This window comes from Salarias fasciatus, chromosome 4 (assembly GCF_902148845.1).
Source record: "Salarias fasciatus chromosome 4, fSalaFa1.1, whole genome shotgun sequence".
NCBI lineage: Eukaryota > Metazoa > Chordata > Actinopteri > Blenniiformes > Blenniidae > Salarias > Salarias fasciatus.
In genome coordinates, this window is record NC_043748.1 from 20,623,189 (window position 1) to 20,694,929 (window position 71,741).

The window sequence follows — 71,741 nt, forward strand, 5'->3', positions numbered from 1 at the left end:
ACTGGGCAGGTTTACATGCGGCCCATATAATGGCTTATAGGGCAGAGCGGATGTGCAATAAACACCCAAGTAGATCCACTTCACTTAAAGCGGATTGTATTTCGGAGCCGATTGTACGAGGTGGTCTACACCAATCGAGAATCCGCTCCGTGTCTCATATAAACGCCGCCTGACAGCGGAGCAGAACAAAACGGGGGATTATTTGTTCCGCATGCGCGCCCCCATACATAGTGACCATAGGTAGTGACGTGACAACGTGCGCATAAACGGGAAGTGGGACAGTCAGAACAAGCAGAAAATACGACGGTGGTTAAAAAACACTTTTTTAATAAAAACCCCGAGAGAAAAAACACTGCAGAGGAGGGATGGAAGCAATTCGCGCAACAACTGGTTCCCGTGTTAATGAGTGATGACGGAATTCTGTGTAAGCACATGCTGATAACAGCAGTTGTTAAAGCAAGACTCACAAAAGACTTTAAACTTATGGTAACACTTTATTTGAAGCCCCCCTGTATAACACATTATAAGTACATTTATAAAGCATTATAATGCCATTATAACATGTGTAGCTATAGTTCTAAACATTCATAGATGATCACAATGTCAGGACCTAACCCTAACCCTAACCCTAATCCCATGCTGTATAGTGCTGTATAGTGAATTATAAAGCATTGTGATCATGTAGGAGTGTTTATAACTACTTATAATGTGTTATACCGGGTGCTTAAAGTAAAGTGTTTCCAAACTTATACATTCACTGTAACTGTAGAAAACCGACGTTCGCTAGAACGACTACAAGTCTCAGTCATCTATTGGTCACAAGTTAACACGGGCACCAGTTAATTCCAAAGTGGGCATGCAGAGCACAGAGCACAAAGTTTATGAAAGCACTTTTTGGAGTTAATAGAAAAAATATCTTTAAAGATATGATTGTATGTGCTTTATCTAAATGGAATAAATTTCCAGGTATGTTGGAAATCTTTTTGTATTTTGTGTGAACTTGCGTTTTAGTTGATAATGGCATACGCATTGATGAGAAAATTTTAAACTGGCACTCCATGACAAAAATGTTGCTGACCCCTGCTCTATAAGATGATTTTGGAGCAGGGTGCCAGTTAGATGTGGAATCACAGATGATCTGCTGCATACACCTGCCAAACAGATGTGGATATGAGACGCCTGCAGTGGGTTATTGTGCATATCATACCACCCGTGTTATTAGCACTACGATTCCCATAATGCCTTGGGGACTGGTCACGTGAGCAAACAGCCGCTCCGTGCTTGTAGCTAAGCTAGTCGTTTCAAACAGAACGGCAAACATGAAGCTCCAGGCACATTATCAACCTCTAACCTGTCAGTCACCATGATCACACAGTTTGTCCTCCAGTCTCCCAACCAAGCAGCACCGCGCGCTGCACAGCCCAGCCGGCCGGCCGGCCGCCCACCATATGTGGAGTAGCGGCGCAGCCGGCACGAAAAAAACTGTGCAAATCGGGATGAAAAGAGGCTTTGGGCCGAGTTGGTAGCAGCTTACAGTCAAGTTGGTACCGACCTACTGGGCCCCTTGAGAGCGCACCCGCGAGGCTGACTTGGCTAGGTGCCGACTTCACCAGATGCTGACTTGACTGTATCCTGGGGGCGGTGCCGAGTTGGTCAGGACCGACTTGGATTGGTGCCGACTTGACTGTAGTCCTTGAGCAATACCCTGCTGAGGTCTTGATGCCCCCCCCCCCCCCCCCCCCCCCATACTATGCTGAGTCCTGTAACTCTCTCCTCCAGTTTTTTTAATGATAAGATCATGCATATCCACCAGCACCTCCGCTCCACTACCTCCCCTCTCCCTTCCTCTGAACCTCTCCCACCATCTCATCTACTTTCCACCTTAGAACTCTCTCCTCCCTCTGATATATCCGATCTCATCACCAAGTCTAAGCCCTCAACCTGTCAGCTGGATCCCCTCCCCACAGTTCTGGTCAAAGCCTGCCTCCCCTCTCTACTCCCCCTATATCAGCCATCATTCACTCCTTGTCCTCTGGAACTGTTCCCACTCTTTTTAAATCTGCAGCCGTCAGCCTCATCCTGAAGAAACCTGGTTCAGACCCCAATAACTTCAATAAGCTCCGCCCCATTTCTCACCTTCCGTTCATCTCCAAAATCCTGGAGAAAATTGTTGCCTCTCAACTCCACTCCCATCTCACTCACAACAGTCTTTATGAACGATTCCAGGTTTCTGTCCCCGCCACAGCACTGAAACAGCACTCCTACGGTGTGTTTCCACCTGATGCAACGCAAATTTTTCGTGTGATGAGATTACATACAAAGTCAATGTAATGATGCGATTGTCGCTCAATCTTGAGCGGCAGGCGACGGACGGCGAGCGATGACGTGGCGGGCGGGTGGCGGCGAGCGTTTCCAGCGTAAAATCCGTGTGCCCGTCGACTTGCACTGCCAGGGCACTTGCCCCACCCACCGCTGGCCGCTGGCCGCCCGAAGCCCGCTGCTTCATCGCTCCACGCTTGTTGCTTGAGTTGAAATAATTGAACTTTTCAAGCGAATTTGCGCCAGGACAGCCTATCAGCGTGGAGGTCTTCACTGACGTGCTGACGTTGGGCATACAGTGCTCCGACCACGCAGAACAGTTGGCATGATGCCAAGGCGAGCGGCGAGCGGCGAGCTGCGTGCGCGATCTCATTTGTTCACCGCTTCTGATGGAAACACAGCATCAGCCTGCCGTCGTCCAGGTGCAGCTCCTGCAGTAGTGCTGTGATGTTCAATGAAGGCTGTTCGTTTGAACGGCTCTTTTAAGTGAACGACGAGAGCCGGTTCACAGCTGTCTGAGAGCCGTTCATTTGTGCAAATTGTCCACGCTTCCTTCACATGTCTCCTGAGTCCAGCTGTCACTGCTGCCTTCATGTGAACGACCGAGTTTCAGTTTTCCGCAGCTTGCTCCAGTCACCTGAACGCAGCAGCTAACTAGCGGAGGAGAATGTGTAGAACCCGGAGTGGAGCCGGTGTTTTGGAAGAACTGGTTTCCCTATTAATTGGCGACTGGGGTTCTTTCACATCCCTCGTTGCTGATAGATGTTAACAACCAAACAAAAAGCCGTTCAGACCTTTTATGATTCTAATTTCAACATCTGCTGCCAGTAGCAGAAGCAGGAAATGCTAAAGGAAGTCAGTCACCAGTTAACAAGGACACCAGTTACTTTGAAACACCGTATTGACCGCTGTATCAGAGATTTTAGCAGTGGAACACACACACACACACACACACACACAGACACAGACGGACAGCCGGGTGCACAGAGGACTGTGGGACAAACATCAGAAGAATCCTGCCCACTGCTGCTGTGCAGGAGACGGTGATGAGGAGGGCTGTGATGTTTCTGCAGGATGTTTTGTGTTGCATATTTGTATCAGCGTGACGCGTCGCGTGAATGAATTCACACACTAGCGATAAAAGTCATGCGTCTCATGTGGCGCAGTGTCATTTGTTGCGCGAATGCAGTCGCGTCAAACGCGTCCGGTGGAAACACACCGTTAAAGATCACAGATGACCTTCTAATGGCAGCTGACTCCAGTCTCATCTCCATCCTCATCTTCCTCAATCTGAGCGCAGCCTTCGACACCGTTTCTCACCCCATCCTGCTCAATAGACTCTCCTCCATCGGCATCACACACAGCCCCCCCTCCACTGGTTTCACTCCTCCTTCACTGGAGCGCTCAGTTCATCCAGCTCAAGTCCTTCACCTCTCAGCCCTCCCCTGTTACTTCTGGCGTGCCCCAGGGCTCCGTCCTGGGGCCCTCATCTTCATCATAGACCTCCTTCCCCTTGGTAACATTTTCCGGAAATTTGGTATTGATTTTCATTGCTACGCGGATGACACCCAGCTCTATCTCTCCAGTAAACCAAACTCCACTCTCCCACCCTCCTCCCTCACCCTCTGCATCTCTGAAATCAAATCCTGGTTCACCTCAAATTTCCTGAAATCAAATAGTGATAAAGCAGAACTTCTTCTTGTAGGCACCAAGTCCACACTCTCCAAATCTGACAGGTTTTCCCTCACAGTGGACAGCTCCTCAGTGTCCCCCTCCCCTCAGGTTAAGAGTCTGGGTGTCGTCCTCCACAGCTCACTTTCTTTCCACTCCCGCATTAATAACATTACTTGGTCTGCATACTTCCACCTACATAACATAAACCACCAACGCCCCTCTCTCTCCCCTCACTCTCCCTTCTGTTTAGATTTAAAGCCATCCACAACACACACCCCCTCCCCATCTGTCTGATCTCATACACTTTGCCACCCCCTCACGTTCCCTCAGGTCTTATTCCTCTCTCCGCCCGCCTCAGCACCATGGAGAGCACAGCATTCAGCCTCTCTGCTCCTCAACTCTGGAACTCTCTTCCACCAGACATCCGCAACATTGATTCTCTTTCTCAGTTCAAATCCAAACTCAAAACTCAACTGTTTCAGTCAGCCTATCATTTTTAACCTCACTCTTTCTTTTAATTCACTGTGTTATGTCTGTTGTTTTTATTTGTAATGTGTTTTAATCTTTTGTAAAGCGTCCTTGGGTGCGTAGAAAGGCGCTGTGAAATAAAATGTATTATTATTTTTCTTGTTGATCAGCTGTCTCGTTGGCAGAGGTAGTGTTAAGTACAGAGGTGTCATTGTTTTCGGGCTGTGTATGTATTGTAGGGCATATGTGTGCAAAGCAATACTTTTTGGGGGGGGGTATTTTGTTGCTGCTGGCACCACCGCATGCTCCAGACAGTAACTGATTCCTGTTTCCAAGTTACTTCACCAACGCCGATTATAAGAGAAGCATTTTTTGATGATACCGTGATGTGGTGTACTAAAACCACTGATGATACCTCCACCATGCTCTTCTCCATCTAAACTTGTCACATCCATCCAGGGCAGTTTAGGGGCAGCAATGCGTGTTTTGAAGGGAAAACACACATACACATGGGTTGATCATGCAAACTCCACACAGAAAGGCCCCGGGCCCCGGTTGGTATTTGAACACAGGACCACCGTATGAGCTCAATGCAGCTGCTGAATAATTTCTGTTTAAACATTGAAGGTTTTCTCTGTCTTTCAGATCGGAACCACACCCTGCCCTCCATCATGGACGCCGCGGACGACCTCCTGGAGAACATATACTCGTTCATCAGTCAGAGAGAGAGAGGTGTGCTGATCAGCTGGTGAAGCTGGCCCGAAAACTGCAGTCCATCAAAAAGAATTGTAGTGGCTCGGAGTGTGTGGGGAACTCGGTGTCGGTGGTGGGGGCCGCCTGCCTGCTGGGAGCCGGAGTCGCCACCTTGTTAACTGGAGGAATAGCTGCCGAGGACATTGTGCCCAGCGGCCCGATGAAAAAGGCAAAGAAGATTGAGGAGAGGAGCAATGAAATAGAAAGAGAAATCCAGGAACTCAGTAAGACACTGAAAGACCAGATCAGGGAGGTGTCACGTGTGCAGGAGGGAGGACCCATGCGCAGGCAGTCAGAGAGAGTTGAGCTGGTTTATTGTCCAGAAAAGCAGGGTAACAGGAACGCAAACAAGCTGAGGTGCGGGCAGGGACACGGACAACACACACAACGGACCAGCAAGGACAAGTGAGGGCTACGGGCTTTAAATAAGGTGGACACAGGTGAGGCACATTAGGGCGCCAACGAGGAAGGAGACCAGGCAGGAGAACATGAGGAACAGACAAGCAGGAGAGACAGGGCATGTAAAAATGGGGAAAACAAAACCAAAACCAGTCCAGAGCGCCCCCACAAGGCTGGAGGGGCACGGGGCATGACAGTACCCCCCTCTCCATGTGCGCCTCCTGGCGCACAAGGCAGAGGAGGGCAGGCCCGAACGGGGACAAGACTCGGACTGGAACGGGGTGTGCTGCGCTCCAGCCAGCACGGAACGGGGTGTGCTGCGCTCCAGCCAGCACGGAACGGGGTGTGCTGCGCTCCAGCCAGCACGGAACGGGGTGTGCTGCGCTCCAGCCAGCACGGAACGGGGTGTGCTGCGCTCCAGCCAGCACGGAACGGGGTGTGCTGCGCTCCTCGGCAGCCAGCACAGTCAGGAACAGGATGGGTCGGGGCTGCACCTCTGCAGACAGGACGGACAGGAACAGGACGGGGCTGCACCTCGGCAGACAGGACGGACAGGAACAGGACGGGGCTGCACCTCGGCAGACAGGACGGACAGGAACAGGACGGGGCTGCACCTCGGCAGACAGGACGGACAGGAACAGGACGGGGCTGCACCTCGGCAGACAGGACGGGACGGGACAGGAACCAGGGCTGCACCTCTTCAGCCAGGACGGGTCGCCGGCAGCAAACAGGAACTGGAACGCCGGCAGCAAACAGGAACAGGACGGGTCGGGACTGCATGGCGGCACACGATGGGGGGGGCGAGCTTCTTTCGCCAGCGGGGGGCCATAGGCACACGGTCCGGGGGCGAGCAGCTTCGCCGGCACACGCCCAGTGGGCGCGGGCTTCTATCGCAGGGGCGAGCAGCCTTGCCGGCACACGCCCTGGAGGGGCGCGGGCTTCTATCGCCGGCGGGGGGCCATAGGCACATAGTCCGGGGGCAAGCAGCTTTGCTGGCAGCTGCCACAGGCAGACAATCCGGGGGCGCGAGCTGCGCCGGCGGCGGCCCGAGGCAGACGATCCGGGGGCGCGAGCTGCGCCGGCGGCGGCCAGAGGCAGAGGATCCGGGGGGTAGGACTTACTGCCTGCTGGGTCCAGACGTGGCCGGTCCGTTCTGTCACGTGTGCAGGAGGGAGGACCCACGCGCAGGCAGTCAGAGAGAGTTGAGCTGGTTTATTGTCCAGAAAAGCAGGGTAACAGGAACGCAAACAAGCTGAGGTGCGGGCAGGGACACGGACAACACACACAACGGACCGGCAAGGACAAGTGAGGGCTACGGGCTTTAAATAAGGTGGACACAGGTGAGGCACATTAGGACGCTAACGAGGAAGGAGACCAGGCAGGAGAACATGAGGAACAGACAAGCAGGAGAGACAGGGCATGTAAAAATGGGGAAAACAAAACCAAAACCAGTCCAGAGCGCCCCCACAAGGCTGGAGGGGCACGGGGCATGACAGGAGGAGAATCCCTCCTTCAACCAGGACCAGCTGGACCAGGCCTTCATGATCCAGATGGTGCAGGCCGTGGCCAGGAGGAACAGAATAGACATCCATTTCCACTTCAATGACTTCAATCCGCATATCCACTTGGGAGATCCATCTAATCCCAGACAGAATACCCTCACAAGGGACACTATACTCATCGTGGCAGTTGCTGGGTTTTTAGCATTCTTTGCTGTTGAACTCAGTGGGAAGAAATCCAGGAAGATGTTTGCTAAAGCAGCAAAAAAACTCGTCAGTACACTGTCCTCAGCTGGAGCCAAAACAGTCCTGAAAGGAAGCGCCATGGTGAGACTCAGTCCAGCTCTCCAGAATCCTTTCTGATGGACCCTCAGGCCTCATTTATCAAACTGTGCATAGAATGGGTTCTAAATTCTGTCTTAGGAATTAAATTTACAATGTGTTTAAGTACAAAAAACCGAACTGTCACCTGTCGTAGCACACTAGTCAGTAATCAGTGGGGATCCGATGGGGGAGGGCAGGGGGTCTGGTGGGGGGCTGATGGGGGATCTGGGGTCCTCCAGACTCCCTCTCATTGGTCCTCAGGTTTTGGGCGGAGCCATAGAAATGGCTTTTGCACTTCCCGAAGCAATCGACAGCTGGAAGAAAATGATCGAGAATAATCATGTGACCGAGGCCAGCCAATCACTGAGAGACACAGCTGGAGACATCCGAAAGATGACGAGGACTCTGAGGAGACAGATGGACAGAATCAGGTTTGTTTTCCATGAAATGTGTTCAGATGTGTCAGACGTCAGCAGCTCCTCTGTTTGTTAGAATGTAGACGACACCGGCTGCTTTCTGAAGCCTTCAGAGTGTCCAACATTCAACACGTCAACTGAGCAGCTGCAGTTTTCTTCCAAGCAGTCGGAAAGTTGAGTCGTGGGGGGAGTGGACAGTAGCTCTGCCCAGCGCCACGGAAAGGAGGAAGTGATCCTGAATGCTGTGTATTGGGGAAACTGATGCTCAGGAGTAGAGCAGAGAAGAGTACAGTAGAGTACAATATAGTAGCGTAGATTACAATAGAGTACAGTTGCACAGTGGATTGGTGTTGAGTACCACAGAGTACAGCAGAGTAAAGTAGAGCAGAGTACAATAGAATACAGTACAGATCAGGTCCTCCTCCTCTCTCCACCTCTCTCTCTCCTCCGCCCATCTCAGCACTGTGGAGAACTGAGCTCCAGGCTGGACAGGAAGCAGCCAGTGGTCTTCTGGCTGTGCTGATGAACCTCTGCAGCTCTCCTGGTTTGAAGTTGAGCACCCTGCTACCACACTGATGCAGAACACCCAGATGCTCCCTGTGGCGGCTCTATAGAAGGTCACCAGCAGCCTCTCTTCCAGGTGGTTCTTCCTCAGCACTCTCAGGGAGGGAGACACTGCCAAGCCTTTCTTACCACCACCGTGGTCTGCCATCAAAATGTTGAACTGAGGCAACATGCAATGAGATTATGATGGCACTGATATTCTACCATGGCCAGTAACCGATGAAAATAAACAATACAGAGACAACTGCTGGACAAAATTGGCGGAAGCGGACGATCGTTGTCACAACTCTCTCACGATAAGAGAGGCTACATGTGTGCAGACTAGAGGAAGGCCTGGAAAAGCAGTCCTGGAGCTTTGCTGGTCAAATAAACCAGAGAAAAGCTGAACTCTAATGACCCGAAAGAGAGAGAGAGAGAGAGAGAGAGAGAGAGAGAGAGAGAGAGAGAGAGAGAGAGATGTTACAGCAGATCAACAGAGGTCTTCTATATTCCAGTCAGCTAACATCTGACTGAACAAACCTTCTCCACTGTTATTGACAGGAACATGTTGGAAGAGATGGCCAGACATCAGCAAGAACAGCTCTGAGGCGGCGGCACTGAGGCTTCACCGCGTCGACTTACGAGCAGCGAGGCGGCGGCTGCCAGAACGTTACAAGCAGCAGCAACCATCCCAGGCTTCGACCTCCGCAGCTCGCCGGAGGCTGATTAAGTGTAGCGCCCCCTAGGTGATCTGACCTGATAGTGGAGTGCGCTCCCGAGTTCTTTAAAATAAATGTTCTTCTTGTATCCTATGGTTAATTAATGCTCTCTCAGGTGTACTTAAACTTCACAAATTCTGAATGTAACAGCCAAATAACACCTTTTCACACACAATCACCACACAATAGTTGAACTTTCAACTATTTACTAAAATAATTAAAAGCATTAGGAAAATAAAAGCAAAATAAAATACAATCAGCCACAAATAAAATGTTTCAAGCACTTAAATGTCTTGGCTCAGTTTTTACCATGAAGGAATCACAAAATAGAGTTCAATGACCACACACTTTCAGTTTCCAACCCCCCAAAAAATAAATCTACTGTCCTTTACATTCAAATCAAAATCAAACAATCTGAAATGTAGGTACCCAGTAAATTAACTCACGTTGCAGCCCTGAGAAGAAAAAAACTTGAGTGCGGTGCAGCCGAGAAAAAAAACAACAAAAAAAAACCCAAGGCTGGATTGTGCTTCAGCGCAATGAAAAAAAAAATCAATCAATCAATCAATCAATTTATTTCTGTATAGCCCAGTATCACAACAACAGTTGCCTCAGAGGGCTTCAAGATGTTACATTGATTGGTAAAAATAAAAACAGTGAATAAGCATAATGTTAATATGTCGAATTCACAGTGACGGAAAAGGACCGACTTACAGGCAAGATGGCGGCCTTCTGCGCTGCTCCAAACACAACGAGGGAGGAACGTCCTCGGTGTGATAGAAGCTAAAGGCAGTCCTCGTCGTCCATAGACTCACGGTTCACAGCTGGAGAGGCAAGACAACACGCTGAACGATCCGCCGAGCAGGCGAACCTCCATGAGTCCAACCAGCCACGCCGAGCCCCTCATTCTGACTGGCTCGTAGCTGCCAGCACGAAGAGTCTTCACACGGTCCTCCCGACTCAGTCTTATTCACCATAGACATCCGTGTGCGAGTAACTTGTTGTTTCTCTGCGGACATCCACAGCAATCCCGAAAGGTCGGTGTTTTACCAACTTTTCTTCCCCTTCCACGCACACGCATCACCTGGCCGTCCTCGCCTCGTGTCCTCCTCTCCCTTCTCTGCCTGTTTCACCTCCTGACTCCACCCATCTCACCTCTCAACTCGTTAAATTATTCAATAAAATGATAAAAACAAAACATAATCATGGACATTCAGTGGTCCTTTTTACAAACATTTTTAAATACATTTTTACACAAAAACATGAACTAAAATCCAAACCGGGTTACATAAGGAGGCAGTGTGGAGGCACTCCGGGAGCCACTACCACCCTGAAGAGAACTGGGACCAGCGCCCCAATGACGAGGCTGCCAGCGGTACCGACCCTGCCCTGCCTTGCCCCCTCTTCTGTTCCACGTCCCTTCTCGTTGGGGACAGCAGCATCAGGAATATTTCTGGGTGCTTCTGTCCCCACGATCCTCCACAGACTCCGGGAGCTCCTGCAGTCCGTCCCCTCCACTGTCCGCCGAGTGATCGTCCACGTCGGGACTAACGACACGGCCCGGCAGCAGGCGGAGGACAAAGCAGGACTTTAACTTGTTGGAGAGCTGTGGGAGGTCGGGTTTTATCAGACCTCATCGGACCTTTGAAGACCTACTCAAGGAGAGCTGAGCTTCTCCTGCTCAGCCTCAACATCTGGCTCCAGCTCTCCTGCTCAGCTCCCAACTTTTATTTCAGAGACAATTTGAACTTGTTTGGAACTGCCCAGCTTTTTATCGACAGGATGGACTTTATCCGAGCCGCTGAGCAGCTCCGTTTTAGCGACTTCAGGACTGTTCTTAAACAACAACGGACTCTTCTAACAGTGAACCTCCAGAGAGCCTCGTCCAGCCGTCCTCTGCTCCGAACATGGAGCTGCTGAATGCTCTGCTCTCTTAAACCTTTCATTATGAATGATTTTATTTCAGACAATAATTTAGACAGTCTGCTTTTAACTGAAATGTGGCAGCACTGATGCAGCTGTTATCCTCACTGAGGCTTCCCCACCAAGTTTTAACTTTTTATTTTCAACCAGACACAATAAGAGGGGTGGAGGGACTGTGTCTGTTTAAAAAAAAACTCATTGAGCGAATGTGCAGTGGTTTTTAACAGTTTTACTTTATGTGAGCCCCATGCCTTTGTTCTTAGCAGTCCCATGATCCTCTAACAGAGTACAGACCCCATCATTACTCTAGTGTTTTTATCAGTGAATTTTCAGAACTTTTATCAATAATTCATTCTAAATATAACAGAATTTTAATAACTGGTGATTTTAGGTTACATGTTGAAAACACTTCAGACTCAATGTCCAGAGAATTTTTAAGCCTTATAAACTGTTTCGATTTAAACAGCATGTCACACAACCTGGACCAGGGGCGAAGCCACATTGCACCCATCTTAAAGTCCTGATAGGACCAGGGGGCGGGGCCACATTATACCAGTTTTAAAGTGGCTCATGGCTCCCTGCTTCAAGATGGATTTAAGGTTCTCTTATTAGTCTTTAAATGTCTTCATGTTCTCGCTGCGTCTTATTCAGCTGATCTATTTTTACCATCTGGACCCTCGGGGCCCTGAGGTGCTCTGGCAGCAACCTACTGTGCGTCCCAAAAGCCAGAACCAAGACCCCTGGTGAGGCACTACAGCGCCTGCCTGTGGAACAGCCTACCGGAGAACCTCAGGACCGCAGAAACTGTCCAGATTTTTAAAGAAAAGTTAAAAACACAGATTTTTAATCAGGCTTTTAACTGACTGCCTACATTTTCCGTATTTTCATCATTATTTATGTAATTTTATTCTATTATGTACCTTTACTTCTTAACCTCATCTTACTTATTTTACATTAACTTTTTTACTATATTTTATATTTTAAGTTTATAGGTGTTTTACTCCAGTGTGTTGGGTTTAAGTTTGGTAACTCATTTTAAATTAATAAATAATTGATTACCGGAAGTAATTGATTAGTTTAAGTAATTTTTTACAGGGCATACAGGGTTTGACAGCTTCAGTGTCTTTTCCACAGTTCAGGGCTGAAATCTCAGAGCTTCAAGATGTGTGGAGGAAGCACTGGGGCCTTCATCCTGTTCCTTGCTGCCTTCACTTCCTCCTTCAGCGTTTTCCTCTCCACCTCCTCCATCAAACACATGGAACCTCCACCGCCAGCCCTCCAGCCGACACGGTGGATTTTGTGTCACAGCATGGAGGGCGTGGTGAAGGTGATCACCATTTTGATTCCGTTGTTGTCCAGACCTCCAGCTGCCATATGTGTGGCCTCCAGAATGTTAGTGTCTTGGTTAGTGCTGTCAGTTTTAATCGCATTGATCGCAATTTAATCGCACTGATCGCAATTCATCGTGATTAATTCATGGAGAACCGTCAACAATTAACTTTTTTAAAGTTGAGATTAATTGCAATGAAGAATGTAATCCTCATAAATCAGTCCCAATGTCAGGAAAAAAACACTATTATCCTCTAGTTCTTTTCTTTGACCCAATTGGCAGACCTCAATGGATTAATCGCGATTAAAATTGACAGCACTAGTCTTGGTCTTTTAACGCCTGAGGTTCTGCAGCCTCTGGTTCTGGCTCGGTTTCCTGTAGAGTTCTTCAATCTTCAGGCCCATCAGTCCCATCAGGCTGTGCAGCCTGTGAGCCTGTTTCCTGTTCTGAGAGCAGAACCTGAGGTGATCCTGGAACGTCCAAGTCAGCAGACGTCTCTTGTTCGTCTTCCCTCCCTGATGTGACATTGTGCTGAGAACCTTTCTACTCAGCTTGGATGTGAGGAATCTCAAAATCATCCAAATATGGCCGCTTAGACAGTTCCCCCTCATTGATGTTGTTCATGCTCACAGGCGTTTTCTCCTGAGAAGATGATCTTTCTTTTACAACAGTGGGCCCGTCGTCGATTGTTTGGCAGTTCACTCATCTGACACACAGAGATCCTGTACACTGCAGCAGCAGCCAATCTGTGCCGCCGCCCTGCATGGATTCCACCTTAGCAGGCAGGATCGACAGGAGACAGCCATCTTTTCCATCCATCAGCTCCTGGATGGAGTACTGTGCAGCTGCTCGGTGATTCTCTGGACCGCTCTGAGTCTGTTTTCTCTTTCCTCCTCTGTTCAGAGCAGTGGGAGTCTCTTTGCCACACGTTCACAAGTGCAGCGCCTGTCACCATCTTTGCTCATCTGTCCAGAACACAGGCGGGCAGAACAATTTCCTTCCTCCAATATGAAGTCCATCTCCTCCCCCGGCTGTGAACCCTCCTCCACTGAGTGATGCTCTCCAGAGCTCTGCACATTTCACTCCTGCTTCCTCACAACTCCTCCTTTAGTTGCTAAGACTGATATTTTTGAAGCATTTTTAAGATTGAGGGTTGCGATTGAGGGTTAAGGGGGAGAACTGGAATTGGCCCACTCATTCAGTGATGACCTGGACCCACACATCTGTCAACAGCCTTCCCAGCAACACCCGCCTGAAACCACCCCCCACAACACCCCCCCTCCCCCGCCCCCCGCCCCTCCGTGGCATAACAAGCACGTTTCCTTTCACTTTCAGTTTCACTCTGAGACTAATCCTGACGCAGATTCTTCTCTGGAGGTAAGAAACTCTCTCGACTCGGCCGAATAATAAACAGTTTGCTCCTTTCAGATTATTAATCTTCTACATTTATGAGTGAGTCATTCAAATGTGTAAATTCACGTAGAAGTTACACCAAGTAATCTCCAGGCTGTAACTTAGAGAGAAAGGATTCCTCAGGATTACTTCAGATTTTAATGTGACTCCAGGATCTCATGTTGTTTAATTATTGATTCGTTTCAGTTTAAGATTTTTCTTTTTAGATACAGTGAGGGAGAGGTTTTTCACACACACACACACACACACACACACACACACACACACACAGGGGCGGGCTGGCCATCGGGAGGTTTGGGAAGTTTCCCGACCGGCCAGTCGATTCCGGGCGGTGGCCAGTTTTTTTTTTTTTCTTCTTCTTGTAGTCTGTCTGTCTTAACCCAAAAACACAGCTGCACCCCCCGCCCCCGCTCTAACGGCCGCGCGCGCAGCAACAACAACTCTCCCCGCTCTCAACTGTCAAGCAAATGCCCCCCCCCCCCCCCCCCCAGCTCTTCATGTGATCGGATAAAACGCGTCTCCAAACTAAGGTCCTGAATTTCAACCAAGCCCCGCCCCTGCACACACACACACACACACACACACATCTCAGTTTGTTTCACTGATCCTGACGCAGATTCTTCTCTGGAGGTAAGAAACTCTCTGGACTCGGCCGATTAGGAACAGTTTGCTCATTTCAGATGATTAATCTTCTACGTTTATGAGTGAGTCTTCAAAGTATGTAAATTCACGTAGAAGTTACACCAAGTAATCTCCGGGCTGTAACTTAGAGAGAAAGGATTCCTCAGGATTGCTTCAGATTTTAATCTGACTCCAGGATCTCTCTCTCTCTCTCTCTCTCTCTCTCTCTCTCTCTCTCTCTCTCTCTCTCTCTCTCTCTCTCTCTCTCTCTCTCTCTCTCTCTCTCTCACACACACACACACACAAACACAAACACACACAGTCTTGTATTTCTATCCTTGTGGGGACCGTCCATTGACTCCCATTCATGTCTAGCCCCTAACCCTGACCCTTACCCTAACCCTAACCCACACCACAACAAAGCCTAACCCTAAAGAAATGTTTTTGCACTTTTACTTTTTTCAGTAACAACAACATGGTCAAGAAAACACTGTTTCTCATACTTAGGACCGGAAAAAGGTCCCCACAAGGCACGTCGTTCCACGTTTTGCTATCCTTGTGGGGACATTTGGCCCCGACAAGGATAGAAATACAAGAACACACACACACACACACACACACACACACACACACACACACACACACACACACGTTTGTACTTATATCGTTTATATCGTTACTTATACTTACCCTAACCATCAAAAATAAATGCCTAACCCTAACCTATGCCCTAAACCTAACCTAAACCCAACTGTAACCCTGAATCAAAAACCAAGTCTTAACCCTCAAAAAGGTCAAAAAAGGCCTGTTGAAAAGTGAGGACCGGCAAAAATGTCCTCAGTCTGTTGGTGAAAAACGAATTTTGGTCCTTCCTTTTGGGTATGTACAAGAAAACTCACACACACACACACACACACACACACACACACACACACACACACACACACACACACACACACACACACACACACGTTCAATACTTCAGATTTCACTGCCTCGTTTTGACCTGAAGGTGGTGCCAGAACAGCAGAACATTCAGAAGAATGGTGTTTCTATTGCTGTAATCCTTGAATCCCTTTTATTCTGTGAAACAAAATTGGCGAGTTTGTTTTAAAAAGCTCTTAAATTAGCTCAAAAACCATTTTTTACCTCCAAATCTTTATTCAACATTCTTTAGCTTCTCAGAGAAGTATTGAACGTGTGTGTGTGTGTGTGTGTGTGTGTGTGTGTGTGTGTGTGTGTGTGTGTGTGTGTGTGTGTCTGTGTGTGTGTGTGTGTGTGAATTCATGCACATCAGTAGCATGTGGAATCACATGTCTCTTTGGGCACAGAGCTCTCAGCGCTTCCTTTTCTGCCCAAGTCCTTGTTGGAGGAGAGCAGCCAGGACTGGGGCTGGGACTGGGGCTGGAGGAGGGACTGGGACTGGGGCTGGAGGAGGGACTGGGGCTGGGGCTGGAGGAGGGACTGGGGCTGGGGCTGGGGCTGGAGGAGGGACTGGGGCTGGGGCTGGGGCTGGGGCTGGAGGAGGGACTGGGGCTGGGGCTGGGGCTGGGGCTGGAGGAGGGACTGGGGCTGGAGGAGGGACTGGGACTGGGGCTGGGGCTGTGGCTGGGGCTGGAGGAGGGACTGGGACTGGGACTGGGGCTGGCAGATTCAGAGATTCAGACATTCTGTCTTTCAGTCTCTCATTCCTCTCAGATGATCAGCCTCCACCCACTGCAGGATGTTCTCCTTATATCAGCCCAGCTCAGGCCCAATCAACCAATCAGAAGAAGTGGGACTGACCCAAAAACCAAGGGGTGTTTGAAATAACACAAGTCTTTACTCTTTATTTTAACAGAATAATGGGGTGTGACGGCAACAGTGATACCAGTAGTGATCGGGGCACTGGGAGCAGGAACCCTCAAGCTGGGAGGCTCCAGCAGAGATCAGGAACAACATCTGAGATGTCTGTTCAAAAGAACACAATCCTAGGAACAGCTAAGATCCAGTGCAGAACCCTCAAGCTCCCAGACCTCTGGTAGAGGACCCGAGCTTGAAGGAGACAGACACAATACCGCTGGGGTGGCGAGAACACAATTTATGTATATATATATATATATATATATATATATATATATATATATATATATATATATATATATATATATATATATATATATATATATAGAGAGAGAGAGAGAGAGAGAGAGAGAGAGAGAGAGAGAGAGAGAGAGATACAAAAAACACCTTCACTGTGAGCTCTGAGCTGAGCTCAGCCATGACAGTCTGCAGCTGTGTGTTGCCATGGAGACCAGCTGCACCCAGCAGCATGACAGCATGACAGTGAATCAGCCGTTTTTCTTCCACTTTGCATGGTTGAAGAAATGTTGTTTCTCGAGAACAGAGAGGTGAAATTTATTTGTTTATTTATTTCAACTGCATCAGAAGTCTTTCATGAATTTATCCTGACATGTTCGTGTCTGTAGGATCATCCATATAGGCACAGTGAGTTTGGAAAGATGTGTGAACTTTTGGATTTGAGTGAGAAAATCTCTCTGCACAATACATTGGAGCGGATGGGAGAACATTCTGCACTTTACTCAAAGAAATGTATCTGGAGATAGAACCGTTTGAGATAGAGACCAGATGAAAGCAATGTGAGCATCAAAAGGAAAGTACCTACATTATGATGTATAATGTGTTAAGATTGAGCCAGAAATGTGGCCTGGGGGACGATAGAAACCTTTATTTTTTTTGTTTAAATGCAGAACATGTCCCACTCTCACCCTTTCCAATACAAACCCATTATAAACTCCAAAAACGACTGAAAATCTCACCACACCTTAACGCTCACAGTTTGAATTTGGTGGAAGAAATTGAAATGAGGTTTTCATGTCTTGATAGAGGACAAAAATGGCAACGTTTTAAAAGTTTAATGACATGACTTGACTTCTATGTGGAAGTGTGGCGAGGCACGATGGACTTGTTCGGTGATGATGTTTTTTTCATGAGGGAAAAGTTTTGGTTTTTTGCATTTTTCTCACAATTGGTTTTGCTGAAATGCCGGGAAAAGTCACAGCACACCATTCCTGAGTTTGTCACGTTTTCCTGTGCTTTCAGTGAGGCTGCTCCAGACGGCGGGCTGCATTTTTCAGTACAGTTGTGCAGCAAAAAGCCCTTCGCCCTGGTGAGTGCTCTCTCTCTTTCTTCTTTTCTTTTTTTTTTTTTTTTTTTTTTGTTTGGTGGATCATAATCTTTGAGCCTTGCCAGAGGCAGGTACAAGGAAATAATCAGTAAAGTAACAGATCACTTTCTTTGAGAAGTAATCATTAACCGGTGCTAAAAATTCCAATTTGTCTTCCCTCCATAATTAAAAGTTCATTCTGAAATGTTCAGTTTGCAACTTTATTGAGGGTTGTAACCATGAATGGTTATAATTTAGTAGAGCTCAAATGTCTCGTGCCCTTGAAGGCACCTCAGCTCGTCCCTCTGCTGGGACAGCAGTCGTCTCAACAGCTGCCTTGGCTCCCAGGTGGATGCTGCTATTGGGTTGTGTAACGCTGAGTGACAGCATCATCAGCCAATCAGATTTTGAGGTGTTGTTGACAGACAGCTGAGTTTCTCCAGCGTCTTTCAGAGGAGCTTCACCGATTGGTCCATGGCCAGCAGCGTTGACACACAGTCTGTGTTTGTGAATATGATGGCGCTGAATGAACAGGTAGTCCAGCAGATAGAACTCTGGACCCGTTTGGCAGAAAACATGGAAATTGTGAGCAGATGGATATCCTAAAATGGATGTGCTAAATGAAACGAGCACATGGCTGCCCTGCAGCCTGGTCTGGAAGTGGAGCAGCACCAGCTGCACCGCCGTCATTTCCAGCACATTGATGTGAATGGGCGTGGAGTCCCAGGCACCACCCACCGGGAGGTGGCCTAGGGTGCCTCCCCATCCTGCGAGAGATGCATCCGTGAACACCTTGACGTGATGCGACACGCAGCCCATGGGGACTCCTTGCAGAAGAAGCGCAGGATCCATCCAGAAGAGGAGATCCTGACGCGCCTGGGCCGGGATCGAGACCTTCTTGTGCCCGTCCCATTTCCTTAAGAGGCGGAGGCGGCAGAACCACCGTTGGAGCCTGCGCATGTGCAGAAGGCCCAAGCTAACCACAGGATGGGCAGCAGCCATCATACCTAGGACAGTCCTGATGCGGTGGACCCGGGCTGCGGGCACCGTGATCAGGGACCGAGGCAGGCTGTCATGGTCAGAGCGTCCAGCTCCAGCTCCAACCCCAGATTAGCCATCTGCTGACCTGGGACGAGCGCGCTCTTGTCCCGGTTCACCACGAACTCCAAGTGTTCGATGTGGTGCAGGACCTGGGCCATATGCTCCAGTGCCTCCTGATAAGAGGGCGCGAGTATCAGCCAGTCGTCGATGTAGGTGAGGATCCTCAGACCACGACGACGGAGGGGCTCCAGCACGGCTTCTACACACTTGATGAAGGTGCGCGGAGCGAGGGAGTAGCCGAAAGGGAGCCGGTTGTATTGAAAATACCAGTCTCCCACGGTGAACCGAGAGGAAGCTCCTGTGCCTCCTCAGAATGGGGATGTGGAAGTAGGCGTCCGTGAGGTCGACCGAGGTCATCCAGTCCCCATGATGGACGTGCTCCAGGAGGTGTTTGACCGTCAGCATACGGAACCTCCTGGTGGTCACTTGACCGTTCAGGACCCACAAGTCCAGAATGGGTCTCATCCCTCCGCTCTTCTTGGGAACAAAGAAGTAGGGGGAGTAAAAGCCCGAATGTGCCTCCTCCGCACTCAGCTCCATTACTGCGCCTTGGCGTAGGAGCGAGGATACCTCTGCTTCGAGAGCGAACGCCCCCGCAGGGCATGCGAGCCGCGTACGGAGGATCCCGTTGAAAGGAGGCAGGTGACACGCGAACTGCAGGGCATAGCCGCATCTCAGCGTCCTGGACAGCCAGGGTGAGAGCGGTCCCAGCATCGCGCACCATGTCTGGAAGTGGAGCGTCAGCGGCTGTACCACGACCATGGACGAAAGGGGTTGTCCACCCGTCCTCCCGGCCTTGGGAGACGGGGGGCCCCTTTCAAAAGGGCTGTGGACGGGGCGTCCCGAGAAGCGGCGTGAGCAGCCGCTTTGGGGCCGCGCACAGCGCTTTGCTGAATCCGAAGCCGGCGGAGGTGGCGTGATCCCGGGACATCTGGGGCCGCTAGCCTCGCCAATGATGCCAGGGCCCGAGCGTGCAGAAGCAGGGATGCGGGCAAGCATAATCACAGCGCTCTGGAGCTCCGCTGTGCTTAGGCAGGGAGCTGCAGGTGGGAGACGCAGTCTGGGGCGCTTGCGAGCCGACGGCTCATCAGCGGAGGCGCTCTGCCCGTGCGTAATGCCAACAATGCCGGCGTCCACACGCATCACGGCGGGGACGAGAGTCGGCATGATCCCAGCGCTCTGAGGCTCCACTGTGCTCATTGCAGGAAGACGCAGGCGGGGCGCGTAGTTCGGGGTGCTTATGGGCTGACAGAGTTACCGGCAGCACCCCTGATGCGCGTCCTGTGTGGCGAGAGGGCATGCGATTCCGCCGCTACGACTGCCGTGGCCGCAACGCGGCGGAATCGCAGCAGAGCAGACGCCGGCGAGGAAGCGTGGAGCCAAGCGTAGAGCTGAGTGCAACACGCTCCTCTCTTGAGGAAGCAGTGTGCTGGTGGGAGGGATGCTCGATACCACTTTTTTCAGACCGATACCAAGTACGAGTACTTCATCGTCAGTACTCACCGATACCAATACTCATGCTGATACTTTTGATACATAAAATTTAAAATAATGCAATGACAGATCATTTTTGAAAAATGACTCTTATTTCTAAAAAAAGGCACCACAGCCACTATGTTTAAGTCCAAAATAATAGACTGAAAAATAAAACAAATAACTCTTTGAGTTTTTCACTTTTTAAATGAAATTAAGTGCAAGATAAAACAATTTCTCTGAGTTTTAAGTTTTTTTTTTAAATGAACTGAAGTACAAGATGTAAACAAACAACTCTAAATTATACACTTTTTAAAATGAACTTATTTTAACATTTTATGAATGAAGTAAAGTGCAAGATAAAACAGTTTTCTCTGAGTTTTACACTTTACATGAAATAAGTTTTTAAATGTACTCATCCTAATGATTTTTGATGAACTAAATTCAAAGATAGAACAACCCCTGCATTTTAAGAGTTGCTCTGAGTTGCTGGTGTTATTTGTACTGCTCTCGGATCGGCACTCTTCAGTTTCTCGGTCTTCTGCAGAGTTTACCATCGAGTTGGCTCCAGGAGTTTTTTTTCCAGCACAACAGCGTCAGCCTCGCGTGAGACTCTCTTGTACATGCTTTGTCCTGAGGTGTTTCAACAATTACTAGTGGTAAATGAACAAGATCACACACCTCCTTTAGCAATTTTAGCATTGCAGAGTTTGCATTCTGCAAAGCTTGGCTCGTTTTCACTTATGTGAAAGAATTTCCACACCGGCGGAGTTTTGATGAGACGAGCAGCTGTTCTTGCGGATTCATTCCTGTTGTCTCTGCATTGGGTGTGATGCTCATGGAGAAGTCAGCCCGCTGTGGTGTAGCGCCCAGCGCCTGTCAGCGCCAACTCCTGGAGAGGAGGGCTTCTTCCTCTTTCATGTTTAATGGCAGCTTGCATCCCATTCGGTTGTACTACCGCCATCTGCTGGTGAGGGCGGCTTACTACGCATGAGATTTTCTTGCCTTGAGTATCGGCGGCTGGTATCGGTAGCCTTCACGAGTACTTGATACTTTGAAATAAGGCGAGTATTGCCCGATACCGATACCTGGTATCGGTACTCGCACATCCCTAGCTGGCGGCATAGCTTAGAGCTAGGGTCGACGATCTTGGAAAACTAGCATGTAGAACGAATGTAGCATCTCCCCAAGGCTCCGCCCCGCTCCCACCCCATTGGAGGAGCTCCCGTTGGGAGCGAACGCACTGAACGCGGAAGTGCCACGCGGGTGCGCGCGTGGAAGCACAACGCGCACAGAGTTTGTGATCGCCTCCAATGTTATTAACCTTTCTGACTGCCCGCACACAACGCGCATAGGAGCGCAGTGCGCCCACTCCGCTTCATTCTATTTTTCACGCGAGCCGCCAGCGCCGAGAGCTCCTTGGCAACGCGCGCGCTCTGAATCAGGGCCAGTGCACGCCATTGAAATGAACGCGCAGGGGGCTGGTAGAACGGCGAAGGGATTTGATTGGTTTCTTAAGAGCGGTCCGCGCGATACGATTGGTCGGAGTTTTTACACTCCTGTGGCTGCTACAGTGGTCAGATTTTTCTGCACTTTTTTCCATCCACATAATGTATTGACTTCTCCCAGGAGGCAAGGAGCATTTCACTCAGTATGACAAAATATGCTTTTGGACAACATCGTCTACCCTAACTTTAGCGCAGCGGCGGAAAGCGTTTGGAGGAGCGAGCACGGCGGGGTGAACGCCGGAGGCACGCTCCGCACAGCTCCGCCAGGCGGCTGCGGCTGAGGGTGAAGGTTGGGGGGGAGCTGTTGGGAGCCTCGGGCCGCCGCCTCCAAATGGTCGATGATCACCTGGATGTCTGGACCGAAGAGGGAGGAAGTCGAGAGGGGAAACCCCAGGATCCCCCTCTGGTCCCAAGGGAGGAGAGGCCAAGCCACAGGTGCCTCATGGCAAGCTGGGCGCTGGCCATGACGCGGCCTCCGTTGATCGCAGTGGAATGACACATGCGCATCAGGACCTCGGCCGTGTTCTGGATCTCCTCGATGTCCTCCGGCGGTAGGTCTGACCTCTCATGGCAGAGCTTATCGATGGAGCCGAGGAGGAAAGTCATATTGTTAGCCAAGGCAAACACTTGGTTTCCATTAGCATAGCCCCGGTCCAGGAAATCTGCCATGCGCCTGTCTCTTTCAGATGGCAGCATGGGTTTTGCGCTGGGCCACGGAGTGGAGGTGGGAAGCAGCCACAGCCTCACGGAGTCCTCTATAGTACATACTCCGGAGACAGGTGGTCAGCCGTCCACGGAGCAGTACTCACAGTAGCCCTTCACTGCCCCCTTGGCGGTGAGCGGAGCACACCAGTCACGCTGCATGTTGGCCTGGAACGATGGCACGGTGGGACACAGCACCGCAGTCCAGGAATGAGCCTGCGATTGGGTTGCTAGCCCGAGTGCAAAGTCGCGCTGCGCCGGCTCGGGTGGTTGCGGAGCGCCAGTCAGGTGCGTTCTGCAGCGGAGGTGAAGAGCCTCGCGAGGTATTCCACCGGCTCAGTAGCCGGAAGTCGGTGAAACGGCACCCATAAATGCCGCTCGCCGCTCGGATTCCTCGAGCGGTAAGGCGATGCAGGCAGGGCAGGATACCCGCTGGCGGTAATGCTGCCAGCCCAGGCAGGTAAAACAGCGTTCGTGGCAGTCTTGCTCCAGGAGCGCTGAGCCACAGCAGGTGAGAGGCCCGACGCCGGATGGCGACAGGTCACGGGCTGGCTTTTCCATCTTGAATCTTCTGATTTTGATGTGAGGAAGTGGCTTTGAAAGTCTCAAGGGCTGAGAAAGAAGAAGGAAGTGTGTTGTGCAGGTGCTGTTAATGTACCCTCGGAGAGGGGCATGGCAGTGTGCCAGCGCGCACGGAGGATTGGCGCGTCAGTTTCAGACTTGTCTCAGTGATTGGCTGGCACCAGGGAGAGTACCAATAGCGAAGCCAGTAGGTGGGCTAAGCATTACACGAAGTAGAACCACTGATGATAGCTCCACCATGCTCTTCTCCACTTAAACTCGTCACATCCATCCATCTTTGGGGCAATTTAGGGTCCCCAATTAACCTGACATGCATGGTTTTGGAGGAAGCACACACAGAGAGGGGGTGATCATGCAAACTCCACACAGAAAGGCCCCGGGCAGCGGCTGGTATTTGAAACCAGAACCTTCTTGCTGTGAGGCTAGAACGCTGATCACAGCACCACTGTGTGGGGTCAATGCAGCTGCTGAATAATTTCTGTTTCAACATTGAAGGTTTTCTCTGACTTCCAGATCAGAACCACACCCTGGCCTCCATCATGGGCGTAGCAGACGACCTCCTGGAGAGGATGTACTCATGGATCAGTCAGAGGGAGCAGTGTCCCGATCAGCTGGAGGAGCTGGCCAGAGTACTGGAGATCCACAGAGGGAATTGTAACATCTCGGAGTGTGTGGGGAACTCGGTGTCGGTGGTGGCGACTGCCTGCATGCTGGGAGCCGGAGTCGCCACCTTGTGTTCAGGAGGAATAGCTGCTCCTCTTGTAGGACTCGTGGCAGCGGCGTTCAGTGGAGTGGGTGCAGCCGTCACCCTAGGAACTAAAATCACAGAGGTCTTTGTGTCCAGCGGCCCAATGTTACAGGCGAAGAAGGTTGAGGAGAAGAGTAATGAAATAGAAAGAGAAATCCAGCAACTCAGTAAGAGACTGAAAGACCAGATCAGGGAAGAGAATCCCTCCTTCAACCAGGACCAGCAGGACCAGGCCTTCATGATCCAGATGAAGCAGGCCATGGCCAGGAGGAACGGAATAGACATCGATTTCCACTCCAATGACTTCAATCAGCTTAGCTACCTTGGAGATGCATGGAATCCCAGACAGAACGTCCTGATGCCACGGGGCACTTCTCATCAACTGCTCACCGTGGCAGTTGCTGGGATTTTAGCAGTTTTTGCTGTTAAACTCAGTGGGAAGGAATCCAGGATCCTATTTGCGAAGGAGCGAAACAACTCATCAAGACACTGTCCTACAGCTGGAGCCAAAACTGTCCTGAAAGGAGGCGCCACGGTGAGACTCAGTCCAGCTCTCCAGAATCCTTTCTGATGGATCCTGAGGCCTCATTTATCAAATTGTGCCTCTCACCATTTGTCTATATTTGTGTTTGCCCGTTTCATTTTGATGAGTTCTTATTGGTCCTCAGTTGTGGGCGGAGTCGTAGGAATGGCTTTTGCACTTCCTGAAGCAATCACCAGCTGGAAGAAAATGATCAAGAGGAATCATGTGACCGAGGCCAGCCAATCACTGAGAGACACAGCCAGACACATCCGAGAGATGACAAGGACTCTGAGGAGACAGCTGGACAGAATCAGGTTTGTTTTCCATGAAATGTGTTAAGATGTGTCAGACGTCAGCAGCTCCTCTGTTTGTTAGAATGTAGACGACACCGGCTGCTTTCTGAAGCCTTCAGAGTGTCCAACATTCAACACGTCAGCTGAGCAGCTGCAGTTTTCTTCCAAGCAGTCGGAGAAGTTGAGTCATGGGGGGAGTGGACAGTAGCTTTGCCCAGCGCCACGGAAAGGAGGAAGTGATCCTGAATGCTGTGTATTGGGGAAACTGATGCTCAGGAGTAGAGCAGAGAAGAGTACAGTAGAGCACAGTTGTACGATAGATTGGTGTTGAGTACCACAGAGTACAGCAGAGTAAAGTAGAGCAGAGTACAATAGAATACAGTACAGATCAGGTCCTCCTTCTCTCTCCACCTCGCTCTCTCCTCCGCCCATCTCAGCACTGTGGAGAACTGAGCTCCAGGCTGGACAGGAAGCAGCCAGTGGTCTTCAGGCTGTGCTGATGAGCCTCTGCAGCTCTCCTGGTTTGAAGTTGAGCACCCTGCTTCCACACTGATGCAGAACACCCAGATGCTCCCTGTGGCGGCTCTATAGAAGGTCACCAGCAGCCTCTCTTCCAGGTGGTTCTTCCTCAGCACTCTCAGGGAGGGAGACACTGCCAAGTCTTCCTTACCACCACCGTGGTCTGCCATCAAAATGTTGAACTGAGGCAACATGCAATGAGATTATGATGGCACTGATGTTTAACATGGCCAGTAAATTTTGGGGAAGAACTGGAAGACCGCCATGCCACCTACCAACAGCAAGGGCCTCACTCTTCCCCCAGTTGATCCTTGCTGCCGATGCCACATTAAAATCTTTAATTAAAACTAAACTTAACTAAAACATCTACGTCCCCCTGATTCCTGACAAAAACAATAAGATCATCTGCATAGGCCAATAAAATCATGCTTTCACTAAACCCGGTAAAACAGACCCGGCAGATTGGAACCTAGTTCAGTGAGGAGGAGCTCCAGGGAGAGAACATAGAGCATCATGACAGAGTACAGCCCTGCCTGACCCTCTGCACACCCTAAAAGGAGCACACAGACTGCAGCTGATCTCAGCACACTCTCAATGTCCCTGTACAGCACCTGGATCTTAGCTATGAAATGCTGAACCCAAAACTTTCCATGACCCTCCACAGGAAGCTGTGCTCAACTCGGTCAAAAGCCTTTTCCTGGTCTACTGAAATCAGACCAGCATCCATGTCCAAAGAACTAGAGACTTCCAAAACGTCCCTAATCAGGTGGACGTTGTCCACCATGGACCTGCCAGGGACACAGGAGGTGTGGTCCCGGTGGATGACCTGCTCCATAGCTCTCCCCAGCCTGGAGGCCAAGACCTTGGACAGGAGTTTGTCATCCACACAGAGCAAGGACACGGGGTGCCAGTTCTTGATGTCCTGCAGGTTTCCCTTCTTAGGGAGCAGAGTGAGGACTGCTCTCCTGCAGGACACTGGCATGAAACCAGAGGCCAGACACTCTTTGTATACGTCCAGGACATCCTTACCCAGGAGGTCCCAGAACGCCTTGTAGAACTCGGCGGTGAGCCCGTCGATCCCAGGAGACCTGCCCGTTGGCATCACCTGCACCGCTGCCCGCAGCTCCTACTAGGGCATTCACGACTTTAGTTTTTTTCAAGTCGACTTATCCCTCAATAAAGTCGAAGTCGAGCCGACAATGTGAGGCTGACGTGATGTGAGATGACGTCATCACATTGACAGGGGGGGGGCAACACGGACACACAGCTGTCCAGCAATGAGCAGCTTGTCTTAAAATTCACTGCAATGTACCTAGTAGCTCGGACGCCGCCACTGCGATTCAGAAACAGAAAAAAAGGCTAAACGAATTGTAATACCAAATAATAATATATTGATAATGTATGTGCTTCATATTTTATCAACAATCTGTAATAAAGGAGAAGACAAACAGTCTGGAGTGCCGAACAAGCTTCTCGAGGATGCATGGATCAGTGCGCCTGCATGAAACGTGCACAGCTGAGCCCTTAATTTAGTATGGGAGAAACGGCGTGCAGCACGGTGGTGCGCAAACACGAACAAGACACAAGCATCAACAGTCCTTCTGACATTTTAACCCGAACAAAACAAAGGCTAACACCTTGAGTTTCTTTTGAATTTAACTGCACAACACATAGTGCAATTAAACCGGCAGCAAGACGCACTCCCATTGCGTGTCCGCAACATGTTTGGAAAAAAAGAGCTCATTGTCCAAATGAATTTAAAGCAAAATAATCAAAACCCAGTGCTGTCGAAAATTATAATTTGATACTGGTCTTGCTTGCATCGTTTTACAGAACATTACTTAGACAAACAGTTTTCAACGTAAAATAAAATAAATAGAAAGTAAAACCAGAACCGCAATAGGCACCACTCAGACAAAAAATAAAGAACTCGCCAGCCTCTAAAGATAAAGGGTAAATAAAATGAATCCTTATTGCTGTAATTTTCTTAGATCACACTCAGTTTAGTAATCCTACTCTGGGTCATCTTCCCTCACATTCTTGGGCTGCGCTCATGTTTTCATGGAGTAGGGCATGAGCGCATTCACATGCGCTGGATGAAGGCTAGAGCCGTGGGGTGATCGGGTGAGAGAAAGAATAACCTGCGGACTTGTCAACTCCTCCAAATTTACGTGGCTTCTGTGACGGACGTCGACTAGTCAACGAGTCGACGTTTTTGTGTAATGCCCTAGCTCCTACATGTCTAGGCAGGGCGCCTCCAGCTGTTCGTGGTCTCGGAGACTTGAGGCAGTCCCCTCAGGAACCCCTCCAGGAGGTCCGGCTCCTCCTTGTGTCACGGGGTGCGGGATGGAAGGAACCACGCACAGGCAGCCAGGTTGGAGTTCAGAAAGTCCTTTATTTGCAGGAACAGGTACGCAGGGATACAGGTACGCAGGATTAAGGAACGCAGGATTCAGGAAGGAGCTGAGCTGGTGCAGGCCAGGACACACACAGAGCACGTGGACAGACCCACAAGGAACCAACAAGACACATCAGGAGAGCAGGGCTTATATAGAGGGCAGGAAAGGTGCAACCCATTAGGGAAGTAACAAGAGAGGCAGGAGAACATGAGGAGCAGGCAGATGACTTGGCAGGAGAACATGAAGGCAGACAAACTCAAAACAGGACCCAAGCGCCACTAGTCTTTTAAATCTATAAACCTCCTGATCAGTGAGGCCAGACTCCTGCCCGTTACTCATATGCAGCCTGGCTGAAAAAATAAAAACATTTAAATTTTAAATCAGGAAAATGATCCCCCACTTTCAGGCGGCTAACACCCCCACCCCCCACCCCCCCAGTGCTCCAGCCACGTGCCCCCAAGATACAGGACATCAGTTACCCTGACGCAGGACAAGGCGACAAGGCTAGGAGCACACCCCCCCCCCCCCCCCCCCCCCCCCGCCCTCCCCAGGACCAAGGTGGTCAGCAACCATAGCCAGATAGCCAGAGACCCACTGACAAGAAAGCTGTTCATAATCACTAGTTTGGTAAAAAGGCACAGTTTAAAATTAAAAAAAAAAAAATAATTTAATAAAAATCCTATGAAACATCTTCAGCCACTGCATCATTATGGTAGGCAAATGGGAGGCAGAGGAATTATGACGCTGCAAATTACCGGCATGGCGAATTCGGATAGAACAAAAATTTTCAGCAGTTAAGACATCAGTGCCATCAAAATGTTGAACTGAGGCAACATGTAACGGCATTTTGATGGCACTGATGTTTTAACATGGCCAGGAACCGATGAAAACATCAGAGGTGTCAAGAAAGTACTTTCCCATGCCATGTTTTTGTTGTGCCCAGTCAGTTAACAAGGGCTGGGCTGATTTGAATCACCTGCAACAAACAGTTCTGGCCCAGGTGATCACAATCAGCCCAGCTCTTCGAGAACTGACTGGGTACATGGAAACATGGCATGGGAAAGTACTTTCTTGACACCTCTGGAAAACATACATACAGAGACAACTGCTGGGCAAAAATGGCGGAAGCAGATGATCGTAATCGTTGTCACAACTCTCTCACTATAGGAGAGACTAGATGTGTGCAGACTAAGGAAAGCCTGGAGAAGCACTGCTGGAGCTTTGCTCTGGCCAACTGAACCAGAGAAAAGCTGAACTCTAACGACCCGTTTGCTTTCTGTGTCTGGAGAACCCAGGTACCAAGAGAGAGGGAGAGAGAGAGAGAGAGAGAGATATTACAGCAGAGTGACAGAAGTCTACTGTATCCAGTCAGCTGACTTCTGACTGAACAAACCTTCTCTACTGTTATTGACAGGAACATGCTAGAAGAGATGGCCAGACATCAGCAAGAAAAAAGGACGAGCACTGTGACGGCAGCATCTGACTCCGAGGCGGCAGCATCCAGCACCGAGCCGGCAACATCTGGCACCATGGCGGCACCGTCCGGCACTGTGATGGCAGCATCCGGCACCGAGCCAGCGGCATCCGGCTCCAAGGCGGCAGCATCCGGCACTGTGGCAGCAGCATCCGGCACTTTGGCGGCAGCAGTCGGCACTGTGGTGGCAGCAGTCAGGACTGCAGCCGGCAAGGTGGTGACAGCAGTCGGCACCATGGCGGCAGCATCCGGCACTGTGGTGACAGCAGTCAGCACCGTGGCGGCAGCATCCGGCACTTTGGCAGCAGCAGTCAGCACTGTGGTGACAGCAGTCAGCACTGCAGTCGTCGCTGTGGCGAACGCAGTCAGCACTGCAGTCGTCGCTGTGGCGAACGCAGTCAGCACTGCAGTCGTCGCTGTGGTGAACGCAGTCAGCACTGCATTCATCACTGTGGTGAACGCAATCAGCACTGCAGTTGTCGCTGTGGCGAACGCAGTCAGCACTGCAGTCGTCGCTGTGGTGAAAGCAGTCGACACTGTGGCGGCAGAACTGAGACGGTGAGTCAGCAACACGGCAGCACAGCTACTCCGGTAGTGAACCTGGGCACCAGAGACTAGAGGCGTGTGCCCGTGAATACCGGTGTAGGACAGCGAGGCGGTGCCGTCAGCCCCTACATGGCCTTTGCTCTGCACTGGACTTCACCTGCATTTCCCGGTCACTGAGCAGACAAGATCATCACTGACCTATTACTTAACACCATGCAGTCAGTCTGTTAACCTCGTCCCTGTAGTCAGACTCCTTCCCCCCTGAGATAATTCAGACCACGGTGGGATCATCCACAAACTTTGCGATTGCATTTGAGAGGTAGGTTGGGGAGCAGTCGGATGTGTAGACCGTGAAGAGGAAGGGACTCAAAACACATCCTTGTTGAGAGCCGGTGCAGGCATGGGTGGTGCTGGACAGGTGGGGGCTAAGTCTGACAAACTGTGGGTGATTTGTCAGGAAGTCTTTGATCCAGAGGCAGATGTTGGTTGAGAGACCCAAGTGGGACAGTTTCTTGACCAGGATCTCCCAGACGATGTCATTAAATGCTGGACTGAAGTCCAGGAATAGCATCATGACCTGGCTGCCCGGGTTTTCCAGATGGTGTCATACCAGAAGGATGACGTCCATTTAGGTGACGCTGAATTTTACACTTTTAGACTTGTTTCAGATGGGTGTGTCCCATATGAGCGCCCCATTGCTAAAATGTGCATTTCAGGACAAAGGCCCAATCCCATTTCTCTTTCTAGCCCTACCCTTAGCCCTACCCCTTGCCCCTACCCCTTTGAAACGGAGCGCTAAGGGGTAGGGCTGAAAGTAAACCCCTTGGAATTGGGCCACCCCTTCGACAATTGCGTACGTCATCACTAGTCGTCGCTGCTGATGACGTAGGCAGATGCAACAATTGTTTGCCGAAGAATGTTTTTCTTACATTTGAAACCTTTTTCATTGAGAGAATACTTACATTTATGAACTTCTTTCGTTGCGGACTCTGCCATCTTGCAGATCTTGCAAGGCTTTCTGGGAAATCTGTCATACCCCTCCGTTTGGAGTGTGCCTCGGGAGAATCTCCGTTTGGAGGGGTGCATAGCCCTACCACTTCCCCCTACCCCTCCATCATAATGACATTCGGGACACCCCTACCACGTGAACGCGCAAAACAGAGGGGTAGGGCCAAGAGGGAGGGCTAAGGGGTGAAATGGGATTCAGCCAAAATCTGGTCAAAATATTGTCAGTTACATCTTCTATCATCATGTCCTTGAAGGGGGCTTGAAGATGTAACAACAATATTTTGACCAGAACTTGGCTTGAGATGAGAGTTTTAGCAATGAAGGTGTCCATATGAGACATGCCTGTCTGAAACAAGTCTAAAAGGGTCAAATTAGGTCGTGCCAAAATGAGCGTCATCTTTCTAGGGGCTAAACCACTCAAGATGACTTTCACCATAGTGGTGTTAGTGTCCTCTGTGGATCGGTTTGCCTTGTAGGAAAACTGGTGGGGTCCAGAATAGGAGGCAGACAGGCTCTGAAGTGCTGAGAGACCAGTCTCTCAAAACACTTCAGAACAGGTGTAAGTGCCATGTGCCTGTAGTCGTTGGGGCTGTCCACTGCTGTCTTTTTGGGGATGGGGATAATGATGGAGGTTTTGAGGCAGAGTGGGACGCTGGCCAGTGACAGAGACAGTCCAGGTCCAGGTTACTGACCGTGTTAAAATATCAGTGCCATCAAAATGTTGAACTGAGGCAACATGCAACGACATTTTGATGGCACTGATGTTCTAACATCATGTTCTTCCGGAAAATGTTAAATAATTTGGAAGAACTGGGAGACCGCCATGCCACCTACCGACAGCCAGGGCCGCGCTCTTCCCCCAGCTGATCCTTGCTGCTGATGCCACATTAAAATCTTGAATAATATTAACTAAAACATCTACGTCACCCTGATTCTTAATAAAAACAATAAGATCATCTGCATAGGCCGATAAAATCATGCTTTCTCTAAAACCCAGTAAAAACAGACCCTGCAGACTGGAACCTAGTTCAGTGAGGAGGAGCTCCAGGGAGAGAACATAGAGCATCCATGACAGAGCACAGCCCTGCCTGACACCTCTGCACACCCTAAAAGGAGCACACAGACTGCCGCTGATCTTCAGCACACTCTCAATGTCCCTGTACAGCACCTGGATCTTAGCTATGAAATGCTGAACCCAAAACTTTCCATGACCCTCCACAGGAAGCTGTGCTCAACTCGGTCAAAAGCCTTTTCCTGGTCTACTGAAATCAGACCAGCATCCATGTCCAAAGAACTAGAGACTTCCGAAACGTCCCGAATCAGGTGGACGTTGTCCACCATGGACCTGCCGGGGACACAGTAGGTGTGGTCCCGGTGGAGGACCTGCTCCATAGCCCTCCCCAGCCTGGAGGCCAAGACCTTGGACAGGAGTTTGTAATCCACACAGAGCAAGGACACGGGGCACCAGTTCTTGATGTCCTGTGGGTTTCCCTTCTTAGGGAGCAGAGTGAGGACTTCTCTCCTGCAGGACACTGGCATGAACCAGAGGCCAGACACTCATTGTGGGCGTACAGGACATCCCTACCGGACAGGACAGGATGTCCCAGAACGCGTTGTAGAACTCGGCGGTGAGACCGTCGATCCCAGGAGACTTGCCCGTTGGCATCGTCTGCAGGGCTGCCCGCAGCTCCTGCATGTCCAGTCAGGCCTCCAGTTGTTCGTTGGTCTCCTTGAAGACACGAGGCAGTCCCCACAGGAACCTCTCCAGGAGCTCCTGCTCCTCCTTGAACTCGCTTCCGTATTGAGAGGAGTAGAAGCCCACCGCCAACTTCTGCATCTGGCCTGGTTCAGTGATCTCCTCACCCGTGTCTGAGAGCAATGCGTGGATCACTCTCCCCTGTCCAGTCTTTTTCTCCAGGCTAAAGAAATCCATCCCGGTGATGGTCTGGTACCGGGACCGAACCCGTGTGCCCTGCACTTTAATGTCCAGCAGGTCAGCTAAAGCCATTTCTTTCCTTTTGAAGTTTTTAAAATCACCTTGATTTCCTGTGGACTCACTTAGATGTTCCAGTTCCACTATTTCAGTCTCTCGATCCTTCATAGATCTGGTGATATGGCTTGTGACATTGAGGGTGTGCTGCTGATACAGGAGTTTGATCTGCATCTTACCGTGGTCCCCCGACTGCCTAAAGGCCTCAGTATGCTTCCCAGTCGCAGCGATGCCGTTCCTACACCGTGTGCATAGGACCCTACGCCGCGCCTACGCCGGGGCTTGATGCGCACCTCCTGAAAATTGTGACTTCGCATCGAGGCAACGCGTGGTGATGTGAACGTCGAGGACTGTGATTGGTCCACTTTTGCGTTTATAGAATGAAGTAGAACTCACCCCGAATCTTTTCTGATCCGAACAGTGCTTCGGGAGAAATTTAGATCCAAAATTGAGCGGCGCACATCCCATTAGCGGACTTAGCAGTGTTAGCACTGTTAGCTGACGGGGCTATGTGTATAGCTGCTCCTAAAATGGCTTTAATTGTCCAAAAGCTCATTAGTTTTACCGATATTTCATCATGTCCGCTCATGCCACTCCTTCACCACAGCCCGGTGTCGCCAGATATGTCATATATGTTTGGTAAGTGCACGTGTGTCTAGATATGTACGTCTAGAAATCTATGTCTATAGATCTGTGTCTAGGTAAAGAAGTCGCATTGTTGTTGTGACTGCCTAGCGGCTTTGTGGTGAAATTGCAGAGGAGGGTGTTCCCTTGACACAGAAGCAAGATATGTTCAGTGGCGGTGTAGGGTTGCCGGCGTAGGAACGAAGTCGCTGCGACGGCGAAGCATACTGAGGCCTTAAGGCTGCTAAAATCCCCCTCCCTCTGTCTAAAACCCTCCCAAAAAAACAATAAAGCCTCCGTAAAACTTCTATCAAAGGTTAAGACAGAGTTAAAATGCCAGTAAGCACTCCCTGGCCTAACATCTCTGATAAAAATATTGTTTAAAGGAATACTCCGAAGATTTTGGACCCATGCCCTATCCCTATCATTTACAAAGTGAGATAAGCTCATAAATACCATTTTTGTGTCTCTGCGTCCAGTGGCTGGATCCCAGCTGTTAGCATCGTAGTTAGCTTAGCTCAACTGCTGGAGGTGAAGAGGAGACAGAGCCAGACTGATGAAAGTGGACAAAATAATCCTTCCAGTGGTCCAGGGGACGGCGTATTAGCATGTGAAGTAAATCGGAATGGTTATAAAACATTTTAAGACGTGTTTTCATTTCAATCTGCTAAAATAACATTTGATACACACAGATCTGCACAAGCATAGTGCTCCGCGGAAGGATATACCGGCACACAGCGGCTGAGTCTATGGCTGCTACTGCTGTGCTGTAGGTGAGATGGTGGGAGAGGTTCAGAGGAGGGAAGAGGTGAGGTAGTGGAACCAAGGTGTTGGTGGATTTTGATGACCTTGTCATTAAAAAACTGGAGGAGAGAGTTACAAGACTCTGCAGAGTACAGGTCAATCAGTCAATCAATCAATCAATCAAACTTTATTTGTATAGCACTTTTTCATATTAATAAAAACAACGCAAAGTGCTGAACAGTAAAAAACAGCAATAACAACAAAATAATAAAAACCACACCATCAATAAGTATACACCACACAAACACACACACACACACACACACACAGACACAATCCCAATTTTTTGCGCACAGGAAAGCAGAGGAGACATGGCATGGCACTAAGCATCATGGGAAAACACTACCAGTGGGGCCATCCACACCAGGAGAAGGCGAAGGTCATTAATACTGGGGCCCCAGCGCTCGACCCCTGACCCCGCCAGACCAAGGGGAACCCGCACACCGAAGTGTTGAGACCCCCAGGCCAACCAGGACCAGAGGACTCGAGCGCAGTGACCCCAGCAGAGGACCGGAACCAACTCCCGGTGTGAAGGACCCCCCTCAGGAAACACTGGAGCTAAACAGCTCAAAACATAAAAAGACATGATACAAAGCTAATAGAAAATAAGTAAGATAAGATTATAAAGTAAAAAAGTAAAATAAGTTAGAAGTACATAATAAAAATAGAATAAATAAATAGGATAAGTAGAAATAAAAATGACAAAAAATAAAAATGATGGAGATAAGGACTATAAAAGGTCAATTAAATGCCAGATTAAAAAGGTGTGTTTTTAACCTCCCATTAAAAATATCAGCAGTCTCTGCAGTCTTGAGGTTCTACGGCAGGCTGTTCCTCAGGAGGGGGCTGTAGTGGCTAAAAGCCGCCTCGCCATGGGTTTTTCTTTTTGCTTTTGGAACACACAATAAGCCGCTGCCAGAGGACCTCAGGGCCCGCGAGGGTCAATAGGATAAAAACAAGTCAGTTAAATAAGAGGGCGCAAAGCCATTAATACATTTAAAAACTAATAAGAGAATTTTTTTTCTTGTCCTGTTCGGCAGCTGGGGCATGCAATGTTGTATGATTGTAGCCTTTTACTATCCAAACAGATTTTAATGTTAGCAGCAAGAAGAGACTGAATCTTATCCTGCTGCTGCCTTTATTTAAAACTGGCATCCGGCATGGCTGAGGACAGGACCGGGATGGAAACGCTCAGAGAGCAAGAGAAAGGGAAACGGGATGGGGATGTCGGGGGGGGGGGGCACAACTTATATACAAATTCACAATACAAAACTGTTGTCGACACACCATACGCAACCAGGAACAATCCCAAACCCAAATCTAGACAACACCAAAACAGAGCCGACAACCAACACAAAAAAAATTGACAGAACCAGAAGTGATATATATGTGTATATATATATATATATATGTATATATATATATATATATATATATATATATATATATATATATATGTGTATATATATATATATATATATATATATATATATATATATATATATATATATATGTGTATATATATATATATATATATATATATATATATATATATATATATAATAAGAGACTGCACGCATGCGGCTGAGTTTTGTAATAGTTGTAGGTTTGAAATGTTCTTTTTGAGAAGGCCACAGAGCAAGGCATTACAGTAGTCTAATCTACAGGAGATAAAAGCTGCATTAGCACCTCTGTACTGGCCTGACAGAGAAACGGGCGGACTCTGGCTATATTCTTAAGATGATAAAATCCAATCTTAGTTATGTTTTTAATGTGTGGAATAAAAATTAGCTCAGAGTCAAAAATCACACCTAGGTTCTTAACTGATTGTGCTGGTTTAAAATCTAATAATTTAGGTAAAATTTTCTCTCTCTGACCTTCGAGACCGATAACTAAAACCTCAGTCTTGTCCTGGTTGAGCTGTAGGAAATTCACTGCATCCATGACTTGATGTCTGAAATACAGTTAAAAAGGGTTTTTATTGGCCCTGAGTCACCAGGAGACACGGCGATGTACAGCTGAGTATCATCAGCGTAACTATGGAAACTGATGCTGTGTCTCCTGATGACGTCCCCAAGTGGAAGCATATAGAGATTAAAAAGTATGGGACCTAAAATTGAACCTTGGGGAACCCCACACCTAATTTCAAGGGTTCCTGAGGAACAAGTATCCAAACTTACATAAAAACATCGATCTGTGAGATAAGAACTGAACCAGTTAAGAACAGTACCAGAAGGCCCACCAGGTGACTTAATCTATTTATTAAAAAATGTGATGGTCTACTGTGTCGAAGGCGGCACTCAGGTCCAGTAGAACCAACACTGTGAGTTTTTTATTATCTAAATTCCACCTGATATCATTTAAAATCTTTAAAAGGGCCGTCTCGGTACTGTGGTTCACTCTAAAACCAGACTGATGTCTTTCTAAAATGTTATTGATCATTAAAAAGTCATTAACTTGGTTAAAAACCAGTCTTTCTAAAACTTTACTTAAAAATGGTAAGTTGGATACTGGTCTGTAGTTATTAAGAACATTGGGGTCTAAATTGCTCTTCTTCAGAAGGGGCTTCACCACCGCCGTTTTAAAGGCAGTGGGGAAGACACCCGTCTGAAGAGAGCAGTTCATGATATCTAAAATCTGTTCCTCAAGGAATCCATAAAGTGATTTAAAAAGCGGTGTGGGGATGGGATCTAAAAGGCAGGTTGTTGATTTTACTTGGGAGAAAACTCGACCAAGAGTCCTCGCATCAACCAGGTCAAAACTGTCCAGTGTTTCCTCAGGCATGGACAACGGTTCAGCTGTGTTCACTGATAAAACCTGTTGAGGTAAAAGGCTGGACCTGATGTCCATGATTTTAGTTCTGAAGTGGTCTGTAAAGTCTTCACAGAGAGTGTGTGTTGGCTCCTTTAAAGCTTTGTTAAAATCAGTGCCGGTTAAAATGTTGAAGGTGGAGAAGAGGAACCGGGGGTTGTCTTTATTTTCTGAAATAAGTTGAGAGAAGTGGGAAGTTCAGCCTGTTTAACTGCATTATTGTAGATTTTGAGTTGTTGACGTAGAGTCTGCTGATGTACAGTCAACTTGGATTTTCTCCACCTTCTTTCAGCACTCCTGCAGTTTCTTTTCAGTTTGATGATTGTACCGTTTTTCCTCCACAGGGGTTTGGAATGGTCCTTGATTGTTATGGTTAAAAATGGAGCTGAGTCCAGGCTGGACTTCAGTTTGCTGTTAAAATTGTCAACGATAAAATCAAGGTGCAGGTAAAATCACAGCAGGAGTGCTCTGTAAGATCTCTATAAAATCTGCAGCCACTTCAGAAGTAAGGTAGCGTCTCCTCACTGTTCTCACCGGGGCTTCCTGCTGGTTACAACTGGTGATGTTAAAAAACACACATAAGTGGTCAAACACAGCCAGATCAACAACAGAGGACACACTGATGGACAGACCGGGTTAGAACCAGGTCCAGGGCGTGTCCTCTGCTGTGAGTTGGCTGTGTGACATGCTGTTTAAAATCTAAACTGTTTAAAAGGTTCAAAAATTCTCTGGACATAGAGTCCGAGATGTCGTCAACATGTAGGTTAAAATCACCAGTTATTAAAATTCTACTATATTTAGAATGAATTATTGTTAAAAGTTCTGAAAAATCACTAATAAAAAGACTGGAGTACTGAGGGGGTCTGTAGACTGTTAAACACAGGATCGGGGGACTGCTAAAAACAAAGGCGTGGTGCTCAAAGGAGGTAAGACTATTAAAAGCTACTGCACACTCACTCATTGAGTATTTTGGTAACACTTTATTTGAAGCCCCCCTGTATAACACATTATAAGTACATTTATAAAGCATTATAATACCATTATAACACGTGTAGCTGTAGTTATAAACATTCATAGATGATCACAATGCCAGCACCTAACCCTAACCCTAACCCTATGCTGTATAGTGAGTTATAAAGCATTGTGATCATGTATGAGTGTTTATAACTACTTATAATGTGTTGTACCGGGTGCTTCAAGTAAAGTGTTACCAGTTTTTTGAAATGGAAGCAGTCCCTCCACCCCTCTTACACTATCTGGTTGAAAATAAAAAGTTAAAATTTGGTGGGGAAGCCTCAGTGAGGATAACAGGTGCATCATTGCCAAGCCGTGTCTCATTTAAAAGCAGACTGTCGAAGTTATTGTGTAAAATAAAACCATTAATAATAACAGATTTGTTTAAGAGAGAGCGCACATTCAGCAGCACCATATTAGTGTTGGTGGGCGGGCTGAATGTGCGCTCTCGGTGAAGTTTAACTGATAAAAGAGTCCTTTGTTGTTTAAAAACAGTCCGAGGGATGTGGTGTCTGGAGGAGATGATAACTGGGATGCTGTGGATGGTGTGTGGTGTGTCCGGGGACAGTGAAGGTGTGTGATTGGTGTGTGTGGCATGTGGTGGATGGGAGAGGCTTCCAGGTAGTCGGTCAGTGGGGGATGTGTGGACTGCTTGCTGAATGTTACCTGCTAAAATGGAGCTGCCCAGCGTGCTCGGGTGAAGTCCGTCTGGGTGATAAAAAGCTGGGCGGTTCCAGAAAAGGTTAAAATTGTCAGGGAAATAAAAATTGGAGGCTGGCAGGAGCGCTGAAGCCAGGTGTTGAGGCTGAGCAGTCTGGAGAAGCGCTCAGCGCCCCTGGAGAAGGTCGGCAAAGGTCCGGAGATAAAAACCAACCTTCCACAGCTCTCCAACAGGTTAAAAAGGTCTTTAAAATCCTGCTTGGTGACCTCCGACTGCCGCCGGGCCGTGTCGTTAGTGCCGACGTGGACGATGACCCGGTGGACAGTGGAGGGGAGGGACTGCAGGAGCTCTGGGAGTCTGTGGAGGATCGTGGGGACAGTAGCACCAGGAATACACTGCATGATGCCGTTAAAAAAGCGAATATTCCTGATGCTACTGTCCCCAACAAGGAGTGACGGGGGGGAAAGAGGGGACAGGGCCGGGGCGGCTGCAGGGGGTGTAGAGAGTTGGATAATACTGTTGAATATGGAAAAGAGTGTCTTACTGCTGCCAGTACATCCAGACAGGATGTCCTTCACGTAGGAAAACACTTTTTCAAATCTGGACAGCTCACGGGTCAGAAGCTCATCTGGCACGAAGGGAGGGACATTGGACAGGACGAACCTGTCCGCGAGTGTAGTGCCTGACTCCACCACAGCATTGGCCTGCTCCACCTGGTCCAAAAAAAAAATCACCATGACGCTGTTCATCCTCGCGACCGACTTCACATTATCGTAGCCCACCTTCTCCCTCGCAGCCAGGGCCACGTCCTCCACGCTGCAGGGGAACTGGGCTACAACCCAGACCCCGTGTTTGCGGGTGAGCTGTCTGAGGTTGGTCATGGCTGCAGCCAGACCCCCAAACAGACCGCAAAACCCACCAAGTAACCTAAAAATGATATAAAACAAATAAATGTGCTCTGTCATTAATGAACTACAGTGAAAGTGAACTTTAAGAATCTAAACAAACAGAAAAAACAAGCAAAAAAGCCACACCACACAAACCACGCTCTCACACACTCCAGCCGCCGCCCACACCCAGCATGCACCACGAGAGTGTGAGAGAGAGAGAGAGAGAGAGAGATGTTACAGTAGAGTTACAGAGGTCTACTGTATTCCAGTCAGCTGACATCTGACTGAACAAACCTTCTCTACTTTTATTGACAGGAACAAGAGCAAGAGGCAAAAAGAAAGAGAGAGGGAAGGAGAAAGGAGGAGGAAAGAAGAAAAGAGGAGGCAAGAAGAGATGATGCAAGACGAGATAAGGATGCAAGAAGAAAGGGAGAAGGAAGAAAAAAGGAAGAGGGAAGAAGAAAGGAAGAAGGAAAATGAAAGAGAGAAGAAATGGAAGGAGAGGCGAATGAGAATCATGGATTTCCTGATCATGGGTTTAATTATGGTCATCGCTTTAATTGTGATCTTTGCTTTAATTCTGATGATTGCTTTAATTGTGTTCTTTGCTTTAAAAATTATATTTGCTTTAATTCCATATCTGAGTTCATGCTGGAGTACAGGTGAACGGGAACAGAGAGCTGCGATTACAGAAAGAGAGTTGAGTACTGGACTCCTCAAGGTCCAATCAGACAACTTCCAGATGTCCAGACTCCCACAGGTGGTCTCCAAGCACAACCTGGATGTCTTCCTCAACACGGGGAAATCAGATGCTTTGGACCCACCACCACCTGACAAATCAGATGCTGTGGACCCAACACCGCCTGACAAATCAGATGCTGTGGACCCAACACCGTCTGACATATCAGATGCTCTAGACCCAACACCTCCTGACAAATCAGATGCTCTAGACCCACCACCGCCTCACAAATCAGATGCTCGAGACCCAACACCTCCTGACAAATCAGATGCTCTAGACCCAACACCTCCTGACAAATCAGATGCTCTAGACCCACCACCGCCTCACAAATCAGATGCTCGAGACCCAACACCTCCTGACAAATCAGATGCTCTAGACCCAACACCGCCTGACAAATCAGATGCTCTAGACCCAACACCGCCTGACAAATCAGATGCTGTGGACCCACCACCGCCTGACAAATCAGATGCTATAGACCCACCACCGCCTGACAAATCAGATGCTCTCGAACCACCACCGCCTGACAAATCAGATGCTGTGGACCCAACACCGCCTGACAAATCAGATGCTGTGGACCCAACACCGCCTGACAAATCAGATGCTGTGGACCCACCACCGCCTGACAAATCAGATGCTGTGGACCCAACACCACCTGACAAATCAGATGCTCTAGACCCAACACCGCCTGACAAATCAGATGCTCTAGACCCAACACCGCCTGACAAATCAGATGCTGTGGACCCAACACCGCCTGACAAATCAGATGCTCTAGACCAAACACCTCCTGACAAATCAGATGCTCTAGACCCACCACCGCCTCACAAATCAGATGCTCTAGACCCAACACCGCCTGACAAATCAGATGCTGTGGACCCAACACCGCCTGACAAATCAGATGCTGTGGACCCAACACCGCCTGACAAATCAGATGCTGTGGACCCAACACCGCCTGACAAATCAGATGCTGTGGACCCACCACCGCCTGACAAATCAGATGCTGTGGACCCAACACCGCCTGACAAATCAGATGCTCTAGACCCAACACCGCCTGACAAATCAGATGCTCTAGACCCAACACCTCCTGACAAATCAGATGCTGTGGACCCACCACCGCCTGACAAATCAGATGCTGTGGACCCAACACCGCCTGACAAATCAGATGCTCTAGACCCAACACCGCCTGACAAATCAGATGCTCTAGACCCAACACCTCCAGACAAATCAGATGCTCTAGACCCACCACCGCCTCTTAAATCAGATGCTCTAGACCCAACACCGCCTGACAAATCAGATGCTGTGGACCCAACACCGCCTGACAAATCAGATGCTGTGGACCCAACACCGCCTGACAAATCAGATGCTGTGGACCCACCACCGCCTGACAAATCAGATGCTGTGGACCCACCACCGCCTGACAAATCAGATGCTGTGGACCCAACACCGCCTGACAAATCAGATGCTGTAGACCCAACACCTCCTGACAAATCAGATGCTCTAGACCCACCGCCGCCTCACAAATCAGATGCTCTAGACCCAACACCGCCTGACAAATCAGATGCTGTGGACCCAACACCGCCTGACAAATCAGATGCTCTCGAACCACCACCACCTGAAAAATCAGATGCTCTAGACCCAACACCTCCTGACAAATCAGATGCTGTGGACCCACCACCGCCTGACAAATCAGATGCTGTGGACCCACCACCGCCTGACAAATCAGATGCTCTAGACCCACCACCACCTGACAAATCAGATGCTCTAGACCCAACACCGCCTGACAAATCAGATGCTGTGGACCCAACACCGCCTGACAAATCAGATGCTGTGGACCCAACACCGCCTGACAAATCAGATGCTCTCGAACCACCACCACCTGACAAATCAGATGCTCTAGACCCAACACCGCCTGACAAATCAGATGCTGTGGACCCACCACCGCCTGACAGATCAGATGCTCTAGACCCAACACCGCCTGACAGATCAGATGCTCTAGACCCACCACCGCCTGACAAATCAGATGCTCTAGAACCAACACCGCCTGACAATTTAGATGTTCTGGACCCACCACCGCGTGACATATTATATGCTCTAGACCCACCACCGCCTGACAAATCAGATTCTCTAGACCCACCACCAAAGGACCAAATGACTGAAATTGCCCCGCTGGTATCTCCCTCTGAGCCCAGAGGTTCTGATACTGAAGAAGGCCGCTACGTGGACAAGGATGGACCAGGTGAACTTGTATATCCATGGATGCAGCAAGACAAGTAGGATGAGGTCGTACATTTCCGTTGCTACTGCTTATATATAGTCATATATATTCTTGCATTCACACGTATATACTCCAGAATGAAGGCAATTGTTTTAAGGATGATGAAGATTCACGTCAAAAATACATTGATTTATTTACTGATTGATTTATAGATTATATAGATAGACTTACATTCACAACACAGAATCAACTGAACAGACAGCCAGTACAAAGATTTTTTTTTTCTCCAAAATTAGGATTACATTTAAATGGATTAGTTGCGGACATTGTTTTGGGAATTTCTATAGTTTGATAAGAAGTGTGCATAGTGTAATAATACATGGAAATCCATATTAACAATGTGCAATTTACTATATCTAAAGGTCAGATGGATAAATTCCAAACCCTTTCATGCAGACTTGGACTTGGTAAACATGACTTCTTCAGGTACCTCCAGCTTCGTCATTATTATGTGAATGAAGTACAATGTACTCCAGCAGATGCCCCCTCCAACCTCATTCAGATCTTTGTAGAGAGTTATAAAAGGAGTAGCAAAAAAAAACACTGTGGGAGCGCTCGTTTCCACACCCGCGCATTCAAGGCGCATTCCAAACTACACAACAGGTAGGCAACGATTATTTTTAATAAACTGGTTTCTTCAACACTGACTGCCTGGAATGCGCGGGTATGGAAACGAGCGCTTCCACCAATGCGGAAGTGAATTAACGCCGCACCGCCCGCCGCTGACGGTCTAGGCGAACGAAACAAGCTCTCCCACCACCTGCGCCCCGCTTCACCAGCTGCTACTGATGGAGCTGTTTCCTGAACCATTCACACATATTTGAGCAATCCCTGAATCTCCCCCTGGCAGCCATGTTGAGAGCTGAAACGCTCAGTTCTGCACTGCTCTTCCCATAATGCATAGCTCCTCCCCAGCTCTGACATAGTCTGCACGGCTCCTCCGTGTATTTCCCCCGCCCCTCTCAGGGGCAGGGGAAATACACCGCAAATTGCTGAGATGAATGCTCTGAGGGGGGCGTGTCACTAAGCTGAGGAGCTTCTTAAAGAGACAGGGACTCATTTCCAGTCATTTGAGGCAGCCTGATGCAGAGGCAAATTTGATTTAAGTTTTTTTGACACATGCAGAGGCGTCAAGAAAGTACTTTCCCATGCCATGTTTTTGTTGTGCCCAGTCAGTTAACAAAGGGCTGGGCTGATTTGAATCACCTGCAACAAACAGTTCTGGGCCCAGGTGATCACAATCAGCCCAGCTCTTCGAGAACTGACTGGGTACATGGAAAACATGGCATGGGAATGTACTTTCTTGACACCTCTGGACACATGCAGCTTTCACCATCCAACTTTGGGCAAAGCTGTTGCTTGAGTGTGCTGTAGATTGAAACTAAAAGGTTAAAAAACACATAACACCCCTCCTTTAAAGACCAGTTTACCCATGCTCACACATTGTCACACACGCCTTGGATTTGGTGAAAGATCCTGTCTGAGATCACAATGTACTGAGTGGGGGCGGGGCTACGTCACTGAGGATTGACTGCCAGCTATTTCACCTACCATGGTATTAAAACCGACACACACACACACACACACACACACACACACACACACACACACACACACACACACACACACACACAATTTTAGACTGATATGATGGGATCAGCCCAGAAGAAAATGGAATAGAAAGTCTGTTACATGAAAGATTGTGATCCTTGTGAGGAGGAAGACACTGTGTGTTTATCCCCACTCGTTTCAGCACACTGAATATTCCAGCTGGCTATTCTGAAATAAACAATATTAATCTCAAGTCAGTTGTTTGGCATTTTTTTTATACCAAGTAAAGAAATAAAGAGCTCCGGGGAGATGTGGACCACAAAGTCCGGGGCTTCAACACAACCAGGATCAAGGCCTTAGTAGAGGATGTTACATGGTGTGGATCTGAGGCTCAAGTGCAGGAAAGTGAGCGCATTCAGACGTGCAGGTCAGGATGGTGTTTATTATAACAAATTTCTTGAGGGCAGCAGTTTCACTCCAACCGTAGAATTCCAATGGAGAGCTTTACTGAGCTCCAAGCAGAGCAGCGGAGGGAAGGGAGGTTTCCAGGAGACAGGCAGAGCGGCGGGTGGTCAAGGTGGGTCATGGAAGCGGACTGGAGAGCTGGTTGAGGCTGGCTACATGGGCGGATCTACCAGGGTGGCATCGGGTGGCAAATGCCACCCTAATATGAACCCTTGCCACCCCAACCGCCACCCCAACTGCCAGCAATGAACTCTAAAATCTAGCAGTTCGAGCACGAAGTTCCGATGTCCGATGTGAATGCAGCACAAGGACTCTTGTGATGGCAGAGACACGAACACATGGGCGCAAAGTGAGAGAGAGCCAGTCGAGAGTCGAGGAGGAAGGAACGAGGAAAGAGGTAAAAACCACCATCTAGTGTTTCAGGCGCGCAGACAAGGTCTTCATAATCCGCCCGGAGGCTGGGTGTGTGTGAGAGTGTGAGCTCTGCTTCAGGCTGAAAAGACGAGCACAGGAGGAAAAATCAGAGTCCAAAGAGGACGTGTTTCTGCTGAAAACCCACCGAATCGAACTGAAACCAGGCCCATATGTCCTGCTGGCATAAAAACACAGACACAGAGATCCACACATTACAGCTGATCAACACACTGAATATTGATTCAGTTTCTGTAAAGGGTAACCTTTTAAATTTACTTTGAATCTTACAGAAATAATACAATTTTTTCTAGGTCAGAGAAATACAAAATGAAGTACATGAGGTGGAAGGAGAGAAAGAGGATGAAGACAAGGTGGAAGGAGAGAGAGAGGCAAGCATGAGGTAGAAGTAGAGGGTGTTTAAAATGTTAAAATATTAAAGTTCAGTCAGATGGTGACAGATTATTAATATTTTGTGTACAGTGCATTTTAGAACTATTGCTCAGTTTAAATTCCAAAATCAAACAAACCAAAATATCCTCCCTGATTTAAATGTTAGTATGTGTGTTTACACCTTCTGATGGATATGATGAATTGTTTTAAGTTGTTATTCTCTTAAATTAGTGCAGATTCAGTTTAGTGGTGAAACTTCTCCCTTCCATCTTCTAGATTTATCAAAGTCCAGATGCAAACCGCCGACATCACGCCAAAAAGGGAAAGTTTTCCACAGACTGTCCAGGGAGGAGCCAGGAGAAGCTTCCGGAGTGAGCAGTACCAAGCTAACCCTGCTTAGAGGACTCAGTCCAGGAACGCAGCGCACTTTTTTACCTGTCATCATTTTTCCTTCCAGAAACTCCCAAGACTGTTCACTTCATTTGATGGATATCAAAATAGGAAAAACAAAACAGTGGAGGACTGTGCTGTTGCTTCTCAGTTTCTGTACATCTGTGTTTGGGTTACTGAACAAATCTGATTGATAAAACATTAAAAATAAAGAGTTAAAAGTGTGACCCCAGTGTAAATAGTGTAAATTCTGCTGGACATGAAGCAGTGTTTTTGCTGTCCATGTTTTTTGATACCTCTTATTTGTGTTTATTACTGTACAGAAAAAAAACCTGTGTGAACATAGTTACAAAATATTTTTGTAGCTTTTCTGACTGGAAGCTAAATGTATTTATGTGGGACCTCTTTTCAGGTTTATGGTGATTTTGATGTTGATGCAATCAGTAAAAGAAACGTCCAGAGCCTCGTTTCAGTGCCATGACCCGTTGATTTCCATCGTGTATTTATGCTGCTGAACTTATTACAGTTGCAAGCAGGAATACTTCAGTTAAATTATCTGTTTCTCATCAAACTCCGATAACTGCTTCAGTTTATATGCATCTGGTGTACAGTACAGTAGGGGGGTCCACAGGGGACGGGGCAGTAGGGGGGTCCACAGGAAACAGGGCAGTAGGGGGGTCCACAGGGGACAGGGCAGTAGGGGGGTCCACAGGAAACGGGGCAGTGGGGGGGTCCACAGGGGACAGGGCAGTAGGGGGGTCCACAGGAAACAGGGCAGTGGGGGGGTCCACAGGGGACGGGGCAGTAGGGGGGTCCACAGGAAACAGGGCAGTAGGGGGGTCCACAGGGGACGGGGCAGTAGGGGAGTCCACAGGGGACGGGGCAGTAGGGGGTCCACAGGGGACGGGGCAGTAGGGGAGTCCACAGGGGACGGGGCAGTAGGGGGTCCACAGGGGACGGGGCAGTAGGGGAGTCCACAGGGGACGGGGCAGTAGGGGGTCCACAGGGGACGGGGCAGTAGGGGGTCCACAGGGGACGGGGCAGTAGGGGGGTCCACAGGGGACGGGGCAGTAGGGGGGTCCACAGGGGGCGGGGCAGTAGGGGGGTCCACAGGGGGCGGGGCAGTAGGGGGTCCACAGGGGACGGGGCAGTAGGGGGGTCCACAGGGGGCGGGGCAGTAGGGGGGTCCACAGGGCAGTAGGGGGGTCCACAGGGGGCAGGGCAGTAGGGGGTCCACAGGGGACGGGGCAGTAGGGGGGTCCACAGGGGGCGGGGCAGTAGGGGGGTCCACAGGGGACGGGGCAGTAGGGGGGTCCACAGGGGACGGGGCAGTAGGGGAGTCCACAGGGGACGGGGCAGTAGGGGAGTCCACAGGGGACAGGGCAGTAGGGGGTCCACAGGGGACGGGGCAGTAGGGGAGTCCACAGGGGACAGGGCAGTAGGGGGTCCACAGGGGACGGGGCAGTAGGGGGTCCACAGGGGACGGGGCAGTAGGGGGGTCCACAGGGGACGGGGCAGTAGGGGGGTCCACAGGGGACAGGGCAGTAGGGGGGTCCACAGGAAACGGGGCAGTAGGGGGGTCCACAGGGGACGGGGCAGTAGGGGAGTCCACAGGGGACGGGGCAGTAGGGGGGTCCACAGGAAACAGGGCAGTAGGGGGGTCCACAGGGGACAGGGCAGTAGGGGGGTCCACAGGAAACAGGGCAGTGGGGGGGTCCACAGGGGACAGGGCAGTAGGGGGGTCCACAGGAAACAGGGCAGTGGGGGGGTCCACAGGGGACGGGGCAGTAGGGGGGTCCACAGGAAACAGGGCAGTAGGGGGGTCCACAGGGGACGGGGCAGTAGGGGAGTCCACAGGGGACGGGGCAGTAGGGGGTCCACAGGGGACGGGGCAGTAGGGGAGTCCACAGGGGACGGGGCAGTAGGGGGTCCACAGGGGACGGGGCAGTAGGGGAGTCCACAGGGGACGGGGCAGTAGGGGGTCCACAGGGGACGGGGCAGTAGGGGGGTCCACAGGGGACGGGGCAGTAGGGGGGTCCACAGGGGACGGGGCAGTAGGGGGGTCCACAGGGGGCGGGGCAGTAGGGGGGTCCACAGGGGGCGGGGCAGTAGGGGGTCCACAGGGGGCGGGGCAGTAGGGGGGTCCACAGGGGGCGGGGCAGTAGGGGGGTCCACAGGGCAGTAGGGGGTCCACAGGGGGCAGGGCAGTAGGGGGTCCACAGGGGACGGGGCAGTAGGGGGGTCCACAGGGGGCGGGGCAGTAGGGGGGTCCACAGGGGACGGGGCAGTAGGGGGGTCCACAGGGGACGGGGCAGTAGGGGAGTCCACAGGGGACGGGGCAGTAGGGGAGTCCACAGGGGACAGGGCAGTAGGGGGTCCACAGGGGACGGGGCAGTAGGGGAGTCCACAGGGGACAGGGCAGTAGGGGGTCCACAGGGGACGGGGCAGTAGGGGGTCCACAGGGGACGGGGCAGTAGGGGGGTCCACAGGGGACGGGGGCAGTAGGGGGGTCCACAGGGGACAGGGCAGTAGGGGGGTCCACAGGAAACGGGGCAGTAGGGGGGTCCACAGGGGACGGGGCAGTAGGGGAGTCCACAGGGGACGGGGCAGTAGGGGGGTCCACAGGGGGCGGGGCAGTAGGGGGTCCACAGGGGACGGGGCAGTAGGGGGGTCCACAGGGGGCGGGGCAGTAGGGGGGGTCCACAGGGCAGTAGGGGGGTCCACAGGGGGCAGGGCAGTAGGGGGTCCACAGGGGACGGGGCAGTAGGGGGGTCCACAGGGGGCGGGGCAGTAGGGGGGTCCACAGGGGACGGGGCAGTAGGGCGGTCCACAGGGGACGGGGCAGTAGGGGAGTCCACAGGGGACGGGGCAGTAGGGGAGTCCACAGGGGACAGGGCAGTAGGGGGTCCACAGGGGACGGGGCAGTAGGGGAGTCCACAGGGGACAGGGCAGTAGGGGGTCCACAGGGGACGGGGCAGTAGGGGGTCCACAGGGGACGGGGCAGTAGGGGGGTCCACAGGGGACGGGGCAGTAGGGGGGTCCACAGGGGACAGGGCAGTAGGGGGGTCCACAGGAAACGGGGCAGTAGGGGGGGTCCACAGGGGACGGGGCAGTAGGGGAGTCCACAGGGGACGGGGCAGTAGGGCGTCCACAGGGGACGGGGCAGTAGGGGAGTCCACAGGGGACGGGGCAGTAGGGGGTCCACAGGGGGCGGGGCAGTAGGGGGTCCACAGGGGACGGGGCAGTAGGGGGGTCCACAGGGGGCGGGGCAGTAGGGGGCCCACAGGGGACGGGGCAGTAGGGGGGTCCACAGGGGGCGGGGCAGTAGGGGGGTCCACAGGGGACGGGGCAGTAGGGGAGTCCACAGGGGACGGGGCAGTAGGGGGGTCCACAGGGGGCAGGGCAGTAGGGGGGTCCACAGGGGACGGGGCAGTAGGGGGGTCCACAGGGGGCGGGGCAGTAGGGGGGTCCACAGGGGACGGGGCAGTAGGGGGGTCCACAGGGGACGGGGCAGTAGGGGGTCCACACGGGGGCGGGGCAGTAGGGGGGTCCACAGGGGATGGGGCAGTAGGGGGGTCCACAGGAAACGGGGCAGTAGGGGGGTCCACAGGGGACGGGGCAGTAGGGGAGTCCACAGGGGACGGGGCAGTAGGGGGGTCCACAGGGGACGGGGCAGTAGGGGAGTCCACAGGGGACGGGGCAGTAGGGGGTCCACAGGGGGCGGGGCAGTAGGGGGTCCACAGGGGACGGGGCAGTAGGGGGGTCCACAGGGGATGGGGCAGTAGGGGGGTCCACAGGAAACGGGGCAGTAGGGGGGTCCACAGGGGACGGGGCAGTAGGGGGAGTCCACAGGGGACGGGGCAGTAGGGGGTCCACAGGGGACGGGGCAGTAGGGGAGTCCACAGGGGACGGGGCAGTAGGGGGGTCCACAGGGGACGGGGCAGTAGGGGAGTCCACAGGGGACGGGGCAGTAGGGGGTCCACAGGGGGCGGGGCAGTAGGGGGGTCCACAGGGGGCGGGGCAGTAGGGGGGTCCACAGGGGGCGGGGCAGTAGGGGGGTCCACAGGGCAGTAGGGGGGTCCACAGGGGGCAGGGCAGTAGGGGGTCCACAGGGGACGGGGCAGTAGGGGGGTCCACAGGGGGCGGGGCAGTAGGGGGGTCCACAGGGGACGGGGCAGTAGGGGAGTCCACAGGGGACGGGGCAGTAGGGGGGTCCACAGGGGGCAGGGCAGTAGGGGGGTCCACAGGGGACGGGGCAGTAGGGGGGTCCACAGGGGGCAGGGCAGTAGGGGGGTCCACAGGGGACGGGGCAGTAGGGGGTCCACAGGGGACAGGGCAGTAGGGGGTCCACAGGGGACAGGGCAGTAGGGGAGTCCACAAGGGACAGGGCAGTAGGGGGGTCCACAGGGGACAGTGGTGTGACAGCTGGTGGGAAGAAGTTCCACTGCAGGTCATTCAGACCACCGTCTGGAAGACTGGACACCACCAGCACTGCTCGCTGATTCCAACAGGAACTGGTCTGAGCCGGTTTTCAGGCCAGAATCAGCTGCAGGAGAAGCTCCGCCTCCTCCTGCACTGCTGCCATGTGACCAGCAGGGGGCGGAGCCACACCGCTCCACTTCACTGGACAGAAAGTCATGCAGGTCGAGAAGAGTTGAGGCAACACACTGTGTGTGTGTGTGTGTGTGTGTGTGTGTGTGTGTGTGTGTGTGTGTGTGTGTGTGTGATGATACATGCACGTAGCCCTCATGGGGATCAGTCTCTGGACTTCCTGCATCCTGCAGACTCGTTTATCCATTTCCCCAAAGGAGACATGTGATAGTGTGAAATCAGGTTAATGACCATTCACACACACACACACACACACACACACACACACACACACACACACACACACACACACACACACACACACACACACACACACACACACACACTCACACACACACACACACACACGGGGGGGGGCTCCTGTGTAAATCAGATTTCATGTGAATGTAGTTAATATATGATCTCGACTGCTGCAGGTGTTTATTCTGACAGGAACTGACGAGTGTGTGTGTGTGTGTGTGTGTGTGTGTGTATGTGTGTGTGTGATGACACACTACCTGACCTCTCAAGTTTCAGTCAGAGGCGAAGCAAGGCGAGGCCAGAAGACGGCAGACGGAGTGAGACACGCACAGACAGACAGAAACCCAGAGACACCGAGACAGGCAGGTAGTCCCGCACACACACACATGCACGCACACACACACACACACATACACACACACACACACACGTGAGCACGCCGAGCGCTCTGGGATGTTTACGGCAGGGTTTGGGACGGGCGGCAGCAGGTAAGAGCTCGGCGTTCCGTCCGGCTGTGTTCTTAGACGGAAATCGACACGTTAAACTTTCTTCCCGCAGAACGTTTAAGCTGCAGACAGAGAAAAGCTGCAGAAACTACTGATCACCTGCTGGAAGGATAAAGTCAAATCTCAGAACTGGTTGAACTCGGTTCTCCTTCAGATGAGACGTTACTGTCGACTCAGATTCAGTTCAATGAAGAGTTCAGAAATTCAACAGTTGACTTTAGTTTTAGACTAAGACTCATTATTGACTGAGGTTTTGCTGTTTTCTCAGTTTCAGGCTGGTTATTGACTTGGTTTCTTCTGTTTTATCAGTTGGTTTAGTTTCTGTCAAGACTATGATACAAAAATATTTACATTTGAGAGAAAACATGTCAATTATTTCCAACGTGGGAGTCTCTAGGAATCATAGCAGTGTGTGTGTGTGTGTGTGTGTGTGTGTGTGTGTGTGTGTGTGTGTGTGTGTGTGTGTGTGTGTGTGTGTGTGATCAGACTCTTGAACTCGTCCTCACGGTTGATCCTTCAGGCTGTTGGCGTTTCTCCGCTCTGTCTTCACACACTCGCTCTGACGCTGAGCTGAAACCAGACGCAGTTTGAAACGGCTCACCGACACGCCGATTTCTAAAGGTCAAAGGTCGTGTTGTCCCGGCCGGACGCCACTGATGTGGTGTCTCAGTGCCGCTGTCAACAGATCCCCAGATCGGGGTCGTCTCTGCTTGTTCAGGATCCAGTGTTCGTTTCCATGGCGATCCGATCACCAAATCTGTTACCGGTAAAGTCCTTCACAGTCAGCCAATCAGGAGCCTCGATTCAGATGGACTCCACAGTCAGCCAATCAGGATCCTCCCTTCGGATGGACTCAGACAATCAGCTGTTCACACTGGTCTTTGTATCGAGACAGGAGGAGGAGCTGACAGATGTTTTCCAGATGTGAATTGCAGAACAGAGGCGGGTCTGCACCACGTTCTCATGTCACAGTGTAAAACTTTGGTCTCATTTTGAGTCTGTTTACTTGACAACGGTGTTCTCCACACTGATACTCAGTTTCTTGAAAACTGCAGCGCCGTCTCCAGGGAACCGGTTGGGAACACTACCTGGAGACGTTCCAGAGACGTCCTCCATACACAGGCTGGAGAGAACGCTGATTGTGCACATGCTCAGTAGACAAATAGTTTGATCGATGTGTTCCTCCAGAATGTCACCACTCCCAGTCCAGATTCTCCTGGTCCTGGTCCTGGTCCTGGTCCTGGTCCTGGTCCTGGTTCTGGTCCCAGTCCAGATTCTCCTGGTCCTGTCAGGACTGACCCTCAGCTGGTGGAAACAATGAAAGCTGACCTCAGGAGGCCAACGGTCTTTTCTGTTGGGGCCCTGTTGCTGCACAGGGTCCTGGTCCTGCATTGAGTCCTGGTCGTGTCTGGACCTGACTGCTCTTTGTCTGGACCCTCTGAGGGTCTGTAAACGGTGTGAGGAGAACAGCTGGCAGGCCTACAGTCGGTCCTCCAGCAGGACTCCAGAGAATCCACCTGTCAATCCAGACTGTCCGAATCAGACCCTCAGAAACAGGGACCTCCTGGACATTCTGGTCCTCCTGGACCTCCTGGGCCTCTTGGACCCACCCTTGATGCTCACAGCGGTTATTGACAGAGGCTGTGTTTAAAACATAACGCTGGGGTCATGCTGGATGTGTTCCGGCTCCGGTCTGGACACCGCAACTAATCCGTAGTCATTAAAACCAATGCTGTGGCTCACATGCCGTAGCCCTACCGCGTCGATCCAACCACAAGCAAATCGAGTGCTGGAAGCAAACTCGATACGAGTTCAAAAATAAGTGATTTCAAAATAAAATCTGTGTCATGTTTTTGCCTTTTTTTAATTGACTTCTTCTGGGCGAATATGTAGTCAATATACGCTTTAGAAGAATGAACGGTTTTGTACTTCGTCACTGCAGGAAAGTCAAGCGGCGCCAAAATGGCACAAAAAACACTGGAGACCCAGAGCAGCTCTGTGTTGCCAGATTGGGCGGATTTCTGCACAATCAGGCTTATTTGAACCCGTCAGGCAGGTTGATGAATTGGTTCTGTGCTTGTGATGTGTTTTTATTATGCAAATCCGGTTTTACAGTTTTAACGTGCATTTCAACAGAGATGGCGGTTTGGGCTGCTTTCTATCGAGTTAAACGGGTTTCATATTTTTTGGGCTGGAAGAGTGACGGATCTGGCAACCTCCCCCAGCAGACCGCAGATGCACCAGAGGCGGTGTGAGTCACAGTGCTGCGGCAATTCCATACCAGAGCCAGACTGGAAACCCACCGCACCCAGTGTGAGCCCGGCGTAAGTTTCAATGAACTGATCGTATCAAGAAGTCATGTTGAGCTGAAGGACTTCCTGTTCACAGAACCCTTCTCTGGACACTGATCTGGATTCAGTCTGGACCCTGAGACCTGTATTCACTGCGGATCCTGATGTTTCAGCAGAGTATTGATGAGGTATCAGAGCGTTCAGGAGGTCTGCAGGAACTTCCTGCTGTGGTCGTCATGGTGAATCTGTGATTCTGGGACCGATCGCCAGGTCTGTTTCAGAAATGACGAGCTCACACTGATCCAGGATCAGTGTCACCTGCTTTAATGAATCCTGCCTTCGCTCCTGGTCTCGAATTCATCCTGAACCGTCTGGTTCTGGATTGGATGAGACTGAATCAGTCCCTGATCCTGGTCTGCAGAACCAGGCCTCAGCTGTCAGAGCCTGTTCAGTCCGAGATGTTCCTGAGATTCAGCTCTTCACTGACTCAGAGTCAGCTGTGCCTCCCCTCGACCCCCCCACCCGGACTCCAGGGTTTGTATCAGTGAAACCGAGCCGCCGGTGCCGGTTCAGGCATCCTGGCAGCGTTCAGACCGGATTCCAGGCGCTGACTGGCTTCCAGGCATGAGGGAGCACCGAGGGACACGAGCCGCTGCAGCGGCGACGTGGAAACGATCAGTGGGAAATGTGAGGAGTGTATCAGGTGTGAGGCGAGCGCCGTGACAGGAAGAGACAGCCGGCGTCCCTCAGCTGCTTCCTGTCGGCGAATCTGATCGTACGATCACAGTTTTGAGAGCGGCTCGTAATCTGGCCGCGGGTCCGAGGTGGCGAGGCGCGGCGCTGCCCGAGGTGAGAGTTGAAGATAAGGCGGCGGGACGCAGTATTTATAGGCCGGCTGACGGCGGCGAACGAGCTGATCGGGGATCACATATTAACAACTGCTGCCACCAACAACTGCTGCGGTCTAAATTAGCTCGGTGCGGCCGCGGCCAGGCTAACCGCTAACTGAGCCAGGTCACGCCGAAAGGTCAACACTCCGCCAGAAGAAATAGCGTTCAGCTAATCAGATTAGCGCCGCCAGCTGCAGTCCAGCGGGGAGGCTTCGATCCGGGCGGACGTCAAGCGTCCAGCTGCTGAACGTCTCTCAGCTGCCGACGGACGACTCTCGCCCGGCGCAGCAGCTGCTCGCTGCACCTGCTGCGAACATGCAAACTCACACGCCACAGGGCCGAGGCCTCCACCAGGAGGCGGGGCTTATCGGTGTTCACCCTGGATTCTGTCCAGTGAAGCAGGGTAACGACTAACCAGGTAAATCACGGTAACTTCCGCTGAACAGCTGACCTGGTCTGAAGAACGTTACGTCCTGGATCAGAGGTCTGACAGGATTCAAGCTCCGCTTCCCGACCAATCAGCTCTCCTCTCTTTAATATCAATATTTACTATTATTCATTTAAATAGGAAACATGGAAGTGTCAACAAACATGACCTCAGAATAAACAAACATGACCTTAGAGTAAACACTTCAGAGTGAACATCCTGTCGTCGGTTCCTGCATGGTCTCGGGTCTGTGATCCGAAACGTTGACCTGTCATGAAGCACAGTAACAGAAATATGTTGTAGTTTTCTCTGACTGAAGAACCAAACTGCACAAGACGACACAACATGAAGGATGAACACACACCCAAACACACCGTCACCATGACAACCAACACACCGAAACACACCATCACCATGACGACCGTGCTGTTCAGTGTCGCAGTGACGCTTATTAATCATTCTGACAAACTGGATTATCTGACGACGAGTCGGTAGTTACTTCTTGGAGGGACACATCACACACACACACACACACACACACACACACACACACACACACACACACACACACTCTCTCTCTCTCTCTCTCTCTCTCTCTCTCTGTTAGGTTACGACTCAGGAGGTTTGATGTTTTGCCATCTGAACTGCAACCTGATCCTCAGAATCCTCCTGGCAGAGCGTCGGTGTTGAATCTTGTTGTTTCACAGAAACTGAAGTCGGCTGATGACGACTCAATCAGGGCAACAAACACACACACACACACACACACACACACACACACACACACACACAGCAAAATTCAACACCAACACTTAAGGCCATCAAACCTCCTGAGGAGACACTCTGACCAGCAGGAAACCACAAACAGAGTCTCAGAGTCCTGCTGACACTCTGGTCCACATGGTCCACATTGGGTCCTGCTGACACTCTGGTCCACATGGTCCACGTGGAGCCCTGCTAATTAGTGCTGTGACGTTCGGCTCTTTAAAGTGAACGACGAGAGCCGGTTCACAGCTGTCTGAGAGCCGTTCCTTTGTGCAAATTGTCCACGCTTCCTTCACGTGTCTCCTGAGTGTCTCCTGAGTCCAGCTGTCACTGCTGCCTTCATGTGAACGACGAGTTTCAGTTTTCCGCAGCTCGCTCCAGTCACCTGAACGCAGCAGCTAACTAGCTGAGGAGAAGTGTCTCGAAACCGGAGGGAGGCCGGTGTTTTGGAAGAGCTGGTTTCCTTACTAACTGAAGACTTTTTTTCACGTCCCTTGTTGCTGATAGATGTTAAAAACCAGACAGAAAGCCGCGTCAGACCTTTTATGAGTCTGATTTCAACATCTGCAAATCTGATTGGTCGGACTGATGAAACCAATCTGATTGGTTTCTTAAGAGCGGTCTGTGCCTTATGATTGGTCGGAGTTTTTACAGTCCTTTGGCCGCTACACTTGTCATATTTTTTCCGCACCTTTTTCCGTGCACATAATGTATTGACGCCTCCCAGGGGGCAAGGAGCATTTCACTCAGTATGACAAGTGCTTTTGGACAACATCGCCTAACCTATCTTTAAAGGACACGTAGCAGCATTTTGAAGCTCTTTTCAGGTGACAATGTGCAAGGTAGCCACAATGTAATGTGTGTCAGAGAAAAACATCTCTTAAATCTGTGTCATTAAACAAATTAAAGCACCAGATAACAACTCATTACTGACAGTAACCGTGTCAGCTGTCAGAAAATAATGGATTGACTCTAAACTAATGAGGCTGGTGTCTCTAATGGAGTCACGTGACGTTCGTCAGGGAGCCAGTCGTTTGAACGGCTCTTTCTAATGACCGGATCCTCAGGAGCCGGCTCCCTTCAAAGAGCCAGAAATCCCAGCTCTACTGCTACTGCCCAGATCGATATGGAGTCCTGCAGAAGCACTGTCTGCAGGAGGACTGCAGCGCCCCCTGTCTGCAGACTGCAGCGCCCCCTGTCTGCAGGAGGACTGCAGCGCCCCCTGTCTGCAGGAGGACTGCAGCAGCTGTTCTGTCATTCTACGTCTTTCACTTCGGCTAAAACTCAGAGCCAGAACGGAAATACCCATCATGACCGACCACGTCCAAAAGCATTCTGCTATCTAATGTTACACACACACACACACACACACACACACACACACACACACACACACACACACACACACACACAGGGTGCGTTAAAAGCAAGACTTTTATTTATCAGTGTGACACAACATAACACTCTGCTGGAACATTAACACTGATAACCTGTGTGTGTGTGTGTGTGTGTGTGTGTGTGTGTGTGTGTGTGTGTGTGTGTGTGTGAGCGTGCGCGCGTGTGTTAGAAGATTTAGAATTCTCAGAAAGTTTTCAATGTTGCCCTTGATCACACTTCAGGTTCGTTGTGTTTGAAGCATCTTTTCACCGTTTTACTTTTTACCTGCTTCAGGATATATATATATATATATATATTTTTTTTTTTTTTTTTTTTTTTTTTTTTTACCCATTTCCCTTTTTGAGTTTGATTTTCAGTTGATAGTCCTTGAACACTTTGTTCACTTCATGTATTTTTCGGCATCGTTCTGTTCTCAGTTTTCGAGAACAATAAAATTCCTGATGGAGACACTTGTTGCTGTTGTGACTTGTTTCTTTGAGTTTTAAAATGATCAAGCTTCACTCTGAACTCTTGCAGCACTGGTACTGGTGATTTTTAAGGAGTGATTTCAAAGTACGTCATCTGAAACACGCCTCTGAAAACTTTACAGCCAGAGATAAATGACCATTACAAATAAAAGTCATGTGGTCTCGTTTGATAAGTCTGTGATCTGGAGGGATACTGTAGAAACACTGTCCTGAGGAGACAGATGTGATTCAGAGAGAACAGGACCTGATTGAAATGTTCTGCGCTTCCTGTTTACAGGGTTCTCCTGGTTCTCCTGGTTCTCCTGGTTCTCCTGGTTCTCCTCTTTAAACGGACAGACTGACTCCGATGTAAGACGACGTTAATGCGACTCGTCTCCGTCCGTCTGCGTGTGGCGCCGTGTGGGTTATCAACAACACAAGAGGCTGAGTGACATGTGAGTGACACACACACACACACACACACACACACACACACACACACACACACACACACACACACACACACACACACATACACACCTCCACTTCCAAACTGAGGGAACTGGCAGCAGCAACAGTAAGAATCGTTTCCACCATTCCTTTACTACTTTACTGTGATTTACTGTGTTGTGTGTGTGTGTGTGTGTGTGTGTGTGTGTGTGTGTGTGTGTGTGTGTGTGTGTGTGTGTGTGTGTGTCTGTGTGTGTGTGTGTGTGTGTGTGTGTGTGTGTGCGCGCGTTGATCAGATTTCTGCTGCAGTCTGACTCTCCAGGATGTTTGACACACTGATTGGTGGAGATGAGTTGATCTTTTGTTAATATATTTCCCATCATGCTTCAGAAGCAGCATTCCGTTACGTTCCGTTACGTTCCGTTAAGCTCCGCTACGTTCCATTAAGCCTTTGACTGTTCTTCATCAGCTGCTGGTGACTGAGGGGAAATAGGTTCTCCTGACAGACGTTCTGCAGAGCTGCTGTCTCTCAGCTTCACTACAGAACATGTTCTCCGTCAGGACAGAACAGCTGAGAGCGGCGTCCTGGAGAACCTCCTGCTTCATATCAGTCGTCTGTTGATCTGATTTTAGGAGTTAAAGTTTAGCATGAATCATGGGTGACATCTCGTTAGCTCAGCCCATCTTTTATATACAGTTAATGGGTGATGTCACGTGAGCTCCGCCTACCATTTATACAAAGACTGTGGTCTGCGCTGGTCGTCTGGAGGGGGTTCCAGGTGCTTCTCTTCCACATCGCGTATCTTTCAGTAACCAAGCAGAAAGATATCCGTTCTCTGTGAAATAATTATTTCATGGTAATATTTATGCCTTGTCTCTGTGTTGCACAAAACAAACAATCACAATTTTGGCAATAAACTGCTTGACTACTACCGAACTTGACCCATCCCCACCCTGCCGAGCACGAGACAATGCCTCCGCAGTAAAGTGACGATGCAGGAAAGATGTTTTAAGCTCTTAAAGGTCCCATATTATGCTGTTTTTCAGTCACATCATATCGGTCTCAGAAGCCCAAAAACATAAAGTTTGTTCGCCCCAGATTCATCCTTTGTTGGGAGTTTCGGCGGTCTAAAAAGTGACTCTGATAAGCCTTCTTCATAACAAGCTGTTTCTGAGCCTGCTTCTCTGTCTGGCCATGCCCACTTCCCCTCCCCTCTGGGACAGGATGCGGCTTTCGCTAGCTACGCGCTAATGTTGACTGTGAAGCTAGGGCTCATCTGACTGAGCTGATTGTTCCATCAGCAGACCAAGAACAATACACTCTGCAGTGGTTTTTGATCATTTCAGAACTTTAGCAAAGAATCTGGAAATTGAGCCCTGACCTTTGACCTTGACCAGGTTTTCTGACACTGGGCTCCGGAAGAGAAGACACACTGCAGGGTTCAGTGAAAATCCCGTTCTGGAGCCAAATGTGCTGCCAGGGTCAGAAAGCCTGGTTAAGGTCAAAGGTCAGGGGTCATAGGTCAGGGGTCGTCACATGGGTCATGGTGGTGGTCGGGGCGGGGGGGGGGTTGTATAGCTCCGTTCTCAGCTGGACCTGTTTCCACTCCTTAATCTGGGACCTGAGCAGTGTGTTGCTCTGACATGTCTCGCTGCAGCAGAGAGGCTGTGAGGAGGTTCTTGGTGAAAGAGAACCGCTCTGTGGCTCAGAATGGTTCCACAGTAGGAACAAACCTGACCAGAGTAAAGAAAGTCAAATTCTCTCACAGGAGGAGACCAGAGTCTGTCTTCCTCAGCAGGGATCAGAATTCAGCAGAATAAAGACAGACGTGTGACTCTGATTACACCGAGGACCGCAGAAACATCAGACCCGGCATCGTCACATGTCAATAAGTTTTAACGAAGGTGTTAAAAACACCTGCTGGCTGTCTTGGAAGCAGGACTGCAGCATTGAAGCTTCCCTGCGAAGGCTACTGCTGCTACTGACTGCTACTGCTGTTGCTCTTCCTGCTGCTGCTGCTGCTCTGTGTGTTCCTCAGGCAGAGAAGGACTCGAGTCCCTGATCAGGAGCACAGGTTCACATCCCACAGCCACTCTTTCAAAAACGACCATACTGGAGCCTTTTATCACCAAAGCGATGAACAATCGGTCCGGTGATCTTTCGCATGCTTTCATGGCAGCGGTCAGAAACATTCGAATAGCAAGACAGTCCGTGCTTTTTTCCTTCCTGGAGAACGCTGGTCTTGAGTTCCGACGATGTTCTGTGCGGTTTTCGGAGGTGCCTTGAAGAGTGTGGCTGTCCTCAGGTGCTCCTCCAGAACGGTCTCAGGCGATGCCAGCAGATCCACGCAGCCTTGAAACACACCAGGGTCGTCTGGAGAGTCCATCTCAAACGCCCCACAGGGTAGAGGGTAGTCCAATCCAGAACCCGATTTACCTGGACTAACCTGGATTAACCTGGACTGACCTGGACTGACTCGGATTAACCTGGATTAACTTGGACTGACCTGAACCTGACCTGGACTGACCTGGACCACTCAGTCCACATGGAGCTGTTGTGTTGTTGCTATGGAGTTCTTCGCATGTTGGAAGTGTTGTTGTTCAGCAGAGGAACCATGGAGAGCTCCAGTCCAGCAGAATGAGACTCCAAAGGAGAATCGGTTCCTGGAGAACTCAAATACATGAAGACCACAGAGAATGTTCTGCTGATCCAGATGCATGAGAACTGTGGAGAGACAGTGTGTGTTTGATACAGGCTGATCCAGATGTGTTTAAGGGTGATCCAGATGTGCTGGTAGGATGGAGCATGTCGTCAGAGAACCAACACTATCGTTCCACTGGGCAGAACGTTTCTCTTTGTGAGACGTGTCTCATTCAGAGACGCCCTGTGAGCAGAACCACATGTTGGCCACCGGGGGGCAGGAAAGTGCAGACTGTGTGCTGGACTGGAACTATCCGTGAAGAACCAATGAATATCCAGAGATACCTTGTAGAGGTTGTCCTAAGAATTCCTGTGTCACTTCCTGTTTCACCTCCCATCTCAGTTCCTGTCTAGCCGATTGCCTCGCTTCCTTTCTCACTTCCTGTCTTACCTCCTGTTAAATAACAGTTAAATAATAGTTAAAGGAATACTCCACCCAAAAAACAATTTGGCCTCATTTTCTACTCACCCTCATGCTGAGAAACACTCTGGAGCACTTTTTTGACGTTTCAAATGCAATTGGAGATGTTTGGGGATTTTCGTTGTCAACAAACAGGGACCGACAGAGCCCGACAGAAAAAATGGTCCATAAAATCCACAAAACGTTCCCATTTTCCTTCATACTGCTCGTCCGCTGTAATCCAAGTGTCCTGAGTGCGTAACGTCCATAATTAATTCTTAACGAGGTCATTTAGTATATTTTAAGAGCCCAAACAGGGCGCTCTCACACAGCTCCATTGCATGTCTGCGCGCGCACCCTGAACTACGGAAGCCGCGGCAGACCAAGCAACACGCTTGCGCGCTTTCAGCAGGACACCGAATTCAAAGCTTTAAAACAGTAGCCAGTCACTTTTGTGATTGTTCACAGCTTGGTTACTCACAGCAGAATATATACAGCGGAACTTCTTCTTCTACGCTTGCAATTTAGAAAAGTAGTCGCTGAAAGCGCGAAAGCGTCTGGCTTGGTCTGCCGCGGCTTCCGTAGTTCAGGGTGCGCGCGCAGACATGCAATGGAGCTGTGTGAGAGCGCTCTGTTTGGGCTCTTAAAATGTACTAAATGACCTCGTTAAGAATTAATTATGGACGTTACGCGCTCAGGACACTTGGATTACAGCGGACGAGCAGTATGAAGGAAAATGGGAACGTTTTGTGGATTTTATGGACCATTTTTTCTGTCGGGCTCTGTCAGTCCCTGTTTGTTGACAACGAAAATCCCCAAACATCTCCAACTGCATTTGAAACGTCAAAAAAGTGCTCCAGAGTGTTTCTCAGCATGAGGGTGAGTAGAAAATGAGGCCAAATCGTTTTTTGGGTGGAGTATTCCTTTAAATAACAGACAGTGTAATTCGGCATAACCCTCTGAGTTTCACATCGGTGGTTGGGTCCTAGTTATTTAAGGGATGTGGTTAGACACACCAGGGTTGCCTGTTGACTGTGGAGGGGAGATGCTGCCATTGTGTCCTGGTGTTAAGAATAAATGCAAGCGCTCTGAAGGACTCTGGGCTGTTCATTTGTTGTTCTCAGATCTGCTGGCCGTCCTTGGCTTCCAAGAGCCATCACAACAGCTGAAAATCTTACATTTTGGTGTCAGAAGTGGGATTTGAACCCACGCCTCCATGGGAGACTGCCAGATAGCCTATGCTCTTCTCCAGCTTTTTTTGAGAGTAGGCATCCCTTCAGAGATCCTAACGGATCAGGGGGCCAACTTTTTGTCAAACACTCTCAGACAAGTGTATCGGTTATTGCATATTAAGAGTATCCGGACCACCCCTTACCACCCACAGACTGATGGCCTTGTGGAGACGTACAACAGGACTTTGAAAAGCATGCTAAAGAAGGTTGTCTCAACCAGTGGCAAGGACTGGGACAAATGGCTGCCTTACCTTCTTTTTGCTTACCATGAGGTCCCACAGGCATCCACGGGCTTCTCGCCATTTGAGCTTCTCTATGGTCGGCGGGTCAGAGGGCCTCTGGATGTTCTGCAGGAGTCCTGGATTGTGGGGAAGGCAGGGACAGCAACCATTATCCTCACCTACGTCCTCAAAATGCGTGAAAGGATGGAGCAGATGACGCAGCTGGTGAGAAACGAGATGGAGAAGTCACAGCGTGAGCAGAAAACCTGGTATGATCGGGCTGTCAGGCAGAGGGCCTTTGAACCAGGTCAGGAAGTTCTCTTGATGTTACCATCTTCTGACAATAAGCTACTGGCAAAATGGAAGGGGCCCTATAAAGTCCGAAGAAAACAAAGTGACACTGTGTATGAGATAGAGATGCCGGAAAGAAGAAATCCAAGGCAGACTTTTCATATTAACTTGTTGAAGGAGTGGAAGACTCGGAATCCACCCACAAGCCCCCAGTTTTACATCCAGGCAGTAAAGGAAGATGAGAAGGGTGAGTTTACCCCAGGCAGGCCTTCAGCTGCCCAAATTGATCTGTCCCACCTTTCTCCTACACAGCAGCAGGAACTGGGAGCTGTCATTCCCCCTGACCTCTTCCAGGAGAAACCGGGAATTACGGGACTGGTACAGCACGACATCAAGCTGACAGACAGCACCCCTGTCAGGCAGTGGATGTACCAGATCCCGGAAAGGATGATTCCAATCTTATTGGAGGAGGTTGAGGTCATGCTGGAACTGGGAGTGATCGAGCCTTCCACCAGTGAATGGAGCAACCCAGTTGTTCTGGTCATCAAGAAAGATGGGGCATCCGGTTTTGTATTGACTTCGGGAAGGTAAATGCACATTCAAGATATGATGCCTTTCCTTTGCCCAGGCTTGATGACCTGATAGAGCGGGTGGGCCAGTCCAAGTTCATCAGTACCCTGGACTTATGCAAGAGGTACTGGCAAGTGCCGCTTACTGAAGCTGCCAAGCCTCTCACCGCCTTCCGGACACCTCATGGGCTGTGGCAGCTCACCAGGATGGCTTTTTGACTCCATGGTGCTCCAGCTACATTTCAGAGACTGATGAACAAGGTTCTGTCAGGTATGGAGTCTTTTTCTGCGGCATACCTTGATGATGTTATCATCTACAGCGACTCGTGGCAGGAACATCTGGGCCATCTGAAAGCTGTTCTTGACCGGATCAAACAAGCAGGCCTGACGGTGAACCCAAGAAAGTGTTCTCTGGCCATGATGGAACTGAAGTACTTGGGCCACATCCTGGGCAATGGAGTGATCCGGCCTGTGAAGAACAAGGTGGAGGCTGTGAGAGCGGCTGGGAGGCCAACCACAAGGAAGCAGGTCCGTTCCTTTCTGGGCCTGGTGGGTTGGTACAGGCGGTTCATCAAGGACTTCTCAGCCTGTGCTGTGCCTCTTTCTGATCTCACCAGTACCAGCAAGGGGAAGTGGATCTGGGGGGAGGACTAGGAGAGGGCATTCCAGATTTTCAAGGAAGCCCTGTGTCATGAGCAGGTTCTTCAGAGTCCAGACTTCCATCTGCCATTCACTGTTCAGACCGATGCCTCTCACAGGGGAATTGGTGGAGTCCTCCTGCAAGGGGAAGGGGAGAACAGGAAGCCAGTTGCCTTTGTGAGTAGGAAGCTGTTCCCACGAGAGACTCGGTACTCCACGGTGGAGCTGGAGTGTTTGGCCATCAAGTGGGTGATTGACTCCTTCAAGTCCTATCTTCTGGGGAAGAAGTTCATCCTTGAAACTGACCATCGGATGTTGCAGTGGCTGGAATCCATGAAGGACACCAACAGTCGCATAACGAGATGGTTTCTGGCTCTTCATACAAGTTCACCATCTGCTATGTTCCTGGGAAGCAGAACACCGTCGCGGACTTCATGTCCCAAGGTCAGGAGGTCGCGCCTTCCGAAGGGGGAGGAAATGTGAGGAAGCTCCAAGCCTGTCCTCACTGATCAGGTGTATTTTGTTACCCACATTCTATTATGTACCTTTTCATTTAGTTTCTGTCTTCACACATTTATTTAGGTGTTCATTTAGGTTTATACAGTGCATTCCTTTTACAGATGGTTTTGTGTTAACTGAAGATTGGATCTTTATTTAGTTTTCACATCCATTTGTTTGTGTTGACTTCTGACCAGTTCTCTTTCTTTGAGTTGATTGGCTGGGGCACTGGCATGGAGGCGTGCCCATGTGAGTGCAGGCCAGCTGCACATCATCACCCTTATTGGACTGACCCAGGTGGAGCCCAAGGGAGGGGAGGTTTCACTTGGGGATTTGCAATGTGTGGTTTAAAGGGAACTTAAATGTATAACTTAAGATACGGGAAGATAGGGAAGATACGACTGTTTGTTGCTGTTCATAGAGTGAGTGTTGAATGTTGTAAATAGGATGCTTAATTGTAAATAGCACAAGTTAAATTACAGACAATGTAATTTGGCATAACCCTCTGAGTTTCACATCAGTGGTTACTTCCTAGTTATTTAAGGGATGTGGTTAGACACACCAGGGTTGCCTGTTGACTGTGGAGGGGAGATGCTGCCACTGTGTCCTGGTGTTAAGAATAAATGGAAGCTCTCTGAAGGACTCTGGACTGTTCATTTGTTGTTCTCAGATCTGCTGGCTGTCCTTGGCTTGTAAGAGCCATCACAACAGCTGAAAATCTTACACCTCTTACCTCACTTCCTTTCTGACCTCTTGTCTCACATCCTGCCTCACGTCCTGTCTTACCTCCTATCTCACTTCCTGCCTGGCGTCTTGTCTCACTTCCTGGCTCTCCACCTGTCTCACTTCCTTTCTCACGTCCTGTCTCACTTCCTTTTTGACCTCCTGTCTCACTTCCTGTCTGACCTCCTATCTCACTTCAAGTCTGACCTCCTGTCCCACTTCCTGTCTCACTTCCTTTCTAACTTCCTGTCTCACTTCCAATCTGACTTCCTGTCTCACTTCCTATCTGACTTCCTGTCTCACCTCCTGTCTCTTCCTGTGTGTGCGTTAGATGTGTGTGTGTGTGTGTGTGTGTGTGTGTGTGTGTGTGTGTGTGTGTGTGTGTGTGTGTGTGTGTGTGTGCGCGCGTTAGGTGTGTGTGTGCGCGCGTTAGGTGTGTGTGTGTGTGTGTGTGTGTGTGTGTGTGTGTGTGTGTGTGTGTGTGTGTGTGTGTGTGTGTGTCAGAGGTGTGTGTGTCCAGCTGCTGAAGTGTGGCTGAGCTCCAGCTGAGTGTGAACTCTGTGATACGTATGTGTGTGACGAACAGCAGAGCTGCTGTGGTGCAGTGGATGGAGCCGTCGCTGCACCAGCCATCAGGCATGCTGTCATCTGGATACTCCGTGTGTGTGTGTGTGTGTGTGTGTGTGTGTGTGTGTGTGTGTGTGTGTGTTCTCGTATTTCTATCCTTGTTGGGGCCAAATGTCCCCACAAGGATAGCAAACGTGGAACGACGTGCCTTGTGGGGACCTTTTTTCCGGTCCTAAGTAGGAGAAACAGTGTTTTCTGACCATGTTGTTGTTACTGAAAAAAGTAAAAGTGCAAAAACATTTCTTTAGGGTTAGGCTTTGTTGTGGTGTGGGTTAGGGTTAGGGTAAGGGTCAGGGTTAGGGGCTAGACATGAATGGGAGTCAATGGACGGTCCCCACAAGGATAGAAATACAAGACTGAGCGTGTGTGTGTGTGTGTGTGTGTGTGTGTGCTGTATTTAGCTGCCTGTAGCTTAATATTTGTGGGAACCTCCAGTCACTGATCTGACAGATGCAGTTTTCTCTCCAAACAGGTTCTTCACATTCTCAAACCGCATATTTTAAGTAATTGGTCTTTAAAGCTGTTTAGACTCATCAATTATCTTCACTTAATTTAAAAAAAACCCATTGTCATCAGGATCACTTCAGATAGAACGTCTTCAGTTGTTTTGTCATGGCTTTGGTGTTTTCTTCAAACATTCTTGTTTTAATCGGGATCAGTTTGTTCAATGTTACATTAAAGGATGAATTTTGGATTAATAATCAGAAATATCTGCTCCGGAGGCAACGAGTGAAGGATTAATTCCTCCCAGTCACTCTGAGTCAACTGGTTCCTGATTTTAGAGACTTTAAAAGGAATTTCAGAAATCTCCTGCTCTGACTCCAGGTTCCTCTCAGTGGTTCTGGTCCTGGTCTAAAGTACCTAAAGGGTAATCTTAGGGGTTCTGGTCCTGATTTTAAAGAACTGCAGGTTCCTCTTAGGGGTTCTAGTTCTGGTCTAAAGTAACTCCAGGTTCTTCTCAGTAGTTATGGTACTCCTAGAAGATTATAGTTCTTAAGATAGAACCCTGTGGAACTCCGTGTTGAACTCTACTCTGAGCTGAAGTCATTAACAGGAACCAAGTGGAAACTGTCTGATTAGTACGATCCAGACCAGTGCAATGCAGAACCTTTAATCCAAATCATCTGTTCCAGTCTCTGCAGGAGGAGAACTGAGACTGAGAACACTCAAGAACAGGTGGAGAACTCTGGAGAACAGGCGGAGAACTCTGGAGACTGTTTGTAACCAGGAACCAGCTGAACGACCGGAGGTCAGCGGCTGATCAGAGGAGGTGAGGAGGGGCTGAAAGAAAACCATGTAGGAACACTGACAGGAATGAGGTGTGTGTGTGCGCACGCACGTGTGTGCATGTGTGTGTGTGAGTGTGTCGGGGGGGTCATCGTACTCACAGTAACATTACACCCCCGGGTCAAACTGATGACTCCCAACAGCTGTTGCTGCCATGGCAACGTGGGGGCGGGGCCAACCCTGGCAACTTCCAAGACACCAGAGACTGGCAAGTGTGTGTGTGTGTGTGTGTGTGTGTGTGTGTGTGTGTGTGTGTGTGTGTGTGTGTGTGTGTGTGTGTGTGTGTGTGTGTGTGTGCAGTCAAATATAGTTTTTCATTCAGAAATAAACAGACGCGAGCTGCAGAAACACGAGGCTGCAGAGTTTTTACGATGACAGACACTAAAAGGATTTACTGAAAGTCGAACGTTTGAATAAAAACTTCAGACCAACTTTTGACTTGACCTGAAACTGGAATCAGTTGATGTTCCTGACACTTTTTCACAAACACAGACCATATATCAATAGAATACCTTCCAACCCACGTCTGGCTGCTGTTCTCAGAGCGCTAAAGGAGTTGGCATTGAAAGAAGCATCTGATCGACCGTCCGTCTCCCGAGACTGAGACCGTCCAGTGTCCACAGCTGTTCTCCAGATGTGAGGAGGAGAGTCTGATCGTCTCATCTTAGTGTTTGCCCAATCTGAGTCCCGGATGTGGTTCTGGCCCCGAACAGGAAGTGAGAGCGCAGAGGGCTTCGGGTCGCTCTGCAGGATGTCAGCATGGCTCACCTGCTGCCCCCCATCGGTACCGAGGTCTTCAGGCGCTTCACCCCAGCATCCCTGGACCAGATCCAGCAGAGACAGCAGGCCCAGGAGAAGGAGCAGGAGAGGAGGAAGGAGAAGAACATCGAGGTGAGAACGCCGCTACGGCAGGAGGAACCAGACAATTAGGGCCAATCCCAATTCTACCCCTTTCCCCTACCCCTCAGCCCTTGGCCCTACCCCTGTCACTCTCCTACCCCTTTTAGAATAGGGCTGAGGGCTAGGGCTATCTTTGCAGCACTATGAATTGGGATACCCCTTTCGAAATAAGGCCAATTTGCAGCAGTGGTTTCCCCCTCCCCTGTGCCAGAGCAAGTTTCAGGTCTTATAACAACACAAAATTATGGATATTAGGAATGATCGAAATTACATTAGAAATTACTTTTGTTTTTATTAATGGTATTATTATTTACCTTATATTTCTTTTTGAGGTTCTCCCACCTTTTTGAAGCTTGCTGGGCTGTAACTTCCCCATCCAAGTCATTTTCTTTTATGAATTTCCTAAAGTAATACATATATATTTATTACTGACATATTATAGCTTAGACAAATACTATAGCTTACTCCCATTGTGTTTTGGCGCTGTATTTTGATTTCAAAAACTTTTCTTCATTTTCATCTCTAAACTGAATCAGAAGTCGGGATTCATCGGGGGTCCCTGTGTCAAACATAATATGTTAAAAACATGATAAAAGATGACAGTAATACAGTGATTAGTGCTCTTCAGAAGTTACAAATTTACAATCGGAAATGGAGCTACTCAGCACTAAAACGTTAATCGATGACTGGGACACTGTCACGCTAGTATATCTATAAATTTCAGTGAAGCAAATGCACTTTTTATAGCTTTCTAAATAGAAAAAAACAGAAACAGAAAGCAAGCTTACATTTGTGCGACTGCTTGGTGGGCACCATGTTGTTTTTTTTCTGGCCAATGCAAAACTCCACCTACCCCTATTGAGATTAGGGAGCATCGATGCAGACTTCGCTGAAAGGGGTGAAATAGCCCTCCCCCTTTCCCCTACCCCTATTCAAAAAGTAGAATTGGGATGGCCCTTAAGCCTCGTGAACACGCATATCATAGGGGTAGGGCTGAGGGGGAGGGGAAAGGGGTAGAATTGGGATTGGCCCTTAGTCAGCTCCAGCTGGACCACTAGTCATATGTACATGGACAACTAGTTATCTCTAGCTGGACACTTGTCATCTGTAACCAGACAACTAGTGATCTGTTCTCTGACAACTAGTCATCTGTACCTTGACAACTAGTTATCCTCACTGGACAACTAGTCAGCTCCAGCTGGACCACTAGTCGTATGTAACCAGAACACTATTCGTCTGTGACCAGACAACTTGTCATCTCTAACTAGACAACTAGTAATCTGTAACCTGACAACTAGTGATCTTTTACCTGACAGCTGGTCATCTGTAACCTGACAACTAGTCATCTGTACCTTGACAACAAGTCATCCTCACTGTACAACTAGTCAAAGGTACCTGGACAACTAGTTTTCTCTACCTGGTCAACTAGTAATCTGTAACCTGACAACTAGTAATCTGTTTTCTGACAACTGGTAATCTGTAACCAGACAAGTAGTCATCTGTATTCTGAGAACTGGCAATGATTATTCTGGCAACTAGTCATCTGCACCATTAGAACTAGTAATCTGTACTCTGACATAATAATAATAATAATAAATTTTATTTATAACGCACTTTACACTTGATTACAAGTCTCAGAGTGCTACAGACAAAAGAATAAGATAAAATACAGTACATCAGTCGACAAGAGATAAAAACAAGAGATGAAAGAAGAAAAAAAAAAATCACTGCCTAGCAGTAGGCTTTTCTAAAAAGATGGGTTTTGAGGCCTTTCTTAAAGGCTGCCACCGTCTGTGGGGCCCTGAGGTGGTCTGGAAGAGCGTTCCACAGACGGGGGGCAGCAGCCTCAAAGGCTCGGTCCCCCATGGTCTTGAGCCGTGTCCTGGGCGGGAGCAGACGGTGCTGTTGGCCTGACCGGGTCCTGGTGGAGGTGTGTGGTGCGAGCAGGTCTGTGAGATAAGTGGGGGCATCACCGTGGAGACAGTGGTGGGTGTGCAGGAGGATTTTGTATTCAATACGGAGGTGAATGGGAAGCCAGTGGAGGGTGTGAAGGATGGGGGTGATGTGCTCATGTTTCCGCACCCTCATCAGGACCCTGGCAGCGCTGTTCTGAACATACTGGAGCTTTTGGAGGCTCCTGCCAGGGATCCCGATGAGGAGTGCGTTGCAGTAGTCCAGCCTGGAGGAGACAAAGGCATGGACAAGTCTCTCTGCAGCAGGGAGAGAAAGTGAAGAACGGAGTTTAGAGATGTTACGGAGGTGGAAGAAGGAAGTTTTGCAAATGTGGTTGACATGATTGTCAAAGGAGAGGTGGGGGTCAAATTTGACCCCGAGGTTTGTTACAGAGGGAGAGAGGGGGATGCTATGACCGAAAAGAGAAACGGAAACGATGGGAGAAGAGTGAAGTTGATGGGGGGTACCGGTTTGAATGGCTTCAGTTTTTGAGCCATTCAGCTGCAGGAAGTTTTGACTCATCCATGCCCCCATCTCATCCAGGCAGGAGCTGAGGCGGGTGACAGCGGAGGAGGGGGAGGCAGAAGGGGAGACCTTGAGGTAGAGCTGTGTGTCGTCAGCATAGCAATGGAAGTTAATTCCATGCTTGCTAGCGACACATCCGAGGGGAAACATGTAGATGGTGAAGAGGGTGGGGCCGAGCACGGAGCCCTGGGGGACCCCACAGGTGACAGTGTGGGGGCGGGACTTAGCGTCCCCCAGGACCACGTGCTCGGTCCTTTCCGTGAGGTAGGAGTGAAACCAGTGAAGGGCGGAGCCGGAGAGGCCGATGTGGTGCTGGAGGCGGTGCAGGAGAATGTGGTGGTCGATGGTATCGAACGCAGCAGAGAGGTCGAGGAGAATAAGGAGGGATGTGGAGCCGGAGTCAGAGGCCATGAGGAGATCATTGGTCACTCTGATGAGAGCTGTCTCAGTGCTGTGGGAGGGGCGGAAACCAGATTGGAATTTTTCGTAAAGACCGTTGGTTTTGAGATGGTCGTGCAGTTGATGTGACACTACTCTAGTAATCTATTTTCTCTGATGACAGATACCAGAGGAAAATCTTCCAAAGCCAGCCAGTGACTTGGAGGCTGGGAAGCCCCTCCCATTTATCTATGGAGACCCGCCCCCTGAGTTTCTCAACACTCCATTGGAGGAGCTGGATCCATTCTACCAATCACAGAAGGCCTGTCTGATTTTACTGAATCATTCGTGTTGTGTAATTACTTGTCATTATTGGAGGGAGTTACTGTTGGTGACCCATCAGAACCAGACGGAGGGTGGACCAGTTTGACCTGTTGACCCCGGTAACCGCCCTAATGTGTCTCTCTGCAGACATTCATCGTGCTCAGTAAAGGAAACGTCATCTACAGGTTCAATGCTGACCCGGCGTGTTACCTGCTGAGTCCCTTCAACCCGCTGAGGGTTCTGGCCATCAAGATCCTCATTCATTCATATCCTTCATCCTGTTAGAGTGGATCAGCTGTGGTCACTCATGGTCCTGGTCCTGGTCCTGTTTTCAGTGCCCCCCTTCTGCAACCCACCTGAATGTATTGACTCTATTAGGAAGAAGCTCTGCAGGAATCTCAGGCCTCGTTGATAAAACAGCGAAAATGAGTCAAAACAGTGACGATGGTGCAAAGTGCGTCGCATGACAGGGCAGATATAAAGCCACAGAGAACCCTGATGATTGGATCAGATAGACATACAGCCATAGACAGGCCTGGAGGACAGAAATGGAAGTACAGACATGCAGCAATGTCAATAGATGTATGTCTACAGATGTAGACATGTTTTCTACAGTTACAACTCAGACTTGATTGGTGGCTTGTCTTGTCTTATCAAACAGCAACATTTGAATAATTTAGATTAATACAGCGTTTCCTGTTTCTAATGTATCCTGTCATCGATTCAGCTTTATAATAAATAATTGAAGATTTATCATAAAGTTCCATTAACAATTGATCCAATTTCTTTGACATATTTCAACAGGTGCTTTCAAAGTAATGCAATAGTTACTTTGCCTTGTAATTAGTTACTTTTAAAATATTATGACTCATTACTAACTCAGTTACCTTTTTGAAGAAGTAACAAGTAACTATAAATAATTACTATTAATAAAAAGTAACTTGCCCAACACTAGTTGCCAGCTGCTGAAGCTAGCTGCCCACCCAGCTGA

General features: G+C 49.8%; 2 protein-coding genes across 3 annotated transcripts in view; both read left to right on the forward strand.

The window, feature by feature from the left end:
- The first annotated feature begins 13,689 nt into the window (after positions 1-13,689).
- On the forward strand, positions 13,690-42,865 carry LOC115386904 (uncharacterized). 2 transcript variants are annotated; one of them, XM_030089360.1, is made up of 6 exons: positions 13,690-13,744; positions 17,504-17,570; positions 23,447-24,216; positions 24,349-24,518; positions 28,830-29,447; positions 39,553-42,865. In XM_030089360.1, the coding sequence occupies exons 3-6, from the start codon at positions 23,473-23,475 to the stop codon at positions 42,245-42,247; spliced, it is 4,227 nt and encodes a 1,408-aa protein (XP_029945220.1). In that variant the 5' UTR covers positions 13,690-13,744; positions 17,504-17,570; positions 23,447-23,472; the 3' UTR covers positions 42,248-42,865. The 2 variants fall into 2 exon arrangements, with proteins under 2 accessions (XP_029945220.1, XP_029945221.1); XM_030089361.1 differs by lacking the exon at positions 13,690-13,744 and adding an exon at positions 14,370-14,410.
- A 7,907-nt stretch (positions 42,866-50,772) lies between these two features.
- scn4ab (sodium channel, voltage-gated, type IV, alpha, b) overlaps positions 50,773-71,741 on the forward strand; it is a 41,943-nt gene continuing 20,974 nt past the window's right edge. Inside the window, 6 exon segments of the mRNA XM_030088866.1 lie at positions 50,773-50,797; positions 57,331-57,487; positions 66,517-66,653; positions 67,384-67,561; positions 70,611-70,748; positions 70,898-71,016. Of these exon segments, the coding sequence (XP_029944726.1) occupies positions 67,430-67,561; positions 70,611-70,748; positions 70,898-71,016 (389 nt within the window). The 5' untranslated portion in view covers positions 50,773-50,797; positions 57,331-57,487; positions 66,517-66,653; positions 67,384-67,429.

What these genes read in the sequence shown, in the direction of transcription:
- LOC115386904 (XM_030089360.1), top strand. Translation starts at nt 23,473, where the DNA reads ATGGGCGTAGCAGACGACCTCCTGGAGAGGATGTACTCATGGATCAGT. An exon ending in TCCTGAAAGGAGGCGCCACG is followed by an intron (nt 24,217 to 24,348) that starts GTGAGACTCAGT and finishes TATTGGTCCTCA; the next exon opens with GTTGTGGGCGGAGTCGTAGG. An exon ending in GTGGCGGCAGAACTGAGACG is followed by an intron (nt 29,448 to 39,552) that starts GTGAGTCAGCAA and finishes TTTTATTGACAG; the next exon opens with GAACAAGAGCAAGAGGCAAA.